This window comes from Salmo trutta, chromosome 30, assembly GCF_901001165.1.
Source record: "Salmo trutta chromosome 30, fSalTru1.1, whole genome shotgun sequence".
Classification (NCBI taxonomy): Eukaryota; Metazoa; Chordata; class Actinopteri; order Salmoniformes; family Salmonidae; genus Salmo; species Salmo trutta.
The window spans coordinates 42,087,563-42,157,809 of NC_042986.1; the positions used below are offsets into that span (position 1 = coordinate 42,087,563).

General features: G+C 43.2%; 1 protein-coding gene and 2 long non-coding RNA genes across 5 annotated transcripts in view; 1 reads left to right on the forward strand and 2 right to left on the reverse strand.

Moving 5' to 3' along the window:
• Positions 1 to 34,119: 34,119 nt before the first annotated feature.
• LOC115168725 (uncharacterized) lies at positions 34,120 to 36,265 on the reverse strand. The gene is made up of 2 exons (XR_003870736.1): positions 36,193 to 36,265; positions 34,120 to 35,413 (listed from the first exon to the last, which is right to left on the reverse strand). It is a non-coding gene; the product is annotated as an uncharacterized LOC115168725 (long non-coding RNA).
• A 551-nt stretch (positions 36,266 to 36,816) lies between these two features.
• tcea2 (transcription elongation factor A (SII), 2) lies at positions 36,817 to 55,765 on the forward strand. Of its 3 annotated transcripts, none has more exons than XM_029724245.1 (11): positions 36,817 to 36,940; positions 37,170 to 37,391; positions 38,132 to 38,194; positions 39,610 to 39,715; positions 41,047 to 41,143; positions 49,387 to 49,523; positions 49,759 to 49,815; positions 49,986 to 50,140; positions 50,336 to 50,482; positions 52,698 to 52,769; positions 55,059 to 55,765. In XM_029724245.1, exons 2-11 carry the CDS (start codon positions 37,323 to 37,325, stop codon positions 55,065 to 55,067), a joined length of 912 nt encoding a protein of 303 aa, XP_029580105.1. In that variant the 5' UTR covers positions 36,817 to 36,940; positions 37,170 to 37,322; the 3' UTR covers positions 55,068 to 55,765. The 3 variants fall into 3 exon arrangements, with proteins under 3 accessions (XP_029580105.1, XP_029580104.1, XP_029580106.1); XM_029724244.1 differs by having other exon boundaries at positions 36,818 to 36,940; positions 49,384 to 49,523; XM_029724246.1 differs by lacking the exons at positions 36,817 to 36,940; positions 37,170 to 37,391 and having other exon boundaries at positions 39,618 to 39,715; positions 49,384 to 49,523.
• A 14,021-nt stretch (positions 55,766 to 69,786) lies between these two features.
• Positions 69,787 to 70,247, reverse strand: part of LOC115168726 (uncharacterized) — a 1,741-nt gene continuing 1,280 nt past the window's right edge. The window contains exon 2 of the long non-coding RNA XR_003870737.1: positions 69,787 to 70,247. This exon is cut by the window's right edge and continues 765 nt beyond it. This is a non-coding gene — a long non-coding RNA (uncharacterized LOC115168726).

Consider the following 70,247-nt stretch of genomic DNA (forward strand, 5'->3'; position numbering starts at 1 on the left):
CATGCCAGGGGATGGTCTGGTTAATATAGCACTGTGTCATGCCAGGGGATGGTCTGGTTAATATAGCACTGTGTCATGCCATGGGATGGTCTGGTTAATATAGCACTGTGTCATGCCAGGGGATGGTCTGGTTAATATAGCACTGTGACATGCCAGGGGATGGTCTGGTTAATATAGCACTGTGCCATGCCAGGGGATGGTCTGGTTAATATAGCACTGTACCAGGGATGGTCTGGTTAATATAGCACTGTACCAGGGATGGTCTGGTTAATATAGCACTGTACCAGGGGATGGTCTGGTTAATATAGCACTGTACCAGGGATGGTCTGGTTAATATAGCACTGTACCAGGGATGGTCTGGTTAATATAGCACTGTACCAGGGATGGTCTGGTTAATATAGCACTGTGCCAGGGGATGGTCTGGTTAATATAGCACTGTACCAGGGGATGGTCTGGTTAATATAGCACTGTACCAGGGGATGGTCTGTGTAGAAAATGAAGTTACTTACGTTCCCCTCTTCATAGCAGTAAGCAAATAGTGTCTCTGAATTGTCCTTGAGGAGCTTTTTTTGTACTTATTCCTTGCAGTGTCATTTTGAATATCCATGGTGTAGTGTATCGTAATGACCTCTGGACAGGGATAAGCCATTGGGGCTTCAAAGGCCTCTGCATTTGGGTGTGTGGAGGAGGGTCGCTGTGAACTTCAAGAGTTTTCACACATCTCAGACTATTTGCATTGACCCCCTTTTTTTGCAATGACAACAATTGAAGTCGGAAGTTTACATACACTTAGGTTGGAGTCACTAAAACTCATTTTTCAACCACTCCATAAATTTCTTGTTAACAAACTATAGTTTTGGCAAGTCGGTTAGGACATCTACTTTGTGCATGACACAAGTAATTTTTCCAACAATTGTTTACAGACAGATTATTTCACTTATAACTCACTGTATCACAATTCCAGTGGGTCAGAAGTTTACATACAGTAAATTGACTGTGCCTTTAAACAGCTTGGAAAATTCCAGAAAATGATGTCATGGCTTTAGAAGCTTCTGATAGGCTAATTGACATCATTTGAGTCAATTGGAGGTGTACCTGTGGATGTATTTCAAAGCCTACCTTCAAACTCAGTGCCTCTTTGCTTGACATCATGGAAAAATCCAAAGAAAACAGCCAAGACCTCAGAAGAAAAAAAATTGTAGACAAGTCTGGTTCATCCTTTGAAGCAATTTCCAAACATCTGAAGGTACCATGTTCGTCTGTACAAACAATAGTACGCAAGTATAAACATCCTGGGACCACGCAGCCGTCATACTGCTCAGGAAGGAGACGCGTTCTGTCTCCTAGAGATGAAAGTACCTTGGTGCGAAAAGTGCAAATCAATCCCAGAACAACAGCAAAGGACTTTGTGAAGATGCTGGATGAAACCAGTACAAAAGTATCTATATCCACAGTAAAACGAGTCCTATATCGACATAACCTGAAAGGCCACTCAGCAAGGAAGAAGCCACTGCTCCAAAACCGCCATAAAAAAGCCAGACTCTACGGTTTGCAACTGCACATGGGGACAAAGATTGTACTTTTTGGAGAAATGTCCTCTGGTCTGATGAAACAAAAACAGAACTGTTTGACCATAATGACCATCATTATGTTTGGAGGAAGAAGGGGGAGGCTTGCAAGCCAAAGAACACCATCCCAACCGTGAAGCATGGGGGTGGCAGCATCATGTTGTGGGGGTGTTTTGCTGCAGGAGGAACTGGTGCGATTCACAAAATAGATATCATCATGAGGCAGGAAAATTATGTGGATATATTGAAGCAACATCTCAAGACATCAGTAAGGAAGTTAAAGCTTGGTCGCAAATGGGTCTTCCAAATGGACAATGACCCTAAGCATACTTTCAAAATGGTCTAAGGACAACAAAGTCAAGGTATTCGAGTGGCCATCAGAAAGCCCTGACCTCAATTCTATAGCACACTTGTGCACAGAACTGAAAAAGCATGTGTGAGCAAGGAGTTACACCAGCTCTGTCAGGAGGAATGGGCCAAAATTCACCCAACTTATTGTGGAAGCTTGTGGAAGGCTACCCAAAACATTTGACCCAAGTTAAACAATTTAAAGGCAATGCTACCAAATACTAATTGAGTGTATGTAAACTTCTGACCCACTGGGAATGTGACGAAATAAATAAAAGCTGAAATAAATAATTCTCTCTACTATTATTCTGACATTTCACATTCTTAAAGTGGTGATCCTAAGTGACCTAAGACAGGGAATTTGTACTAGGACTAAATGTCAGGAATTGTGAAAAACTGAGTTTAAATATATTTGGCTAAGGTGTATGTAAACCTCCGACTTCAACTGTATATACACACACTCACTGTGTCAGACATTCTGTCATGTCGTGTGTGTAGGTGTTAGGGAAGTCAGGCGCAGGAGAATCAGATTTGGTATAAATGGAGCAGTTTAATAACGTAAAACAAAACCTCCAAAACCAAAGTACATAATAAAATAAACGTGGGTACAAGAAACCGTCGCGAACCAATCGAATATCACGAGCATAACAACAAACAATCTCTGACAAGGACATGAGGGGAAACAGAGGGTTAAATACACAACATGTAATGAATGGGATTGGAACCAGGTGTGTAGGAAGACAAGACAAAACCAATGGAAAAATGATGGCGACCGATGAGCACCACCCGAACAAGGAGGGGCATCGACTTCCGTAGAAGTCGTGACACACTGACACTCTAACACACACACACACACACACACACACAAAAACTCACACACTCCTTGTATATAGTCTGGTTACTACCTCGTACACATTGACTCAGTACCAGTACTCCTTGTTTACAGTGTTGTTATTGTTAATTTATTTTGCTAATTTTTCTACCCTTTTAAATTTACATTTTAGTCATTTAGCAGACGCTCTTATCCAGAGCGACTTACAGTAGTGAATGCATACATTTCATAAAAAATAGTTTTTCCCGTACTGGTCCCCTGTGGGAATCGAACCCACAACCCTGGCGTTGCAAATACCATGCTCTACCAACTGAGCCACAGAGGAGACTGTACTGTTGATTAAGGGCTCGTAAGTAAGCATTTCACGGTAAAGTCTACACCTGTTGTATATCAGCGCATGTGTCAAATAAAACATTAGATTTGATTTGTGTATCTGTGTGTGTATGAGTGAGCTCCATGTTTACTCCAACCAGGAATCACACTCTTTAGATCTTTCTGGGGCATTTTATTAGAATCCCCGTTAGCTGTTGTAAAAAGCAGCAGCTACTCTTCCTGGGGTCCACAGCAAACATGAAACATAATACAGAACATTTAATAGACAAGAACAGCTCAAGGACAGAACCACATAAAAACAATTTTAAAGGCGCACGTAGCCTACATATCAATACATACACACAAACTATCTAGGTCAAATAGGGGAGAGGAGTTGTGCCCGCGAGGTGTTGCTTTACAGTGGGGGAAAAAAGTATTTGATCCCCTGCTGATTTTGTACGTTTGCCCACTTACAAAGAAATGATCAGTCTATAATTTTAATAGTAGGTTTATTTGAACAGTGAGAGACAGAATAACAGCAAAAAAATCCAGAAAAATGCATGTCAAAAATGTTATAAATTGATTTGCATTTTAATGAGACTGGTGTTATTGATGTGACTGAGAGACTGGTGTTATTGACGTGACTGAGATGTTATTGACGTGACTGAGAGACTGGTGTTATTGACGTGACTGAGAGACTGGTGTTATTCACGTGACTGAGATGTTATTCACGTGACTGAGAGACCTGTATTATTCGCGTGACTGAGAGACTGGTGTTATTGACGTGACTGAGAGACTGGTGTTATTGACGTGACTGAGAGACTGGTGTTATTGACGTGACTGAGAGACTGGTGTTATTGACGTGACTGAGAGACTGGTGTTATTGACGTGACTGAGAGACTGGTGTTATTGACGTGACTGAGAGACTGGTGTTATACACGTGACTGAGAGACTGGTGTTATTCACGTGACTGAGATGTTATTCACGTGACTGAGAGACTGGTGTTATTGATGTGACTGAGAGACTGGTGTTATACACGTGACTGAGAGACTGGTGTTATTCACGTGACTGAGATGTTAATCACGTGACTGAGAGACTGGTGTTATTGACGTGACTGAGATGTTATTGACGTGACTGAAGTGGTTATTTGTGACTGAGGTGTTGGATACATCAGGCTTGTCCTGGCTAATGGAGCTCAGGTCATTAATGTATAAGTAATAGCTGGGACTGTCTCCACACACACACACACACACACACACACACACGCACTTTCACAATACATTTAAAGACGTGAGCGGAGTAACGATGTGTTCCAGAGATATCTTCTCAGCTCCGTGCATTGTACCACGTATTCCCAGAGCTCAACAAAGGAGTTAGGGACATATTTAGTCTGTTGATTCGTTTGTTTTTCCTACTACTCCTATTTTCATTTTCTCCCCCCCCCCAAAAAAAATACTTCAACTTGGCTGTAAACATTCGCTACTTATCTCTACTCGTATTTATTTCCTGACCCACTGTTATCTGTAGCCATCAAAAGGAGAAAGAGAAATTCCCATGGTACAAAGCGAAATCGATTGTTTGATGCAACATGAGGAGTGGCATATAACCAGGGTAACATTCATCTGATGTGGTGAGTCCCCACATTAACCTCTCACTCAATGCTATCGGCACTGCACACACTGGGTTGTATTGTCGTGTGTGTGTGTGTGTGTGTGTGTGAGAGAGAGAGAGCGAGCGAGCGAGTGACTGTAAGAGAGAGAGAGAGATTGAGAGAGAGAGATTGAGAGATTGAGAGAGAGAGAGAGAGAGCGAGAGAGAGAGAGATTGAGAGAGAGAGAGAGAGAGATTGAGAGAGAGACAGAGACAGAGATTGAGAGATTGAGAGAGAGAGAGAGAGAGAGAGAGAGATTGAGAGAGAGACAGAGACAGAGATTGAGAGAGACAGAGACAGAGATTGAGACAGAGAAAGAGAAAGAGATACAAGATGTAGGAATTTGGAAAACTTATTGTGATAATCTATACAAAAACATTCCACAAAAAGACTTTACAACAGAACCAATTAGAAATTAAAGAAAAATGAAACATCCTTGAATCAGTCATTAAAAACCACCAAAATCCATTAGATTACCCAATAACTCAACAAGAACTACATGAAAAGCTCAAATCTATAAAATCAAAGAAGGCTTGTGGTCTAGATAACATCAGAAATGAAATACTGAAAAACAGCACACCTGAGTTGCAAAATGCTGTGCTTAAATTGTTCAACATGGTTTTAACTTCTGGCTGCTTCCCTGATGTCTGGAACCAGGGGCTCATCTCCCCTATCCACAAAAGTGGAGACAAATCAGACCCCAATAATTACAGGGGAATTTGCGTAAACAGCAACTTGGGAAAGGTTTTCTGTAGCATTTTGAATTCAAGAATTCAAACCTTTCTTTAAAAAAAAAAATGTAATAAGTAAATGTCAAATTGTCTTTCTCCCTAACCATCGCACTACTGACCATATATACACCTTACACACGCTAATGAATAAACACCATCGCACTACTGACCATATATACACCTTACACACGCTAATTAATAAACACCATCGCACTACTGACCATATATACACCTTACACACGCTAATTAATAAACACCATCGCACTACTGACCATATATACACCTTACACACGCTAATGAATAAACACCATCGCACTACTGACCATATATACACCTTACACACGCTAATTAATAAACACCATCGCACTACTGACCATATATACACCTTACACACGCTAATTAATAAACACCATCGCACTACTGACCATATATACACCTTACACACGCTAATTAATAAACACCATCGCACTACTGACCATATATACACCTTACACACGCTAATTAATAAACACGTCCACCAAACAAAAAGAGGGCAAAATCTTTGCTTGCTTTATTGACTTTAAAAAAGCATTTGATTCTATTTGTCACGAAGGGCTATTCTACAAAATTCTACAAAGTGGGCTTGGTGGTAAGGTGTATGACTTAATAAAATGTATGTACACAGAAAACAAGTGTGCAATAAAAATCAAAAACCAAAGAACAGAATTATTTTAACAATGTCGAGGTGTGAGACAAGGCTGTAATTTGAGTCCAAATCTTTTCAACATTTATATCAATGAATTAGCAGACATGTTGGACCATTCTCCAGCACCAGGACTCACACTATTTGACACAGAGATAAAATACCTGCTATATGCTGATGACTTGGTACTTCTATCACCAACCAAAGAAGGTCTTCAACAGAACATTAATATTCTAGAGCAATATTGCCATAATTGGGCCCTGGCAGTAAATTTCCAAAAAAACGAAAATCATGATTTCCCCCCCCAAAAAACAGATGTCAGAAACACAAATATAAATTCACCCTGAACAACACCATAATTGAACACACTAAAAATTACACCTACCTTGGTCTGACCATATCTGCATCGGGAAACTTTAATATGGCAGTGAATGCACTCAAAGAAAAAAGCTTGCAGAGCATTGTATGCAATAAAAATGAAATTATTCAAAATCAACATTCCAATTAGAATTTGGACCAAAATATTTGATAGTGTAATCCTACCAATAGCTCTTTACGGAAGTGAGGTTTGGGGGCCACTCAATAAACTGGACTTTAAAATGTGGGACAAACATCCAATTGAAGCCCTACATGCAGAATTATGTCGGAAAATTCTACAAGTCCAGAGAAATACACCAACTAATGCATGTAAGGCAGAATTGGGCCGCTTTCCAGTAGTAATGAAAATACAGAAAAGATCATAAACATTTTGGCTACATCTGATACCAGCACTGCTCCAAGAGAAAGAATTCCAATAAACAAAGTCATGAACCAATCAAAGGACTCATATTTACAACATTGGAAAAACGAAACAAAATCCCAAAGCCGACTAAATTCCTATCTGACCCTAAACAGAGAATATGAATTGGCTGATTATCTCTACTCTGTCAGAGATACGAAGCAGAGACAGATCCTTACCAAGTACAGGCTGAGTGACCACCTGGCAGAGACAGATCCTTACCAAGTACAGGCTGAGTGACCACCTGGCAGAGACAGATCCTTACCAAGTACAGGCTGAGTGACCACCTGGCAGAGACAGATCCTTACCAAGTACAGGCTGAGTGACCACCTGGCAGAGACAGATCCTTACCAAGTACAGGCTGAGTGACCACCTGGCAGAGACAGATCCTTACCAAGTACAGGCTGAGTGACCACCTGGCAGAGACAGATCCTTACCAAGTACAGGCTGAGTGACCCCCTGGCAGAGACAGATCCTTACCAAGTACAGGCTGAGTGACCACCTGGCAGAGACAGATCCTTACCAAGTACAGGCAGAGTGACCACCTGGCAGAGACAGATCCTTACCAAGTACAGGCTGAGTGACCACCTGGCAGAGACAGATCCTTACCAAGTACAGGCTGAGTGACCACCTGGCAGAGACAGATCCTGACCAAGTACAGGCTGAGTGACCACCTGGAGAGACAGATCCTTACCAGTACAGGCTGAGTGGACCACCTGGCAGAGACAGATCCTTACCAAGTACAGGCTGAGTGACCACCTGGCAGAGACAGATCCTTACCAAGTACAGGCTGAGTGACCACCTGGCAGAGACAGATCCTTACCAAGTACAGGCTGAGTGACCACCTGGCAGAGACAGATCCTTACCAAGTACAGGCTGAGTGACTACCTGGCAGAGACAGATCCTTACCAAGTACAGGCTGAGTGACCACCTGGCAGAGACAGATCCTTACCAAGTACAGGCTGAGTGATCACCTGGCAGAGACAGATCCTTACCAAGTACAAGGCTGAGTGACCACCTGCAGAGACAGATCCTTACCAAGTACAGGCTGAGTGACCACCTGGCAGAGACAGATCCTTACCAAGTACAGGCTGAGTGACCACCTGGCAGAGACAGATCCTTACCAAGTACAGGCTGAGTGACCACCTGGCAGAGACAGATCCTTACCAAGTACAGGCTGAGTGACCACCTGGCAGAGACAGATCCTTACCAAGTACAGGCTGAGTGACCACCTGGCAGAGACAGATCCTTACCAAGTACAGGCTGAGTGACCACCTGGCAGAGACAGATCCTTACCAAGTACAGGCTGAGTGACCACCTGGCAGAGACAGATCCTTACCAAGTACAGGCTGAGTGACCACCTGGCAGAGACAGATCCTTACCAAGTACAGGCTGAGTGACCACCTGGCAGAGACAGATCCTTACCAAGTACAGGCTGAGTGACCACCTGGCAGAGACAGATCCTTACCAAGTACAGGCTGAGTGATACCTGGCAGAGACAGATCCTTACCAAGTACAGGCTGAGTGACCACCTGGCAGAGACAGATCCTTACCAAGTACAGGCTGAGTGACCACCTGGCAGAGACAGATCCTTACCAAGTACAGGCTGAGTGATACCTGGCAGAGACAGATCCTTACCAAGTACAGGCTGAGTGACCACCTGGCAGAGACAGATCCTTACCAAGTACAGGCTGAGTGACCACCTGGCAGAGACAGATCCTTACCAAGTACAGGCTGAGTGACCACCGGCAGAGACAGATCCTTACCAAGTACAGGCTGAGTGACCACCTGGCAGAGACAGATCCTTACCAAGTACAGGCTGAGTGACCACCTGGCAGAGACAGATCCTTACCAAGTACAGGCTGAGTGACCACCTGGCAGAGACAGATCCTTACCAAGTACAGGCTGAGTGACCACCTGGCAGAGACAGATCCTTACCAAGTACAGGCTGAGTGACCACCTGGCAGAGACAGATCCTTACCAAGTACAGGCTGAGTGACCACCGATTGGCAATAGAAACCGGCAGACATAAAAAGACATGGCTACACAAAGAGGAGCGTGTATGTGGTCACTGCACGACAGGGGAGGTAGAGACAGAGATGCACTTTCTCCTTTACTGTGAGAAATATTCCTCACAAAGAGATTAATTATTCACAAAAACGACTACATTTATTCCAATTTATTAAACCCAGAGGAAAAACTAAAAATACTCATGGGCGAAGGAGCAATGGCTCCTCTTGCAGCCAAGTATGTATTTTCCTGCCATAGCCTGAGGGACACTGAATAATAACATCTGCATAGTAAACAGTAACTTACTTATTAATACTATTATTGTTATTACTATTATTATTGTTGTTTATCATTCCAAATAGTAGTGGTATGGGTGGTAATGGTAATGATAGCAGTTTAGTGATGGTTGTGGTAGTAGTAGTAGTAGTATGGGTGGTAATGGTAATGATAGCAGTTTAGTGATGATGATGGTAGTAGTAGTGGTAATGATGATAGTAGTTGTAGTACTGATGTAATGGTGAAGATTACCGTTATTTAGTTATAAGTTAGTTATAATTTCATTTTCCATATTTAGATTTTTATATTTATTACATTTCTACTATTGATTGTTACCATTTTATTGTTGTTATTTTTGTATTTAATGTTTGTATTATTATTTACTACCATTTTCTATTATTATTCTTTATAATTCTATTACAATGTATATTGTATACATTGTTGCTTTGGCAACATTGACACAATGATTTTCATGCCTATAAAGCAGCTTGAATTTGAAAGAGAGAGAGATAGAGAGGGAAAGAGAGAGAGAGACAGAGAGAGAGAAAGACAGAGAGGGAAAGAGAGAGAGACAGAGAGGGAAAGAGAAAGAGAGACAGAGAGAGAGAGAGAGAAAGACAGAGAGGGAAAGAGAGAGAGACAGAGAGAGAGAGAGAGAGAGAAAGACAGAGAGGGAAAGAGAGAGAGACAGAGAGAGAGAGAGAGAGAGACAGACAGAGAGAGAGAGACAGAGAGAGAGAGACAGAGACAAAGAGAGAGAGACAAAGAGAGAGAGACAAAGAGAGAGAGAGACAGAGAGAGACAAAGAGAGACAGAGACAGAGAGAGAGAGACAGAGAGAGAGAGACAGAGAGAGACAGAGAGAGAGAGAGAGAAAGACAGAGAGGGAAAGAGAGAGAGACAGACAGAGAGAGAGAGACAGAGAGAGAGAGACAGAGACAAAGAGAGAGAGACAAAGAGAGAGAGACAAAGAGAGAGAGAGACAGAGAGAGACAAAGAGAGACAGAGACAGAGAGAGAGAGACAGAGAGAGAGAGACAGAGAGAGACAGAGAGAGACAGAGAGAGAGAGAGAGAGAAAGACAGAGGGAAAGAGAGAGAGACAGAGAGAGAGAGAGAGAGAGAGAGAGAGAGAGAGAGAGAGAGAGAGAGAGACAGACAGGAGAGAGAGACAGAGAGAGAGAGACAGAGACAAAGAGAGAGAGACAAAGAGAGAGAGACAAAGAGAGAGACAAAGAGAGAGAGAGACAGAGAGAGAGAGACAGAGAGAGACAGAGAGAGAGAGAGAGAGAGAGAGAGAGACAGAGAGAGAAAGAGAGAGATAGAGAGAGAGAGAAAGACAGAGAGGGAAAGAGACAGAGAGAGAGAGAGAGAGAGAGAGAGAGAGAGAGACAGAGAGAGAGAGAGAGAGAGAGAAAGACAGAGAGGGAAAGAGAGAGAGAGAAAGAGAGAGAAAGAGAGAGAAAGAGAGAAAGACAGAGAAAGAGAGAGAGAGAAAGACAGAGAAAGAGAGAGAGAGAGAGAGAGAGAGAAAGACAGAGAGAGAGAGAGAGAGAGAGAGAGAGAGAGAGCTATCAGTACTGGACATACACTGGGACCTGGCTGGAGTTCATGGCTCAGCTGATAACAGGGGATGGGGGGGGACACACCCCAGCTAACAATTCAATGGAAAGAGAATGTTTTTGTAATGTTTCAGTATCCAGTTGTTCGAGCCGAATTAGACATATTTGTATAAAGGACAAAACATACAGAACTCCATGTATGTGTGTATATACACAGTAAACTATATACAAAAGTATGTGGACACTCCTTCAAATTAGTGGATTTGGCTGTTTCAGCCACACACGTTGCTGACAGGTGTATAAAACCGAGCGCACAGCCATGCAATCTCCATAGACAAACATTGGCAGTAGAATGGCCTTACTGAAGAGCTCAGTGACTTTCAACGTGGCACAGTCATAGGATGCCACCTTTCCAACAAGTCAGTTCATCAAATTTCTGCCCTGCTAGAGCTGCCTCGGTCAACTGTAAGTGCTGTTATTGTGAAGTGGAAATGTCTAGGAGCAACAACGGCTCAGCCGCGAAGTGGTAGGCCACACAAGCTCACAGAACGGGAAGGCCGAGTGCTGAAGCGCGTAGCTCGTCTGTCCTCGGTTGCAACACTCACTACCGAGTTCCAAACTTCCTCTGGAAGCAACGTCAGCACAATAAGTGTTCAAATCGGGAGATTCATGAAATGGGTTTCCATGGCCAAGCAGCCGCACCCAAGCCTAAGATCACCATGCGCAATGCGAAGCGTCGGCTGGAGTGGTGTAAAGCTCACCACCATTGGTCTCTGGTGCAGTGGAAATAAATCACACTTCACCATCTCGCAGTCCGACAGACAAATCTGGGTTTGGCGGATGCCAGGAGAACGCTACCTGCCCCAATGCATAGTGCCAACCGTAAAGTTTGGTGGAGGAGGAATAATGGTCTTTGGCTGTTTTTCATGGTTCGGGCCCCTTAGTTCCAGTGAAGGGAAATCTTGACGATACAGCATACAATGACATTCCAGACTATTCTGTACTTCCAACTTTGTGGCAACAGTTTAGGGAAGGCCCTTTCCTGTTTCAGCATGACAATACCCCAGTGCACAAAGCGAGGTCCATAGAGAAATGTTTTGTCGAGATCGGTGTGGAAGAACTTGACTGGCCAGCATAGAGCCCTGACCTCAATCCCATCAAACACCTTTGGGATGAACTGAAACGCCGACTGCGAGCCAGGCCTAATCGCCCAACATCAGTACCCGACCTCACTAATGCTCTTGTGGCTGAATGGAAGCAAGTCCCCGCAGCAATCCAACATCTAGTGGAAAGCCTTCCTAGAAGAGTGGAGGCTGTTATAGCAGCAATGTCCCAACATCTAGTGGAAAGCCTTCCCAGAAGAGTGGAGGCTGTTATAGCAGCAAAGGGAGAAGACCAACTCCATATTAATGTCCATGATTTTGGAATGAGATGTTGGACGAGCAGGTGTCCACATATTCATTAATTTTATATGAAGTATGAATGAATGTGATTAAATATTGGGCACTTTATGATTTATTCTTACCTGATTGAGATATATTCATTTGTTATTAGTGTAACATAGTTTTTGGCTCCCCCTCTTGCCCATTCATTGTACTGTGGCAAGTCTGTTTGTGATTGGATAAAGGCAGGAAGTTGGGCCTTCGGGGGGGAAGAGTCCTAGCTTGATGTGGGAGCGGTATAATCTTTTGACCATACAGACATACAAATCATATTATGTATTTTCCATGTCAAGTAATCTATGCTTTAAGTTGATTGGAGAGTACCTTTTTTTTTAAATGTATTTTTTTTCTCCTTTATTTAACTAGGCAAGCCAGTTAAAAAACAAATTCTTATTTACAATGACGGCCTAGGAACAGTGGGTTAACTGCCTTTTTCAGGGGCAGAACTACAGATTTGTACCTTGTCAGCTCCCTGTATCCACCTTGCAACCTTTACGGTTACTAGTCCAACGCTCTAACCACTAGGCTACGCTGCCGCCCCTTTTGATAGATATAAGAAGACCCAGTTTTTTGTTTGCACCATATACCCGGATCTCCGAGAATGTTTTTTGTCGTTTGGATTTTGGGAACTTTGACTGTATGCGTCTGAAAACAATCCAAGTTAGGAGAACATTCCCTTAAGAGAATATTCCATCAACGTCCCACCAAACATAAACAGAACATGTTTGCCATGTTCTCAGAATGTAAGATGTTAATGTTCTAGTCACGTTTCATGGGAACGTTGCAAGAAAGTTCATGTGTAAAAATAAAAAAAATCATTACACATGTCATGACTTCCGCCGAAGTCGGTTCCTCTCCTTGTTCGGGCGGCGTTCGGCGGTCGACGTCACCGGCCTTCTAGCCATCGCCGATCCACTTTTCATTTTCCATTTGTTTTGTCTTTGTTTTCTACACATCTGGTTTCTATTCCCAATTTACATGTTCATTATTTAACCCTCTGTTTCCCACATGTTAGTGTGCGTGTTTATTGATTGTTCATGTCGGTTCTTGTCGGCTGGTTATGTTTGCCGGGTTATGTATTTACGGCCGTTATTTCCCAGTGACCGGTATTTCTCCGCACCTTGAGTATTGTCTGTATACTGGTGCTGTCGTGGAATTAAATTTCTGCTCTCCTGAGCCTGATTCACTGCACCAGTTACCCACCGCCTGACAACACATCACGTCTACTTAGTGTTGCCGAGCCAATCAAGGCTGCTTGTCTGTTGGTTGGCAAGGTTACGGATGCACACACACACACACACACACACACACACACGGACCACAGTGCTTTTAGCATAGTGTTTTCAACTCACATATTCCACATACATGATTATATGGTGGATGTTTATTTATACAGTAATTATTATTCAACATGTCCTCACCTGGGATTTGAACTCACAACTGCTACGTTCACGGTACTCCGATCTTCCTGCTATACCACCGTGACCATCCCGGTACTCCATTCTTCCTGCTACACCACCGTGACCATCCCGGTACTCCGTTCTTCCTGCTACACCACCGTGACCATCCCGGTACTCCGACTCTTCCTGCTACACCACCGTGTCAGCTATAAGTTCATCTGACTATTATCATCCTTGATTTGATTGACTAATTACAGCTTTTTGACGATATTTACGTACAGTTGTCTTATGTTGGTGGGGAATATTGACCTGTTTTAATGATTCTCCTGAATCACTATGATCAATACAATATTTTCTTGAGTGTACTTTTAAAAAGAGATTTGATTTTCTTCAAATGTGAATTCAGCTTGTTTCTTACACCCATTTCTTACAACGATCTAGTAGATTCAGATTTCAACAAGTGCCTAGGAGGGAAGGGTTAGGAGTTATTCAGGACAGGACCTAACTATACTGTGGAGGAGGGGCTAGGGGTTTCCTCTGGACAGGGCCTAACTATACTGGGGAGGAGGGGTTAGGGGTTTCCTCTGGACAGGGCCTAATAAACACATTCCCTGGAGATGTTCCTTATTGAGACAGTGGTTTTGGTGTTCGTCATTGGTGCTGGCGGCCTGAGACTCTTTAGAGGAGTCAGCCTACGTTCACGTTCTTAGAAATATATGTGAATGTCATTATGACATATTGATTATTCTCATTTAACGTTTCTAGAACATAAATATCTTATATTCTTAGAACATAGCAACCATGTTCTGTTTATGTTTGGTAGGATAGTGATGGAATAGTCTCCTATCTCACAGAAAACTGGACACCAATGTTTTTGCAACGTTCCCATTGTCATGATGTTGCCCTGTTGGGTGATGTTTATGACCCCCATAAATACCTTTCCCCCTTTTCTCTCTCTACCCTACAGATTGGACTCTTGGAAAGCCCTTTGTTAGCATGAGAGCACCAGCTGTTCCAGACAACTGTGTAATAAGTCTCTGTAACCGATGTGAGCGAGACCTTTAAACTGGTCAATATTCACAAAGCCGCGGGGCCAGACGGATTACCAGGACCAACTGGCAAGTGTCTTCACTGACATTTTCAACCTCTCCCTGTCCGAGTCTGTTATACCTACATGTTTCAAACAGACCACCACAGTCCCTGTGCCAAAGGAAGGGAAGGTAACCTGCCTAAATGATTACCGCCCCGTAGCACTCATGTCGGTAGCCTGTACTCCCTGTTCACCCACGACTGTGTGGCCAAACACGACTCCAACACCATCATTAAGTTTGCTGGCGACACAGCAGTGGTTAGGCCTGATTACCGACAGCGATGAGACGGCCTATAGGGAGGAAGTCAGAGAACTGGCAGTGTGGTGCCAGGACAACAACCTCTCTCTCACTGTGAGCAAGACAAAGGAGCTGATCGTGGACTACAGGAAAAGGAGGGCCGAACAGGCCCCCATTAACATCGACGGGGCTGTAGTGGAGCGGGTCAAGAGTTTCAAGTCCCTTGGTGTCCACATCACCAACTAACTAACATGGTCCAAACAAAGCAAGAGAGTCATGAAGAGGGCACAACAAAACCTATACCCCCTCAGGAGACTGAAAAGATTTGGCATGGGTCCCTAAATCCTCAAAAAGTTATACAGTAGCACCATCGAGAGCATCCTGACCGGTTGCATCACCGCCTAGTATGTTATCTGCTTGACATCTGACCATAAGGTGCTACAGAGGGTAGTGTGTACGGCCCAGTACATCACTGGGGCCAAGCTTCCTGACATCCAGGACCTATGTACTAGGTGGTGTCAGAGGAAATCCCCAAAAAATGTCAACGACTCCAGTCACCCAAGTCATAGACTGTTCTCTCTCTCGGTCCAAAAGGCTCCTTAACAGCTTCTACCCCCAAGCCATTAGACTGCTGAACAATTAATCAAATGGCCACCCAGACTATTTACACTGACACCCCTCTCTCCATTTGATTTTACACTGCTGCTACTGTCTGTTTATTATCTATGCATAGTCACTTTACCCCTACCTACATGTACAAATTACCTGGACTAACCTGTACCCCAGCACATTGACTCTGTACTGTAACATATGACCTGGACTAACCTGTACCCCAGCACACTGACTCGGTACCGGTACCCCCTGAATGCAGCCTCGTCACTGTTATTTTATTGTGTCACTTTTTTTGTTGAATTTTTACTTTAATTTATTTAGTAAATATTTTCTTAACTCTATTTCTTGAACTGCACTGTTGGTCGAGGGCTTATAAGTAAGCATTTCACAGAAAGGTCTACACCTGTTGTATTTGGCGCATTTGACAAATAACATTTGATTTCATTACATTTTAATTCCTCTTTAACCATTGTGGTGTCAATGCTGTAAGTGTCCCCTGAAATAAGAGAGTATCTCTCTACCGAGGAATCCTATTCCCTAGAGAGCATAACTCTACCGAGGCATCCTATTCCCTAGAGAGTATAACTCTACCGAGGCATCCTATTCCCTAGAGAGTATAACTCTACCGAGGCATCCTATTCCCTAGAGAGTATAACTCTACCGAGGCATCCTATTCCCTAGAGAGCATAACTCTACCGAGGCATCCTATTCCCTAGAGAGTATCTCTCTACCGAGGCATCCTATTCCCTAGAGAGTATCTCTCTACCGAGGCATCCTATTCCCTAGAGAGTATCTCTCTACCGAGGCATCCTATTCCCTAGAGAGTATAACTCTACCGAGGCATCCTATTCCCTAGAGAGTATAACTCTACCGAGGCATCCTATTCCCTAGAGAGTATCTCTCTACCGAGGCATCCTATTCCCTAGAGAGCATAACTCTACCGAGGCATCCTATTCCCTAGAGAGTATCTCTCTACCGAGGCATCCTATTCCCTAGAGAGTATCTCTCTACTGAGGCATCCTATTCCCTAGAGAGTATAACTCTACCGAGGCATCCTATTCCCTAGAGAGTATAACTCTACCGAGGCATCCTATTCCCTAGAGAGTATCTCTCTACCGAGGCATCCTATTCCCTAGAGAGTATCTCTCTACCGAGGCATCCTATTCCCTAGAGAGTATAACTCTACCGAGGCATCCTATTCCCTAGAGAGCATAACTCTACCGAGGCATCCTATTCCCTAGAGAGCATAACTCTACCGAGGCATCCTATTCCCTAGAGAGCATAACTCTACCGAGGCATCCTATTCCCTAGAGAGTATAACTCTACCGAGGCATCCTATTCCCTAGAGAGTATAACTCTACCGAGGCATCCTATTCCCTAGAGAGTATAACTCTACCGAGGCATCCTATTCCCTAGAGAGTATCTCTCTACCGAGGCATCCTATTCCCTAGAGAGCATAACTCTACCGAGGCATCCTATTCCCTAGAGAGTATAACTCTACCGAGGCATCCTATTCCCTAGAGAGCATAACTCTACCGAGGCATCCTATTCCCTAGAGAGTATCTCTCTACCGAGGCATCCTATTCCCTAGAGAGTATAACTCTACCGAGGCATCCTATTCCCTAGAGAGCATAACTCTACCGAGGCATCCTATTCCCTAGAGAGTATAACTCTACCGAGGCATCCTATTCCCTAGAGAGTATAACTCTACCGAGGCATCCTATTCCCTAGAGAGCATAACTCTACCGAGGCATCCTATTCCCTAGAGAGTATAACTCTACCGAGGCATCCTATTCCCTAGAGAGCATAACTCTACCGAGGCATCCTATTCCTAGAGAGTATAACTCTACCGAGGCATCCTATTCCCTAGAGAGTATAACTCTACCGAGGCATCCTATTCCCTAGAGAGTATAACTCTACCGAGGCATCCTATTCCCTAGAGAGTATAACTCTACCGAGGCATCCTATTCCCTAGAGAGCATAACTCTACCGAGGCATCCTATTCCCTAGAGAGCATAACTCTACCGAGGCATCCTATTCCCTAGAGAGCATAACTCTACCGAGGCATCCTATTCCCTAGAGAGTATAACTCTACCGAGGCATCCTATTCCCTAGAGAGTATCTCTCTACCGAGGCATCCTATTCCCTATAGAGTATAACTCTACCGAGGCATCCTATTCCCTAGAGAGCATAACTCTACTGATCTGTTTTACCTGTCCTTGTGATTGTCTCCACCCCCTCCAGGTGTCGCTTATTATCTCCGGTGTATTTATCCCTGTGTTTCCTGTCTCTCTGTGTATTTATCCCTGTGTTTCCTGTCTTTCTGTGTATTTATCCCTGTGTTTCCTGTCTCTCTGTGTATTTATCCATGTGTTTCCTGTCTCTCTGTGTATTTATCCCTGTGTTTCCTGTCTCTCTGTGTATTTATCCCTGTGTTTCCTGTCTCTCTGTGTATTTATCCCTGTGTTTCCTGTCTCTCTGTGTATTTATCCCTGTGTTTCCTGTCTCTCTGTACCAGTTCATCTTGTATGTTTTTCAAGTCAACCAGCGTGTTCTCTCATACTCCTACTTCTATTCTCTTTTTGCTAGTCCTCACGGTTTTCGACCCTCGCCTGTTTTCTGGACTCCGTACCCACCTGCCTGACCTCGAGCCTGCCTGCCACTCTGTACCTCCAGGACTCTGAACTGGTTTTGACCTTTTGCCTGTCCACGACCATTCTCTTGCCTACCCCTTTTCGGATTGTGTAATAAATATCAGGACTCAAACCATCTGCCTCCCTTGTCTGCATCTGGGTCTCGCCTTGTGCCCTTATAAGAGAGTATAGCTCTCCCGAGGCACCCTATTCCCTATGAGCCCTGGTCAAAAGTAGCTCACTATATAAAAGCTGCAATGTCTTGAGTCAGTAAGTATTCAACCCCTTTGCTATGGCGAGGATAAAAGTTCAGGAGTAAAAATGTGCTTCACAAATATTTTTATATATGTCGCATTGACTCATTCTGTGTTAAAATAATCGTGGTTAACATTATTTTTTGAATGACTACACCCATCTCTGTACACTACACACACACAATTATCTGTAAGGTCCTTCAAAATCGAGTAGTGAATTTCAAGAACAGATTCAACCACAAAGACCAGGGAGGTTTTCCAATGCCTCGCAAAGCAGGGCACCTATTGGTAGATGGGTCAAAATAAACTAAAAAGCAGACATTGTGAGCATGGTCAAGTCATTAATTACACCTTGGATGGTGTATCAACACAACCAGTCACTGCAAAGATACAGGCGTCTTTCCTAACTCAGTTGCCAGAGAGGAAGGAAACTGCTCAGTGAAAAAATGATTGCCCCTTTACACTCTATAACTGGTTGTGCCACCTTTAGCTGCAATGACTCCAACCAAACACTTCCTGTTGTTGTTGATTAGTCTCACGTCACTGTGGAGGAATTTTGGCTCATTCTTCCATTGCAGAACTACTTTAACTCAGCGACATTTGAGGGTTTTCAAGCATGAACTGCTCATTTCAAGTCCTGCCACAACATCTCAATTGGGATTAGGTCTGGACTTTGACTAGGCCATTCCAAAATGTTACATTTGTTGCTTTTTAGACATTTTCATGTAGACTTCATTGTGTGTTTTGGATCGTTGTCTTGCTGCATGACACAGCTGTACTTCAGCTCACAGACGGATGGGCCTGAAAGTCTCCTGTAGAATTCTCTGATACAGAGCAGAATTCATGGTACCTTCTATTAAGGCAAGTCGTCCAGGTCCTGAGGCGGCAAAGCATCCCCCCAAACCATCACACTACCACCACCATGCTTGACCGTTGGTATAATGTTCTTACTGTGGAACGCAGTGTTTGGTTTTCGCCAGACATAATGGGACCCATGTCGTCCAAAGAGTTTTACTCTTGAATCATCTGTCCATAGAACATTCTTCCAAGAGTCTTGATGACCATCCAGGTGCTTTTTGGAAAACTTCAGTCAATTTTTTGAACAAGATGGCACACACAGTGAGTGACACAAATACTGCTATAGAAACAGCCACTCATATACACACACACACACACACACAAAGAAAATACACACCACACACAAACACACCAGCCAGACAATGTGCACATAACCCCACACACCAGCAAACCAATGTACACATGTCTTAAACTCCAGCTTAAGTGAATTAGGTCAGAAGGGGGATGTGATGGGAGAAAGGCAACAATAGGCTGGGCTGGTCCCGTCTCTGGGGTCGGTGGAGGGAATGGGGGGGGGGGGGGGGGGGGCGTCTGGGAATTGTTCTTCCACAGAGGGATCCTGGGGATGGTGAGAGGCTGAAGACAGGAGACTGGGAGGTGGGAGGCTGATGAAAGGAGACTGGGAAGGGTGGGAGGCTGAAGAAAGGAGAATGGGAGGCTGATGAAAGGAGACTGGGAGGGGTGGGAGGCTGATGAAAGGAGACTGAGGGGTAGGAGGCTGATGAAAGGAGACTGGGAGGGGTGGGAGGCTGATGAAAGGAGACGGAGGCTGATGAAAGGAGACTGGGAGGGGTGGGAGGCTGATGAAAGGAGACTGGGAGGGGTGGGAGGCTGATGAAAGGAGACTGAGGGGTAGGAGGCTGAAGAAAGGAGACTGGGAGGCTGAAGAAAGGAGACTAGGAGGGGTGGGAGGCTGAAGACAGGAGACTGGGAGGGGTTGGGAGGCTGAAGAAAGGAGAATGGGAGGCTGATGAAAGGAGACTGGGAGGGGTGGGAGGCTGATGAAAGGAGGCTGGGAGGTGGGAGGCTGATGAAAGGAGACTGGGAGGTGGGAGGCTGATGAAAGGAGACTGGGAAGGGTGGGAGGCTGATGAAAGGAGACTGGGAAGGGTGGGAGGCTGATGAAAGGAGACAGAGGGGTAGGAGGATGATTTTCTGCTGTGTCTGCGGTCTGACCGCCAGGCCTTTCAGCACTCTATCCTATACACACAGACACACACACACAAACACAAACACACACACACACACTGCGCACTAGACAACAATGACATGGCACCAGTCTAGAACAATGAGGCATTCTGAAAATAAATATGTATTTCATGTTTTTTTTCTGGTACACTGTTTAGGCTAGTATATAGCAGACTTAACACTACGCTAGCAAGATCATCAGGAAGCAGAAGTGCTGAAATGTCCGTGATAAACCCAGCTAACAATTCTCGGGAGAGAGAACATTTTTTTTATGTTACCTGTAGGGGAGAGTAGGGTAAGTTATTTCTAGGAAACCTACACAAAATTACTACATATTTAGGAAGAGGTCATTATTTCATGGAGTGTGTGAAGGAAGAAACCACATGGAAATAGTGTTAAGCAAGTTAGGTCAAATAAACACATTTTCACCAAGTCAAAAGAATGTATTTGTGTTTCATGTTTCTTGTATTTAAACCAAAGTAGATCATTTAAAGATTGTTCTATACATCAGTTGGGGGTGTCTATAAGCTTATATATGAGGTCTTAAACATAGCATGAAAGTGCATCCTTGTATGCTGTGTCAAAATTAATGCCTTGGGGTAAGTTGAGCCAATGGCAAGTTGAGAAAATGTTTTCGTCCCAGGTGTAATGCAAGGCCTAATCGTTGCGATATGAGATAACAACAGGGCCTGGACTATGTATGTGTTTGCTTAGTTTTTTTCTTTAAGCAATTAATTTTTTTCTGCCACTCTTCCGTAAAGCTCAGCTCTGTGGAGTACACGGCTTAAAGTGGTCCTATGGACAGATACTCGTTTTTGGTCTCTTTGTTTGCCTCTCTGATTAAGTTAGGGATCGGCGTCCCGTCAACGGAACAGTTGTAAATCACGCAGCGCCTTTTGTCACCATTGCAGATTTTAGAGAAACAACAAATGTCGGTACATATAAGTGTCTTATATCTGCTGAAAGCTTAAATTCTTGTTAATATAACTGCACTGTCCAATTTACAGTAGCTGAGAGACAGAATAACAACAAAACAATCCAGAAAAACGCATGTCAAAAATGTTATAAATTGATTTGCATTTTAATGAGGGAAATAAGTATTTGACCCCCTCTCAATCAGAAAGATTTCTGGCTCCCAGGTGTCTTTTATACAGGTAACGAGCTGAGATTAGGAGCACACTCTTAAAGGGAGTGCTCCTAATCTCAGTTTGTTACCTGTATAAAAGACACCTGTCCATAGAAGCAATCAATCAATCAGATTCCAAACTCTCCACCATGGCCAAGACCAAAGAGCTCTCCAAGGATGTCAGGGACAAGATTGTAGACCTACACAAGGCTGGAATGGGCTACAAGACCATCGCCAAGCAGCTTGGTGAGAAGGTGACAACAGTTGGTGCGATTATTCACAAATGGAAGAAACACAAAAGAACTCAATCTTCCTCGGCCTGGGGCTCAATGCAAGATCTCACCTCATGGAGTTGCATTGATCATGAGAACGGTGAGGAATCAGCCCAGAACTACACGGAAGGATCTTGTCAATGATCTCAAGGCAGCTGGGACCATAGTCACCAAGAAAACAATTGGTAACACTACGGCGTGAAGGACTGAAATCCTGCAGCGCCCGCAAGGTCCCCCTGCTCAAGAATACATATACATGCCGTCTGAAGTTTGCCAATGAACATCTGAATGATTCAGAGGACAACTGGGTGAAAGTGTTGTGGTCAGATGAGACCAAAATGGAGCTCTTTGGCATCAACTCAACTCGCCGTGTTTGGAGGAGGAGGAATGCTGCCTATGACCCCAAGAACACCATCCCCACCGTCAAACATGGAGTTGGAAACATTATGCTTTGGGGGTGTTTTTCTGCTAAGGGGACAGGACAACTTCACCGCATCAAAGGGACGATGGACGGGGCCATGTACCGTCAAATCTTTGGTGAGAACCTCCTTCCCTCAGCCAGGGCATTGAAAATGGGTCGTGGATAGGTATTCCAGCATGACAATGACCCAAAACACATGGCCAAGGCAACAAAGGAGTGGCTTAAGCAGAAGCACATTAAGGTCCTGGAGTGGCCTAGCCAGTCTCCAGACCTTAATCCCATAGAAAATCTGTGGAGGGAGCTGAATGTTCGAGTTGCCAAACGTCAGCCTCGAAACCTTAATGACTTGGAGAAGATCTGCAAAGAGGAGTGGGACAAAATCCCTCCTGAGATGTTCGCAAACCTGGTGGCCAACTACAAGAAACATCTGACCTCTGTGATTGCCAATAAGGGTTTTGCCACCAAGTACTAAGTCATGTTTTGCAGAGGGGTCAAATACTTATTTCCCTCATTAAAATGCAAATCAATTCATAACATTTTTGACATGCGTTTTTCTGGATTTTTTTTGTTATTCTGTCTCTCACTGTTCAAATAAACCTACCATTAAAATTATAGATTGATCATTTCTTTGACAGTGGGCAAATGTACAAAATCAGCAGGGGATCAAATACTTTTTTCCCTCACTGTAGATTTGGCTATGTCATTTAGGCGAAAAATGTTTAAAAAGGGGGCTATCCCTAAGAAGATTTATATAATGATTTTAATTAATGTCCTCCTTGCCTGGTCTGTGAGTTTTGGTGGGCGAAGATTTGTTGTGATGCCATTTTCTTTACATTTTTTAATAATGGATTTAATGGTGCTCTGTGGGATGTTCAAAGTTTCTGATATTTTTTTATAACCCAACCCTGATCTGTACTTCTCCACATCTTTGTCCCTGACCGGTTTGGAGAACTCCTTGGTCTTCATGGTGCCCCTTGCTTAGTGGTGTTGCAGACTCTGGGGCCTTTCAGAACAGGTGTATATATACTAAGATCATGTGACACTTAGATTGCACACAGGTGGACTTTATTTAACTAACTATGTTACTTCTGAAGGTAATTGGTTGCACCAGATCTTATTTAGAGGCTTCATAGCAAAGGGGGTGAATACATATGCACGCACCACTTTTCCGTTTTAAATATTTTTTTGAATTTTTGGAAATAAGTTATTTTTTAAATTTCACTTCACCAATTTGGACTATTTTGTGTATGTTCATTACATGAAATCCAAATAAAAATCCATTTAAATTACAGATTCTAATGCAACAAAATAGGAAAAATGCCAATGGGGATTGTCACGCCCTGACCATAGAGAGCCTTTCTATTTCTCTATTTGGTCAGGGTGTGATTTGGGTGGGCAATCTAGTTTTCTTATTTCTTTGTTTGGCCGGGTATGGTCCCCAATCAGAGGCAGCTGTCTATCGTTGTCTCCAATTGGGGATCATACTTAGGCAGCCCTTTTCCCACCTGTGATTGTGGGATCTTGTCTATGTGTAGTTGCCTGCGAGCACTACTTAGCGTCACGTTTCGTTTTTTTGGTGCTTTATTGTTTTCTTTGGGTTTCACTTCTCAAACAAAAGATGATACCACGCTGCACTTGCCACGGGTGTCGTAGGGATTAGACCAAGGCGCAGCAGGATGCGTGCTCATCATATTTTATTTATAGGTGAACACGAAAAAAACAATAAACAAAGAACGACAGTACGACAGTTTCGCAGGCTATACACAGCAGTGCAAAAACAATCTCCCACAAAGGGACACGTGGAAAACAGGCTCCCTAAGTATGACTCTCAATCAGAAACAACAATGTACAGCTGTTCCTGATTGAGAGCCACACCAGGCCAACAAAGAAATACACAACATAGAAACCCTAGAATACAAAACAAGAACATAAACCCAAAACCCCGGAACACATAAATCTAATACCCCTCTACATACACACCCCGAACCATATAAAACAAATACCCCTCTACCTAAATACATAGCCCAAACCACATGAAACAAACACCCCCTGCCACGTCCAGACCAAACTATAATAACAAATAACCCCTATTACTGATCAGGACGTGACAGCACTTTGGTCCGACAATTCTTAAATCAGAGGTTACAGGGATGAATACTTTTGCAAGGCACTGTGTACTTCCTTAGCATTCATAGATAAATATACTTCCTTAGGTTAGCAGTCATAGATAAATATACTTCCTTAGTCCACTGACTCTCTTCCTCTGATTGGAAGCTATAGCTAGTCATTCCTTCCTCGTTATGTTCCTGTCATTACAAGTCATTAACTTCCCATGAACTATTAGAAAAGATTGGAATGATATCCAGGAAGTAGCCGAGGTTGACTCAGTGCGTTCTTCTGTAGTGCAACTCAACTAAAAACTGGACGCAACATAAAAAAAAAACATGTTTTGTCTTGTCTGCTGTGTCTCCTAGGCTGTGGTCTGCTTGTTTTTTTGGTGAATCAGTGTGTGTGTGTGTGTGTGTGTGTGTGTGTGTGTGTGTGTGTGTGTGTGTGTGTGTGTGTGTGTGTGTGTGTGTGTGTGTGTGTGTGTGTGTGTGTGTGTGTGTGTGTGTGTGTGTGTGTGAACCAGTGTTTTATGTGCTCCAGTACATGTGTTAGGAATCAAGGACATCTCCTCTCCTCTCCGACAGAGAGGACTCTAGACAGAGGAGAGGCAGGGAGGATAATGCCTCTTTGTTTCTCAAATCAGCTTGGATGTCTCCCTTTTTAATAATTCATGTAAGATCTCAGCTGAGTCCATTTACTGTTCTGTTCTGTGCTCACATATCATCTACCAAACTGTTTCCACTGTATCGGGGATTAGAGAGCGGGAGAGAGAGAGAGAGAGAGAGAGAGAGAGAGAGAGAGAGAGACAGAGAGAGAGAGAGAGAGAGAGAGACAGAGAGAGAGAGAGAGAGAGACAGAGAGCGAGAGAGAGAGAGAGAGAGAGAGAGACAGAGAGAGAGAGAGAGACAGAGAGAGAGAGAGAGAGAGAGAGAGAGAGAACTGTTTCCACTGTATCAGAGATTAGAGAGCGGGAGAGAGAGAGAGAGAGAGAGAGAGAGAGAGAGAGAGAGAGAGAGAGAGAACTGTGCAGATCCTTGTCAGTAAAAGCAAAAGGGGGGTGAAAACAGGCTTAGAGCTTCTCAAAACCCGCTGACTTAGGTGAGAAACCACCAACACTACTTATCTTAAAACAGAAACAACTTTAAACAACTAAATCAATGAGACTATCATCAGATGCTTCACGATGATACTGGCCCATGATGGCAGTACTGGAGACTTGGTCGTGCTGTAAAAGCCTTTGGAGGAACACCACTTGTACAATCAAACCGTATGCCTGAGACGCATATAAATCTACAGCACCATACACTTTGTATTTTCTATGTGAATGAGTTCAGTTCAGAACATGTTTCATTTCCTTTGGGAAACAGTTAAACCCTGTATCCCTAAAAAAAAAAGCTTCAAGCTGCCTTACATTGTGTTTTTTTGTGTTTATTTGGGGGGGGGGGGGGGCTGCGGTGGGATATCGAATGTATTCTGTGAGAGTGAAACATGAACGCTATCTAAAGTAAAAAGACTGTTCTGATTTAAATTTATCCGCCCTGTCTTTTGAGACAGAGAGCTTTGTTCATTCTCAGTGTAAAATCTGTCCTCATATCAACTTTTAATCATCTTCTATAAACCACACGGTCTATTAAAATAGGCTACTCTGAAGGTTAAACACAACAAGAACAACAAAAAAATCACACATGGTTGACTATTTAAAACTTCATAATAACATAATAAGGACAATGTGATCAAGGGAATGGGTAACTTTGATGAGGGTGGACCCACAAAACAAATATATGAACTCATCACGAGGGGGGGGGGGACCGCAGTGACTCGTGGGTCTGCATTCCCACATCCATTCTCCTGAACCTTTCTAATCGCATGTGTGGAAAAGTGTGTTTATGTGTTTGAAATTGTCACACACACACAAAAAAAGTAATAATTTGTACTTAAGAATCTGAAAACACTGCCATCTAGTGGTGTAATACAGGAATTGCCATTGGAGACCGTCTGAAATGAAATGCCTGTAATTATTCGCAAGCCATCTGTGATGTGTTTAAATGCCCCACAGTAAAAGTTGGCATAATAAAAATGTCAACATGTCAATAACTGTTCACATAACAATTGATTGACCGGATTGTTTGATGGAGTCCAATAGATTTAGATAAATGTAATACAATTTGGTCTACTATAGGGCTCTCGTTTAAAAAAAAAGAAGTTTTTATTTAACTAGGCAAGTCAGCTAAGAACAAATTCTGATTTTCAATGACTGCCTAGGAACAGTGGGTTAACTGCCTTGTTCATGGGCAGAACGACATATTTTTACCTTGTCAGCTTGGGGATTCAATCCTGGACTGGGGACAGCAAGGAGTCATCAGGCCAGGTAGTCCTGAGGCATGGTCCTAGGGCTCAGGTCCTCCGAGAGAAAGAAAGAAAGAAAATGAAAGGGAGAACAAGAGAGAGAATTAGAGCGAGCATACTTAAATTCACACAGGACACCGGATAAAACAGGAGAAATACTCCAGATATAACAGACTGACCCTAGCCCCCCAACACATAAACAACTACAGAATAAATACTGGAGGCTGAGACAGGAGGGGTCAGGAGATACTGTGGCCCCATCTGATGAAACCCACGGACAGGGCCAAACAGGCAGGATATAACCCACCCACTTTGCCAAAGCACAGCCCCCACACCACTAGAGGGATATCTTCACCACCAACTTACTACCCTGAGACAAGGCCGAGTATAACCCACAAAGATCTCCGCCACGGCACAACCCAAGGGGGGGGCGCCAACCCAGACAGGAAGACCACGTCAGTGACTCAACCCACTCAAGTGACGCACCCCTCCTAGGGACGGCATGGAAGAGCACCAGTAAGCCAGTGACTCAGCCCCCGTAATAGGGGTAGAGGCAGAGAATCCCAGTGGAGAGAGGGGAACCGGCAAGGCATAGACAGCAAGGGCGGTTCGTTGCTCCAGTGCCTTTTTGTTCACCTTTACACTCCTGGGCCAGACTATACTCAATCATAGGACCTACTGAAGAGATGAGTCTTCAGTAAAGACTTAAAGGTTGAGACTGAGTCTGCGTCTCTCACATGGGTAGGCAGACCATTCCATAAAAATGGAGCTCTATAGGAGAAAGCCCTGCCTCCAGCTGTTTGCTAAGAAATTCTAGGGACAATTAGGAGGCCTGCGTCTTGTGACCGTAGCATACGTGTAGGTATGTACGGCAGGACCAAAATGGAAAGATAGGTAGGAGCAAGCCCATGTAATGCTTTGTAGGTTAGCAGTAAAACCTTGAAATCAGCCCTTGCCTTAACAGGAAGCCAGTGTAGGGAGGCTAGCACTGGAGTAATATGATCACATTTTTGGTTCTAGTCAAGATTCTAGCAGCCGTATTTAGCACTAACTGAAGTTTATTTAGTGCTTTATCTGGGTAGCTGGAAAGTGGAGCATTGCAGTAGTCTAACCTAGAAATGACAAAAGCATGGATTGATTTTTCTGCATTATTTTTGGAGAGAAAGTTTCTGATTTTTGCAATGTTACGTAGATGGAAAAAAGAGGTCCTTGAAACAGTTTTGATATGTTCGTCAAAAGAGAGATCAGGGTCCAGAGTAATGCCGAGGTTCTTCACAGTTTTATTTGAGACGACTGTACAACCATCAAGATTAATTGTCAGATTCAACAGAAGATCTCTTTGTTTCTTGGGACCTAGAACAAGCATCTCTGTTTTGTCCGAGTTTAAAAGTCGAACATTTGCAGCCATCCATTTCCTTATGTCTGAAACACAGGCTTCCATGGAGGGCAATTTTGGGGCTTCACCATGTTTCATCGAAATGTACAGCTGTGTGTCATCCGCCAAGCACAGGAAGCAGCTCTTTCAGTAGTTTAGTTGGAATAGGGTCCAGGATGCAGCTTGACGGTTTAGAGGCCATGATTATTTTCATCAATGTGTCAAGAGATACAGTACTAAAACACTTGAGTGTCTCCCTTGATCCTAGGTCCTGGCAGGACAACTGAGCTTTGGAGGAATACGTTCACTTTAGCCTACGGTGTATTAGCTACTATAGGCCTGCTATAACTTTAGCCTACGGTATATTAGCTACTATAGGCCTGCTATAACTTTAGCCTACGGTATATTAGCTACTATAGGCCTGCTATAACTTTAGCCTACGGTGTATTAGCGTTTATAGGCCTGCTATAACTTTAGCCTACAGTGTATTAGCGTTTATAGGCATGCTATAACTTTAGCCTATGGTATATTAGCTACTATAGGCCTGCTATAACTTTAGCCTACGGTGTATTAGCTACTATAGGCCTGCTATAACTTTAGCCTACGGTGTATTAGCTACTATAGGCCTGCTATAACTTTAGCCTACGGTGTATTAGCTACTATAGGCCTGCTGTAATATGTTTACTGTAGTCTACCGTGTATTATATGTTGAAAACGGACACACACAAAGCAAGAAGGCTGTGTGTTCACAGATGAATCTCTCTCTTGAATAACGTTGGTATGACAACAATGTCCTCATCAGTGGGCCTTCAGTGGAGCAGAACAGGAATAATACAGCCTTGGACACTGTCTAAAATACATTACTGGCACCATGGGGGGGAGAGGGGGGGGGCTTCCTCCCAATTTGTTTGTATGTGTGGGTAGCCTGAACAGTGGCAGAGAGGGACTTCCACTAGCGGGAGGTGGAGTTTCCTTACAAAGCATAAACACACACCTCATACTCTTCCATGTGATTAGAGGCCCACACACCCCACCATGCCCATTCCCGACAGCATAGTAAACAAAATGACGTTGAAAAGACGTTGGCATCACATGTATTTCTGGTGCTGAACGAAAGGTCAGAATACGTATTTTTTCCGGACGTCAAAGAGACGTCTGAAATGGATGTCAAAAATATGTTTTTTTTTTGGTCATTGATTCTATGGACAAATGTCAATAGCACACACACACACACACAAATATAACAAAAATATCAACACAACATGTAAAGTGTTGGTCCCATGTTTCATAAACTGAAATAAAATAATCCAGAAATGTGTTCCAATGGCACGCTGTCTAAAATAATCCAAGTTTAACGTTTTAAAAGGCTAATTGATCATTAGAAAACCCCTTTGCAATCATGTTAGCACAGCTGAAAACTATTGTTCTGATTAAAGAAGCAATAAAACTGGCCTTCTTTAGACTAGTTGAGTACCTGGAGCATCAGCATTTGTGGGTTCGACTACAGGCTCCAAATGGCCAGAAACAAAGTACTTTCTTCTGAAACTCGCCAGTCTATTCTTGTTCTGAGAAATGGAGGCTTATTCCATGCGAAAAATAGCCAAGAATCTGAAGATCTTGTTCAACGCTGTGTACTACTCCCTTCACAGAACAGCGCAAACTGGCTCTAACCAAAATAAAAAGAAGAGTGGGAGGCCCCGGTGCACAACTGAGCAAGAGAAGTACATTAGAGTGTCTAGTTTTAGAAAAAGACGTCTCACAAGTCCTCAACTGGCAGCTTCATTAAATAGTACCCACAAAACACCAGTCTCAATGTCAACTCCGAGTTGCCTCTTTACTGTTGGGGGTGTATTTGTCAATAACAGCTGGATCGCGATGTCTAATATTAAGGTAGTCTCGAAGTATTGCTCGCCTGAGGTAGAGTATCTCATAATAAGCTGTAGACCACACTATCTACCAAGAGAGTTTTAATCTGTATTTTTCGTAGCTGTATATTTACCACCACAAACCGACGCTGACACTAAGACCGCACTCAATCAGCTGTACAAGACCCTAAACAAACAATATAATTCTCAACCAGAAGCGGCACTCCTAGTGGCCGGGGACTTTAATCCGGTCAAATTTAAATCCATTTTATCTCATTTCTACCAGCTGCACTATCGAGAGCATCCTGACCGGTTGCATCACCGCCTAGTATGTTATCTGCTTGACATCTGACCATAAGGCACTACAGAGGGTAGTGTGTACGGCCCAGTACATCACTGGGGCCAAGCTTCCTGCCATCCAGGACCTATATACTAAGCGGTGTCAGAGGAAGGCAAAAAAAATTGTGAAAGACTCCAGCCACCCTAGTCATAGACTGTTCTCTCTCTCGGTCCAAAAGGCTCCTTAACAGCTTCTACCCCCAAAGCCATAAGACTCCTGAACAATTAATAAAATGGCCACCGGGACTATTTACATTGACACCTCCCCTTTTCTTTTTACACTGCTGTTACTCGCTGTTTATTATCTATGCATAGTCACTTTACCCCTACCTACATGTACACTGCTGTTACTATCTGTTTATTATCTATACATAGTCACTTTACCCCTACCTACATGTACACTGCTGCTACTGTCTGTTTATTATCTATACACAGTCACTTTACCCCTACCTACATGTACACTGCTGTTACTATCTGTTTATTATCTATGCACAGTCACTTTACCCCTACCTACATGTACACTGCTGTTACTATCTGTTTATTATCTATACACAGTCACTTTACCCCTACCTACATGTACACTGCTGTTACTATCTGTTTATTATCTATACATAGTCACTTTACCCCTACCTACATGTACACTGCTGTTACTATCTGTTTATTATCTATACATAGTCACTTTACCCCTACCTACATGTACACTGCTGCTACTGTCTGTTTATTATCTATACATAGTCACTTTACCCCTACCTACATGTACACTGCTGTTACTCGCTGTTTATTATCTATACATAGTCACTTTATCCCTACCTACATGTACACTGCTGTTACTGTCTGTTTATTATCTATACATAGTCACTTTACCCCTACCTACATGTACACTGCTGTTACTGTCTGTTTATTATCTATGCATAGTCACTTTACCCCTACCTACATGTACACTGCTGCTACTGTCTGTTTATTATCTATGTATAGTAACCTTACCTCTACCTACATGTACACTGCTGCTACTGTCTGTTTATTATCTATACATAGTCACTTTACCCCTACCTACATGTACACTGCTGTTACTGTCTGTTTATTATCTATACATAGTCACTTTACCCCTACCTACATGTACACTGCTGTTACTGTCTGTTTATTATCTATGTATAGTAACCTTACCTCTACCTACATGTACACTGCTGCTACTGTCTGTTTATTATCTATACATAGTCACTTTACCCCTACCTACATGTACACTGCTGTTACTGTCTGTTTATTATCTATACATAGTCACTTTACCCCTACCTACATGTACACTGCTGCTACTGTCTGTTTATTATCTATGCATAGTCACTTTACCCCTACCTACATGTACAAATTACCTCGAATAACCTGTATCCCTGAAGAGTGACTTAGTACCGGTATGTCATTGTTATCTCTGCACATTGACTTGGTACTGGTATTTCCTGTATATAGCCTCAATATTGTATTTTATTTTTTGACTTTTTTATTTTATTATTTGACTTTAGTTTAATTAGTAAATATTTTCTCAACACTATACTCCTAAAACTACATTGTTGGTTAAGGACTTGTAAGTTTCACGGAAAAGGTTGTCAAAAAAAAGTTAATAAAAAGGAAATTGTTTGCTAAATATCCGATTATTATTGATGTATAGCATTTACTTTTACGTTGTACTTTTACTCAAGTATGAGTACTTTTTCCACCACTGTTCTTAAGTATATTTAAAATCTGCTACAGTGAGGGAAAAAAGTATTTGATTCCCTGCTGATTTTGTACATTTTCCCACTGACAAAGAAATGATCAGTCTATCATTTTAATGGTAGGTTTATTTGAACAGTGAGAGACAGAATAACAACAAAAAAATCCAGAAAAATGCATGTCAAAAATGTTATAAAATTATTTGCATTTTAAAGACATCTGTCCACAGAAGCAATCAATCAATCAGATTCCAAACTCTCCACCATGGCCAAGACCAAAGAGCTGTCCAAGGATGTGGATCAAATACTTTTTTCCCTCACTGTACTTTTTAGACTTTTAATCAAGTAGTATTTTACTGGGTGACTTTCACTTTTACTTGAGTCATTTTCTATTAAAGTATCTTTACTTTTACTCAAGTATTACAATTGGATACTTTTTTCCCTCCGCTGACTTATTATTTTTCTATTTTTCTTCTATTTCTCTTTTATCTCTCTCTACATTGTGGGAAAGGCCCGCAAGTAAGCATTTCACTGTTAGTCTACACATGCTGTTTACAAACCATGTGACAAATACAATTGGATTTGATTTGTTTTTGGGCCCCACACAGTTCACTGAGTGCCAAAGTGGTTTTAGCTTGTGGAGGGATGTAGACAGCCACGATAATTGTGGTTGAGAACTCTCTTGGTAGATAAAAAGTTATTCAGCTTACCATGAGGTACCATATATATATTATATATATATATATAATATATATATATATATATATATACATACACTGACATTCCTGTCTTGCAGGAAATCACGCACAGAACGAGCAGTATGGCTGGTGGCATTGTGAGGCTGCAGGGTCATGTCAGGATGAGCCTGCAGGAAGGGTACCACATGAGGGAGGAGGATGTCTTCCCTGTAACGCACAGCGTTGAGGTTGCCTGCAATGACAACAAGCTCAGTCTGATGATGCTGTGACACACCGCCCCAGACCATGACGGACCCTCCACCTCCAAATCGATCCCGCTCCAGAGTGCAGGCCTCGGTGTTACGCTCATTCCTTGGACAAGAAACGCAAATCCGACCATCACCTCTGGTGAGACAAAACTGTGACTTGTCAGTGAAGAGCACTTTTTGCCAGTCCTGTCTGGTCCAGCGACGGTGGGTTTGTGCCCATAGGCAACGTTGTTGCCGGTGATGTCTGGTGAGGACCTGCCTTACAACAGGCCTACAAGCCCTCAGTCCAGCCTCTCTCAGCCTATTGCGGACAGTCTGAGCACTGATGGAGGGATTGTGCGTTCCTGGTGTAACTCGGGCAGTTGTTGTTGCCATCCTGTACCTGTCCCGCAGGTGTGATGTTCGGATGTACCGATCCTGTGCAGATGATGTTACACGGGGTCTGCCACTGCGAGGACGATCAGCTGTCCGTCCTGTCTCCCTGTAGTGCTGTCTTAGGCCTATCACAGTACGGACATTGCAATTTATTTCTCTGGCCACATCTGCAGTCCTCATGCCTCCTTGCAGGGTGCCTAAGGCACGTGCACACAGATGAGCAGAGACCCTGGGCATTTTTATTTTGGTGTTTTTCAGAGAGTCAGTAGAAAGGCCTCTTTAGTGTCCTCAGTTTTCATAACTGTGACCTTAATTGCCTACCGTCTGTAAGCTGTTAGTGTCTTAACGATCGTTCCACAGGTGCATGTTCATTAATTGTTCATGGTTCATTGAACAAGCATGGGAAACAGTGTTTAAATACTTTACAATGAAGATCTGTGAAGTTATTTGGATTTTTACGAATTATCTTTGTAGGACAGGGTCCTGAAAAAGGGACGTTTCTTTTTTTGCTGAGTTTATATTAGGTGAGCAAAACCTCAATATTTACTTCACACTGGAAGCGTTGTACCAATTGATGCACCAAGTCTGGAACCAACAGGACCCTGAACAGCTCCTACCACCAAGCCATAAGACTGATAAATAGTTAAATAGTTAACCAAATAGCTACCTGGACTCTTCTTTTTTTGACTAATCACATAAGCTGCTGTTACTGTTTATTATCTATCTTGCTGTCTAGTGACAAAATCTGTCTTCTCTAGCATGTGGCGTTTTTTAAAATTATTTTTGTTTTAGGAGTTTTTATATGGAGGTCATGAGTGTTGAAATTGGTTAACTGGTTATTGGTTAACTCCAGAGATGTAATGGCTTATTTTCTACGTGTGGCTTATTTGAAGTGTATAAGTGCTGTAATGAATATAAGTGCTGTATTTATGAGTGTACTGTTATAAGTGGTTCTAAAACAGCCCACATCATGTGGTGCTGTCACACAAATATAGAGTTACATGTTATATTGTCTATGCTGTCACACAAATATAGAGTTACATGTTATATTGTCTATGCTGTCACACAAATATAGAGTTACATGTTATATTGGCTATGTTGTCACACAAATATAGAGTTACATGTTATATTGTCTATGCTGTCACACAAATATAGAGTTACATGTTATATTGTCTATGCTGTCACACAAATATAGAGTTACATGTTATATTGTCTATGCTGTCACACAAATATAGAGTTACATGTTATATTGTCTATGCTGTCACACAAATATAGAGTTACATGTTATATTGTCTATGCTGTCACACAAATATAGAGTTACATGTTATATTGTCTATGCTGTCACACAAATATAGAGTTACATGTTATATTGTCTATGCTGTCACACAAATATAGAGTTACATGTTATATTGTCTATGCTGTCACACAAATATAGAGTTACATGTTATATTGTCTATGCTGTCACACAAATATAGAGTTACATGTTATATTGTCTATGCTGTCACACAAATATAGAGTTACATGTTATATTGTCTATGCTGTCACACAAATATAGAGTTACATGTTATATTGTCTATGCTGTCACACAAATATAGAGTTACATGTTATATTGTCTATGCTGTCACACAAATATAGAGTTACATGTTATATTGTCTATGCTGTCACACAAATATAGAGTTACATGTTATATTGTCTATGCTGTCACACAAATATAGAGTTACATGTTATATTGTCTATGCTGTCACACAAATATAGAGTTACATGTTATATTGTCTATGCTGTCACACAAATATAGAGTTACATGTTATATTGTCTACGCTGTCACACAAATATAGAGTTACATGTTATATTGGCTATGTTGTCACATAAATATAGAGTTACATATTATATTGTCTATGTTGTCACATAAATATAGAGTTACATGTTATATTGTCTATGCTGTCACACAAATATAGAGTTACATGTTATATTGTCTATGCTGTCACATAAATATAGAGTTACGTGTTATAGGTCTTCCCTGTGGTTCAGTTGGTAGAGCATGGTGTGTGCAATGCCAGGGTTGTGAGTTCGATTCCTATGGGGGGCCAGCACAGAAAAAAATAGAAATGTATGAAATACTGGATAAGAGCGTCTGCTAAATGACTAAAAATGTAATGTAAAATAAGTAGGACACGTGACATCTCGCCAACTTTGAGAAAAAAAACACTTTATATCGAGAGTTGTGCCTGATAGTCCCTAGTTACCACAGCCACAAAGTCAACCCCCCCCCCTTCCTAAAATGTATTTCAATTTAAACCTAACCTTAATCATACTGATAACTGTATGCCTAATAATAACCATGAAATTAAGACTAAAAAGCATTTTTTTATGTTCATGATTTTTTTTTAAGATATAGACCCAATTGTGACTTTGTGGCTGTGGTAACTAGAGGGAAACCGTTGCGCCTCACTCGCATATCTTCCTTCTCATTGGCTAGAATGGTCCCACCCTCCTCCCTGCTGGCTTCCATTTCTGAAGACATTTCTTTTCATTGTTTGAACGGCCACTAGAGTATCTGATCAATATAATCTGTAAAATGTACATCCGGTTTTCAGGGGGGAAATGGAAAGAGACAATGACGCCCCTTACACTTTCGGACGTTAACCACAGATGATGTATTATTTTGACAAGATATACTGCTTTAATAATGGAAATACATGTCCTCAATGACTGAAGGACTGCGAGATCAGAAGTGACCATTCTAAGTCGTTTTTCTCAAAGTAGTTGCCGGAATACCGCGTTCATCCACGTATATCAGTACATTTGTAACAGCCTAAACATTACAAAACGTATATTTGATCAAATAAGCCTCACGTAATTCGACACTCTCTCATAGACCTCCTCTTGTCTCACTCGGACAGATTTTGGACGGAGTATTCCTCTCGCCTCTTCCTCTCTGGTGATATCAGTGAGGAAGAGGCGAAGCCTGGCGACACTCCATTTGAACTCGTTTACAGGATTGGATGAACAGTGCAGAAGATTTTTTTTAAAACTGTCGAGGGAAGTTTTCTCTCGTCAGGCCCAAAAAAGAAAGAAATGGCAAGAGTTTCTAAATCCAGAGGCGCCAAATCGCGAGATTTTCAAACCAGTCAATGAGACAAAAATATTCTTCTTTAGTTGTAATTTTGTTTCTTCTTACATCTTAAAGGCACAAACTAGATTCGAGCCAATATCATAAGTAGTTAAACATTGTATTACTCAGACCTCGTGAAAGTAACACATTTACACGTTTTTATGTTCCTGAAAAAAAAAAAAAAAACTACTTTATATCGAAGGAGTGCCTTTGATTTGACGGCATGCACATGCGCAGTTAGACCCGACGAGGTGTTTAGCGATCCGACGTCACAAGACGTCATCTACAGGCGTCATCGGGGATTTTTATTGATTGGAGAATCAGTTTATCTTCATACTGTACTACTGTCTTTGGAGAAAAAAGTCCACTCTAGGCGTTTGTTTTTAAACGTACTATTTGAAGGTTATCCCGCCGCTGGTCAACCCAAAAAGAGTGGAAACAGCGACGTCCACTGGCTGATGAAAGGTGTTATTTATCGAGGTCAGGGAGGTGAGTTCAACAGAGAACAGGTAGATGAGTAAAAACTGATTACAGTTTCATGCTGTTTATTAAAAAAATTATCCAACTAATTGAACGTGATTAGAGAGATGTTTGGACCGCATTTGGTGAGGTAATGGTTGGGTGAAATATTCCAGAAATGAACAAGCGTCAAACAGCAGATTTTCTGTAGTCCACAAACTACAAATCCCAACCTCTCTCTTTCTCTCGCCTTTAACAGACAAGCAAAGCCACACTTGCGCCGTAGAGAGAGAAGTGGATGCGTTGGGGACAGTAGGGGAAGGGAAAAGAGACGAGCTTTTTCAACATAAATGGAGGTTCATCCGTAGCGGGAGAGAAGAGCAGCTGCAACAAAAAAAATAATCCAAGCAAAATGGCGAAAGAGCAGGAGGTTGAACGCATTGCTAAAACGCTGGACAAAATGGTGCACAAGAAAAACACGGTAAGTTGAGTTTTGCTAGATGGCAGAAGTCAGGTAGGTTTAGGCAGAGCAGGAGTGTTGTGGTGGTCGTGTGATGCCCCTTTGTAGACATCGAACATTCTGGCAAGCCAAAGAAAATGTTGGCTATTTGTTTTTCCTGAACAACAAACCAAAAAAAATAACTAGTTGATTGCGCTGTCGACTTGAAGTGAAAGTGAATTGTTGCATTTCACTACTACTATGTGGCAGCGTAGGTTGTAATGGCAACACATTGAAACATTGTTGCATTGACGTTGTGATTTGTTATGAACGGCTGTCCACGCCATTGACATTAAACGCTGGGTCCGCCCCTCCGGTCTCCTGGTTCAATCCAAGCATGGCAACTCACCTTCAACACTGGGATCCTTTCATAGGTTCAACTTCGGCGTAGATAATTACATTTTTCCAAATGTCCATTTTACTACCTCTTCTGTTGACCCTTGCCTGGAGGCGACAGCGAAATATTTAACCTGGAGAGAGAAACTCCTTAAATCCATTCAGTCCCAGCCACAGGGATGACCAGCCATTACATCTGACCGTTAGGCCTCTCTGACAACACAATCCGGATTTGTTGTCTTATCTAGATTCTATCCTAGTATTATTGTGTTGGAATAATAGCACATGTATGATGCTTGTTAACTAAAAATAGATTTGATATTGTATAAAGCATCCATTCAGTTCAACAGGTGTCAATATTTTTTTGCTGTTTCTTTTCTTCACAGGATGGTGCCATATATCTGCTGAGGGAACTGAAGAGCATGAAGATGTCTCTGGAGACTCTACAGGTAGACCTGTAGGCCTCTCTGTCTGTACCACTGAGGAAAACACTATTATATCGTATAACTATTGTCAATACAATGTGTCAGTTCAGGATCGGCATCAGGGGTGTCAGACCATAGCTCGAGATCAAACATATATAAAGTAGGCTACAAAAAAAAGTACATTCAGTTATACCAACCCCCTTTTAAAAAAAATAAAAATAAATATGCAACGGCTGTTAACGTAATGAATGAATGAATGGCTTTAGGACCATGCGGCGCGTCGCTTGGAAGGCAGAGACAGCGCCAGACAGTTTGCTTTTCCGGATCTGCCGTTTTTAGGCAGTTAAATCATTGCTTTGAATTTGATGTCAGCGTTTGATTTCACTGGTTACTTTCACATCGGTGTCGGTATAGGCGGGACGTCCAATGGGCAAGGGGGGAAAATAAGCTTCCTCTAAAAAAAAAAGGTTTTGAATTAAATGTGACAAAATAAGCTATATAATTGCTTGTGCCCATACAGAAATAAAATGATTGTAAATACTACACCAGAGAGAATGATTTGGCCACAGAAGATCATTAACTTTTACTGTGGATTGATTTGTAGTTGTTGGTGAAAAGCATTTCAATAGGTCTAGGCCTATCCCGTATTCCAAAATACAATCATAGTCAAAAAATTAAATAAAACACAAATGTCTATTGCTGAGAAGATGAAGAAAAGACTAATCGTTCTCAAGTTTTATTTTTAATTTTCAACTCTAAATTGGCACCGGCTGAGAGCATCGGCCATATCCCTGGTGAGTGAACAAATTCAGTGTCTTTGGATCAGTACCACTGGAAATATTATTTTTTTTAGTTGTTGTTGGGGCAATAATTTCCTCCTCCAGGTTAGATGAATGTCATATTGTAGGATTTGTATCCCCTTTCCCACAGGTTAGATGGTTGCGTTCAAGACGAGGTGTTTTATAGATCTCTGTTTGTCAGTGTCAGCAGAGTAAGCTACTAATTTGTTGGTCCAATACCAACGGGCTCAGAGACCTTTTCTGTCTGCAAATCATCAGACTGCTGAATACTTGAACTGAACTGACCACCTGCTTTGATTCTCTTCACCTTGGCACACATGCACTCACTCACACACACACACACACACACGTTCCACACACATCAGTAATGTTGGTACCAGACTGTTATTATACTGCTCAGTTTATACACTGCCCCCCATCCCCACCTTCCCAAAAACATGTGTAAATATTACGCTATAAATTGAGCCCTTTAAACCTGATAGTGATCATTAATGGCTGGGGTCTTTGTTATTTTTTTCCCGTATTTTAAAAAAAATGTTTTAATTGAAATTGTTTTTTAAAATATAATGTAAAAATGAGGTAAAACTTCCCAAACAATCCCTGACTGTAATGATGAAGCTAAGATGCTGTCTGTGTTAGTCCACCAGGATCGGCATGTCAGTGAACGCTGTGAGGAAGCAGAGTTCAGAGGAAGAGGTCCAGACTCTGGCCAAGTCACTCATCAAGTCCTGGAAGAAACTATTGGGTATGTCTGATACAGGTCTGCTTCATACCTCTGTCTTGTCTGACCTGCAGGTCTGCTTCATACCTCTGTCTTGTCTGACCTGCAGGTCTGCCTCATACCTCTGTCTTGTCTGACCTGCAGGTCTGCTTCATACCTCTGTCTTGTCTGACCTGCAGGTCTGCTTCATACCTCTGTCTTGTCTGACCTGCAGGTCTGCTTCATACCTCTGTCTTGTCTGACCTGCAGGTCTGCTTCATACCTCTGTCTTGTCTGATACAGGTCTGCCTCATACCGCTGTCTTGTCTGACCTGCAGGTCTGCCTCATACCGCTGTCTTGTCTGACCTGCAGGTCTGCCTCATACCGCTGTCTTGTCTGACCTGCAGGTCTGCCTCATACCGCTGTCTTGTCTGACCTGCAGGTCTGCCTCATACCGCTGTCTTGTCTGACCTGCAGGTCTGCCTCATACCGCTGTCTTCTCTGACCTGCAGGTCTGCCTCATACCTCTGTCTTGTCTGACCTGCAGGTCTGCTTCATACCGCTGTCTTGTCTGACCTGCAGGTCTGCCTCATACCGCTGTCTTGTCTGACCTGCAGGTCTGCTTCATACCTCTGTCTTGTCTGATACAGGTCTGCTTCATACCGCTGTCTTGTCTGACCTGCAGGTCTGCCTCATACCGCTGTCTTGTCTGACCTGCAGGTCTGCTTCATACCTCTGTCTTGTCTGACCTGCAGGTCTGCCTCATACCTCTGTCTTGTCTGACCTGCAGGTCTGCCTCATACCTCTGTCTTGTCTGACCTGATGGTCTGCTTCATACCTCTGTCTTGTCTGACCTACAGGTCTGCCTCATACCTCTGTCTTGTCTGACCTGCAGGTCTGCCTCATACCTCTGTCTTGTCTGACCTGCAGGTCTGCCTCATACCTCTGTCTTGTCTGACCTGCAGGTCTGCTTCATACCGCTGTCTTGTCTGACCTGCAGGTCTGCCTCATACCGCTGTCTTGTCTGACCTGCAGGTCTGCCTCATACCTCTGTCTTGTCTGACCTGCAGGTCTGCTTCATACCGCTGTCTTGTCTGACCTGCAGGTCTGCCTCATACCGCTGTCTTGTCTGACCTGCAGGTCTGCCTCATACCGCTGTCTTGTCTGACCTGCAGGTCTGCCTCATACCGCTGTCTTGTCTGACCTGCAGGTGCGATCCACATGTCTGCTCTAGAGAGACCGGAACATTATTCTAATAATAATACAGACTTAATACAGTAATGAGTTCACTATATAGTTTTAAGACTAAACAGAAAGCGTGTTTTCTAAAGAGATAAATACCTGAATGGGAATAATGATATGTTGTCTCTACCAGATGGTGCTGAGGGGAAGGCTGCGGAGGAGAAGAGGAGGGAGGGCTCTCCTCTGAGGTCATCGACGTCCAAGGACAGTCCTGGATCCAGCGACCAGAGGTGAGACGCCGTGTCAGTCCTATACCAGAGGTAGTTCAGTGAATAACCTTGTCTGACCTCTGAAGACTTGTGTGAGCTCCCTGAACTAATGCCTAGGCTTTAGCTCAGCAGGCTAATGTGTAGTCCATGTAGCAGAGGCAGTTCAATGAATTACATTTACATTCACGTCATTTAGCAGCTGCTCTTATCCAGAGCGACTTACAGTAGTGAATGCATACATTTTATTTTTTTCCCCGTACTGGCCCCCCGTGGGAATCGAACCCACAACCCTGGCGTTGCAAACACCATGCTCTACCAACTGAGCCACACGGTACCCACACGGGTGATGCGTAATCTAGCTTGAGCCCAAAAGACATGGGTTGGGTAGGTAGATGACAGGGGTTTGATAGTCTCTCTCATATATATATATATGACTTGACAGGTGAACACAAGGGCTACGTCTCCCCACACGTCATCAGAGCGCAACATATGTTGAACGTTTGAATTTGGATCCCGCAACGCGTTTAGCCTGAGTTACTGTGACCGCTTCTATCTGTCATGGGATCCTGCCAGACCAAGAAGTCTGAAGTCGAGTTTTCTAAGCTAGCTGGTAGCGATCCGTATCAAACTGGCAGGATTTTCCACAAACAGCTTGTACACAGCCCGTGACGCGGTTAGCCCTTGTGGCTGGGACTGCGAAGGTGTCCCACTCTCTTTGTATTTCCTGCTGCTTTTTCCCTTCAACCTGACTTGGCTGGAACTGCGTTGTATAGCTACCGACGTTAGCCGATGCTGCTACCGACGCTGCTGCCGACGTTAGCCGCCGACGTTAGCCGACGTCGTTAGCCGACGCTGCTGCCAACGTTAGCCGACGCTGCCACCGACAGTACGTGCAAAGACATTGCTTTCGTGCTCACTGCTAAAGGACATCTTTCTGCTTTTTGGATTGTGTCATTTTGTGTCTGAGCTCAATCTGTTCACTTAGTTAAACATTCTATGTAAGGAGAAAGACAAAAGTCCAGCTAGTCTAGCTGGCTGCCAGTCTTCAATGGAGGTCGCCATTGAACGCCTTCAATGCTGCAGGCTGTGTTTATTTTGCTTTATTCCGGGACAATGTTGACCGCCTGGATTTTCAATGTAGCAACTGTTTGCTTGCAGAGGACTACAGGGGTGAAGTGGGGAACCCCTCGCCCGCCTACTTTTTTTTTCTTTCTCTTCTACCCCAGTAGCTGGACGCCGCTCTGGCCTGGTGAGTGTTGCTGCCGTGTTGGCTCTCCACAGCTGACTGGCCGGTACTCTGCAGGGATCCCTCCCTGAAGGGGTCTCCCCCTTCCCTGGAGAACGGAGCTAGTAGGATGCTCCTGGATGACTTGGGGATGTTGCTTGTTGTTTCTTGACCCTACCAACCAGCCATGGAAATATGTCACTAGCCGTATAATTCTAAAACCACGTCCTCTGGCAACGAGGGCCTCCTTGGAGATGTTTAGACCGGACATAGACCAGAAACGGCTTTGCCGCCCTGGATCCAAATCATCTTGGCTCCTGGACTCTGTCCACACATTTCAGGGCTGCATTGAGACGATGCCTTATCAATGATCCAAAACCAGCTCAGTTGTTGTCTACCATTGTGTCGCTTAGTTGTCATAATGCTGCAGCAAATGTACATTACCAGTTATCCAGGGCGTTGGGAGACACAATCTAAGTAACTTAATTTATGTCCCCCTAACTGCCCTGAATGCCTATATTGATTTTAGAGCTTTTCTTTTTTTAGGTATCCTGTGCCTATAAACCAGAGTTATACTGTTAGCACTGAGGCAGTGTGCCCTTGTAAGAAGTCCACTGTGTGCAGCTCACCCTACACAATCAGCTGAAATATAAAAACATGAGCATGTCTACTTCTGATAAGCTTCCCAGTAAAGCAATAAGAACAAAGCGTCCCAGAAAAGTGCTACAAAATAGCCCACATTAACCTGCGTAGCCTAAGAAACAAGGTTAACCTTTCTTGAGTATGTGAACTGCGGGACACACTATTCAACAGCCAGTGAAATAGCAGGGCGCCAAATTCAAAACAACAAAAATCTCATAATTAGAATTTCTCAAACATACAACTATTATATCCCATTTTAACGATACGCTTCTCCTTAATCCAACCACCGATTTGTCCGATTTCAAAAAGGCTTTACGGCGAAAGCATAGCATTAGATTATGTTAGCACATCACCTTGACAAGGAAAAACCACACAGCCATTTTCCAAGCAAGGAGAGGCATCACAAAAAACAGAAATACAGCTAAAATGAATCACTAACCTTTGATCTTCATCAGATGGCACTCATAGGACTTCATGTTACACAATACATGTGTTTTGCTTGAGAGTTCATATTTATATCCAAAAACCCCATTTTACATTGGCGTGTAATGTTCAGAAATGTTTTGCCTCCCAAAACCTCCGGTGAATGAGCACATCAATTTACAGAAATACTCATCATAAACGTTGATAAAATTTTAAACTGTAATTTAAAGAATTATAGATGCACCTCTAATGCAACCGCTGTGTCAGATTTAAAAAAAACTTTACAGCAAAAGCACACTTTGCAATAATCTGAGTACAGCGTTGACAAAACCAAACCCGCCATTTTGTGGAGTCAATAAAACTCAGAAATAATATTATAAATATTCACTTACCTTTGATCTTCATCAGAATGCACTCCCAGGAATCCCAGTTCCACAAATGTTTGTTTTGTTCGATAAAGTCCATCATTTATGTCCAAATACCTCCTTTTTGTTCGCGTTCAGTCCACTACTCCAAATGCAGGAAGCGCGCAAAAATGTCACGACGAAAAGTCTAAAAAAGTTATATTTACGTTTGTAGAAATATGTCAAACGATGTATAGCATCAATCTTTAGGATGTTTTTAACATAAATCTTCAGTAATATTCCAACCGGACAATTCCAATGTCTTCAGAAAAGGAACACGGCTCACACTCACGTGAGCGCGCACCTCAGCTCATTTCATTTCCTCACTCATCTGACTCCAGGCCCTCTTGTTCGCTTCAAATTCACAGTAGAAGCCTAAAACAACATCCTAAAGACTGTTGACATCTAGTGGAAGCCTTAGGAAGTGCAAAATGAACCCTAAGTCACTGTGTACTGTAAAGGCAATCACTTGAAAAAAACTACAACCCTCAGATTTCCCACTTCCTGGTTGGATTTTTCTCAGGTTTATGCCTACCATATGAGTTCTGTTATACTCACAGACGTCATTCAAACAGTTTTAGAAACTTCAGAGTGTTTTCTATCCAAATCCACTAATAATATGCATATCCTCCCTTCTGAGCCTGAGTGGCAGGCAGTTTAATTTGGGCACGCCTTTCATCCGGACGTCAAAATACTGCCCCCTACCCTAGAGAAGTTAATGAAGTCAACTTGCTAGTAACAGATGACAGTCAGAATATGAATATCTCTGAAAGTCACTTTTGATACAGTGGTTAACAATACATAGTTATAACATCTACAGAAAACAGACAGACATGCCAATAGGGGCGTTGTTGCAGTCTATATTCAGAACCACATTCCTGTAAAGCTTAAAGAGGATCTCATGTTTTAAATACTGTTTTTAAGTAATATAGCTGCAGGTTCATCTGCCTCACCTAAAGCCCATTCTGGTGGGAAGCTGCTATAGACCACAAAATGTTAAGTCAGTATCTGGATAATGTGTGTGAAATGCTTGATAATATATGTGAAATCAACAGAGGTGTATATATATTCTGGGTGATTTAAATATTAATTGGCTTTCATCAAGCTGCCCACTTAAGAAAAAGCTCCAAACTGTAACTAGTGCCTGTAACCTGGTTCAGGTTATCAGTCAACCTACCAAGGTATTTACAAACAGCACAGGAATGAAATCATCAACATGTATTGATCACGTCTTTACTAATGCTGCAGAAATTTGTTTCAATGCAGTATCCAAATCCATAGGTTGTAATGATCACAATATAGTAGCCATATCTAGGAAAACCAAAGTTCCAAAGGCTGGGCCTAATATAGTGCTAATATAGAGGCCATACAATACGTTTTTGTAGTGATTCATATGTTGTCGACGTGAAGAATATTTGTTGGTCCGTGGTGATGCAAGCAGATGCTGCACTTGACACATTTATGAAGTAGCTTATTCCAGTTATTAATAAGCATTTTTAAGAAAATGACTAAAAACTGTTAAATCCCCTTGGATTGATGAGGATTTGAAAAATTGTATGGGTGAGGCAAAAGGTATGGCAAGTAAGTCTGACCATACAATCCCATTGGCAGACGTACTACAAATTGAGAAATCATGTGACTAAACTGAAGAGGGAAAAAATAAACTATACGATGAAACAAAGATGAATGACATAAAGAATGAGAGTAAAAAGCTTTGGAGCATCTTAAATGACATTTTGGGAAAAAAGGCAAACTCGGCTCCATCATTCATTGAATCAGATGGCTCATTCATCACAAAACCAACTGATATTGCCAACTACTTTAATGACTTTTTAATTGGCAAGATTAGCAAATTTAGGGATGACATGCCAGCAACAAACGCTGACACCACACATCCAAGTATATCTGACCAAATTATGAAAGACAAGCGTTGTCATTTTGAATTCCGTAAAGTGAGTGTGGAAGAGGTGAATTGCTTTGTTGTTTGTCTATCAACAATGACAAGCCACCGGGGTCTGACAACTTGGATGGAAAATTACTGAGGATAATTGCGGACGGAATTGCCACTACTGTTGGCCATATTTTCAATTTAAGCCTACTAGAGAGCGGGTGCCCTCAGGCTTGGAGGCTACATTTATTCCACTACCTAAGAATAGTAAAGCCCCCTTAACTGGCTCAAATAGCCAACCAATCAGCCTGTTACCAACCCTTAGTAAACTTTTGGAAAAAATTGTGTTTGACCAGATACAATGCTATTTTACAGTAAACAAGTTGACAACAGACTTTCAGCATGCTTATAGAAAAGGACATTCAACAAGCACAGCACTTACACACATGACTGACGACGGGCTGTCTTGTTAGACTTCAGTGCAGCTTTTGACATTATCGTTCATATTCTGCTGATGGAAAAACCTGTAATGGCTTTACACTAGAGGTCGACCGATTTTTAATTAGGGCCGTTTTCATAACAATCGGTAATCAGCATTTTTGGACGCTGGTTATGGCCGATTACATTGCAGACCGTGAGGAGACTGCGTGGCAGGCTGACTACCTGTTACGCGAGTGCAGCAAGGAGCCAAGGTAAGGTACTAGCTAGCATTAAACGTATCTTATAAAAAACAATCAACCTTCACAATCACTAGTTAACTAACTACACATGGTTGATGATATTACTAGGTTAACAAGCTTGTCCTGCGTTGCATATAATCAATGTGGTGCATGTTAATTTATCATCGAATCACAGCCTACGTTGCCAAACGAGGGATGATTTAACAAAAGCGCATTTGTGGGGAAAAAAAGCACAATCGTTGCACGAATGTACCTAACCATAAACATCAATGCCTTTCTTAAAATCAATACACAGAGGTATATATTTTTAAACCTGCATATTTAGTTAAAAGAAATCCAGGTTAGCAGGCAATACTAACTAGGGAAATTGTGTCACTTCTCTTGCGTTCATTGCACGCAGAGTCAGGGTATATGCAACAGTTTGGGCCGCCTGGCTCTTTGCGAACTAATTTGCCAGAATTGTACATAATTATGACATAACATTGAAGGTTGTGCAATGTAACAGCAATATTTAGACTTAGGGATGCCACCCGTTAGCTAAAATACGGAATGGTTCCATATTTCACTGAAAGAATAAACATTTTGTTTTCGGATTTGACCATATTAATGACCAAAGGCTCGTATTTCTGTGTGTTATTATAATTAAGTCTATGATTTGATATTTGATAGAGCAGTCTGACTGAGCGGTGGTAGGCAGCAGCAGGCTCGTAAGCATTCATTCAAACTTTTCCTTTGCCAGCAGCTCTTAGCAATGCTTGATTCACAGCACTGTTTATGACTTCAAGCCTATCAACTCCTGACATTAAGCTGGCAATACTAAAGTACCTATTAGAACATCAATAGTCAAAGGTATATGAAATACAAATGGTATAGACATAAATAGTCAACGCATCATAATTCCTATAATAACTACAACCTAAAACTTCTTACCTGGGAATATTGAAGAACTGGGAATATTGAACCACCAGCTTTCATGTGTTCTCATGTTCTGAGCAAGGAACTTAAACGTTAGCTTTTTTACATGGCACATATTGCACTTTAACTTTCTTCTCCAACACTGTGTTTGCATTATTTAAACCAAGTTGAACATGTTTCATTATTTATTTGAGACTAAATAGATTTTATTTATGTATTAAGTTAAAATAAGTGTTCATTCAGTATTGTTGTAATTGTCATTATTCCCCAGGGCAGCTGTCTAGGCCCGTTTTAAAATCTTAACTAACAACACTTACTAATGAGTAAAGCCAGTGTGTCCATGTATGCGGATGACTCAACGCTATACACGTCAGCTACCACAGTGACTGAAATCACTGCAACACTTAACAAAGAGCTGCAGTTAGTTTCAGAATGAGTGGCAAGGAATAATTTAGTCCTAAATATTTTTCAAAAACTAAAAGCATTGTATTTGGGACAAATCATTCACTAAACCCTAAACCTCAACAAAATCTTGTAATCAATAATGTGGAAGTTGACTGAACTGCTTCGAGAATCGAAAGGTGAAACGACACAGTTGGAAAATATATGGCAAATAGAAATCCAATATGGATGGTGTTAATAGATGGATGGTGTTAATAGATGGATGGTGTTAATAGATGGATGGTGTTAATAGATGGATGGTGTTAATAGATGGATGGTGTTAATAGATGGATGGTGTTACTAGATGGATGGTGTTACTAGATAGATGGGAGGAGCTGAATGGTGGGACAAATAACAAGATAACAAATGTAAAAATATACTGGGTCTGTAAAATGTATATAGGTTCATAACTTTTGTGAAATAGCACAGTTACAAAAATATATGGCAAATTTTAAAAATCTGACTGGATGGTCTTCAGAAATAGATGGTAGAGGAAGGACCGGACAAAAAAAAAAACACACAAAAATAGTGTCCATAAAATGTATCTAGTAGAAGCCTAAGTTATTGTTTATTAGTTCACTCCAATTAGGGGACGGGTGGTAGGGTTTGCGGATAACGGAAAATATATTTCAAAAAGATATTTGTATGTTTGTATTTATGTGGGTATGTGTATATAAATATATATTTACCACCCCCCCCCCAAAAAAAAGTATATAGGGATTGGAAATGATGCAGACCATTACGTTAAAGCTTCAATCTATCTGCAATATAACATTTCATCCACCCCTTAATTATTATACAATTTCTTTAAATGTAAAAACCACTTGGAGTTCCCCCTGAGTTGTTGTAAACTGTCATGGTCCAAAAAACATGTTAAAACAGTAGTTAAGATGGGGGAGGATAATAGTCTGCCCATAATAAAGCACTGCTCTGCCTTTAACAACACTATCAACAACACTACAGACCCTGTTTTTGCTGTTTTTCAACAGGCTTAGAACAGGGCAGCACGGCCCTTAAATGTACAATGGGAGCTAACGTTAATGATATGCATGTAAATCTTTCCTGGCTCAAAGTGGAGGAGAGCTTGACTTCCTCATTACTTGTGTTTTTGTAAGAGGTGTTGACAAGCTGAAGGTACCTGAGCTGTCTGTTTTTTTAAACTACTGGCACACAGCTCGGACACCCATACATATGCCACCAGAGGTCTCTTCACAGTCCCCAAGTCCAGAACAGACTATGGGAGGCGCACAGTACTACATAGAGCCATGACTACATGGAACTCTATTCCACATCAGGTAACTGATGACAGCAGTAGAATCAGATATAAAAATACACCTTATGGAATGGTGGGGACTGTGAAGAGACGCACACAGATACAGACATGATATTGTTGTATGGTGGTGTTATACATGTTGTATTGTAGATATGTAGTCGTGTAATGTTATATGATGTACTGTTTTATATGTAATGTAAGTGCCTTAATGTGTAAGGACCCCCAGGAAGAGTAGTAGCTTCCTTGGCAGGAAGTAAAAGGGGTCCCTAATAAATAGAAAAATAAACACACTTATGTTACTGTTTAGATTAAATGGATCAAGGTCACTCCTAAACATGATGTAACATATTTTCTTCTTGTCTACCCCCAGCAGGAAACTGCCTGAGCCCCCTACGACCCCTACGACCCCCACCACTCCAAAGTTCACCTCCTTCCCTCCTGCCCCCGTCACCACTGACAGCGTACGCACCAAGTGCCGAGAGCTGCTGGTGGCTGCCCTGCAGACCGACGGTGAGACAGACTCTACCAAGATGGCCGCCGTTTATCGGCACATTCTACAGCTGTATAGGTTGATGACTTCAGCAACTCTAGTATTATACATCTCTGGGTGAGACGGAGCCCAATCACAAGGAGGGATCTAAGATACGGGGTGGCTGGAGGGACATTGTTTTTAAGTACATTTATTTGGATGTGTAATTTTGTTTAAAAAAAAAAAAGAATAACCACTCTGTTTTCATATGTCAAGATGACCACAAGACCATTGGAACAGACACTGAGAACTTGGCTGCTCAGATTGAGGACTATATCCTTTCACCTGTTCGCTTGTCGCTGTCTGTTTTATAGTGAGGAGGACCAGACAGACGTGTCATAATTAAGGTTTCTGGGTTGTCTTTATAGGACTCTGCGTGTTTAAGACTGTCTTACTGTGTGTGTGCAGTGTGTACTGTGTTCTCCTTTACTTTCCTGCTCCACGTATCTACCAGGAGTTTAAGTCTACAGACCAGAAGTACAAGTCCAGACTGAGGAGTCGTATCTCCAACCTGAAGGACCAGAAGAACCCAGACCTCCGACGCAATGTCCTCGCTGGAAACATCTCAGCTGACCGCATCGCTAACATGGCCGCTGAGGTACGTAAAGAGGGGGGGGGGGGGGGGGGGGGGGGGGGTGTGTGTCTGTTTCATGTTTTGGCCGTGAACTCCATACAGTTGAAATATGTCCTAAGGTTCACTCTAAAACAACAACAAAAAATAGCATGTTTGTGTGAGCTTCATATCTGACACTCAGACGATTCTGTAAGGTCAATTCTCTGTGTGACCAACCAGGAGATGGCGAGCGCGGAACTGAAAGAGATGAGGAAGGCTTTGACCAAGGACGCCATCAGAGAGCACCAGCTGTCTAAAGTGGGCGGGACCGAGACGGACATGTTTCAATGTGGCAAATGCAGGGGCAAGAACTGCACCTATACACAGGTACGAACACAGTGAGCTGCACCTCGACACGGGGGACTAGCGCAGTGAGCTGCACCTCGACACGGGGGACTAGCGCAGTGAGCTGCACCTCGACACGGGGGACTAGCGCAGTGAGCTGCACCTCGACACGGGGGACTAGCGCCGTGAGCTGCACCTCGACACGGGGGACTAGCGCCGTGAGCTGCACCTCGACACGGGGGACTAGCGCCGTGAGCTGCACCTCGACACGGGGGACTAGCGCCGTGAGCTGCACCTCGACACGGGGGACTAGCGCCGTGAGCTGCACCTCGACACGGGGGACTAGCGCCGTGAGCTGCACCTCGACACGGGGGACTAGCGCAGTGAGCTGCACCTCGACACGGGGGACTAGCGCAGTGAGCTGCACCTCGACACGGGGGACTAGCGCAGTGAGCTGCACCTGTGTAACCAGCGTCACTGAGTGCTGGCTAACAGTATAGCTTTCTCGTGTCCTTAGCGGTACGTGATCTCGTTTCCTGTCTCGCTAATACACGTGAGATTGCCTGCTTTATAGCGTACGAGCCAGTTGCGCCACATAAAAGCTAACGCTAGTGGAAACATTTCGAGCTGTGGGGTAAACCTACAACGGTACGATGCTTACTTCATCACACCAGTAGTCAGTTCAGTGTAGTCCCCCCGAGGTCAAATCCCATGTCGTCAGTTCAGTGTAGTCCCCCTGAGGTAAAATCACAGGTCATGTGCATGACACAAGTAATTTTTCCAACAATTATTTACAGACAGATTGTTTCACTTATAATTCACTGTATCACAATTCCAGTGGGTCAGAAGTTTACATACATTAAGTTGACTGTGCCTTTAAACAGCTTGGAAAATTCCAGAAAATGATGTCATGGCTTTAGAAGCTTCTGATAGGCTAATTGACGTCATTTGAGTCAGTTGGAGGTGTACCTGTGGATGTATTTCAAAGCCTACCTTCAAACTCAGTGCCTCTTTGCTTGACATCATGGGAAAATCAAAAGAAATCAGCCAAGACCTCCACAAGTCTGGTTCATCCTTGGGAGCAATTTCCAAACGCCTGACGGTACCACGTTCATCTGTATAAACAATAGTACGCAAGTATAAACGCCATGGGACCATGCAGCCGCCACACCGCTCAGGAAGGAGACGCGCTCTGTCTCCTAGAGATGAACTCACTTTGGTGCGAAAAGTGCAACTCAATCCCTGAACAACAGCAAAGGACCTTGTGAAGATGCTGGAGGAAACAGGTACAAAGGTATCTCTATCCATAGTAAAACGAGTCCTATATCGACATAACCTGAAAGCCTCTCAGCAAGGAAGAAGCTACTGCTCCCAAACCACCATACAGCCAGACTACACTACAAAGATCTTACTTTTTGGAGAATTGTCCTCTGGTCTGATGAAACAAAAATATAACTTTTTGGCCATAATGACCATCGTTATGTTTGGAGGAAAAAAGGAGAGGCTTGCAAGCCGAAGAACACCATCCCAACCGTGAAGCACGGGGGTGGCAGCATCATGTTGTGGGGGTGCTTTGCTGCAGGAGGGAATGGTACACTTCACATAATAGATGACATCATGAGGGAGGAAAAGTATGTGGATATATTGAAGCAACATCTCAAGACATCAGTCAGGAATTTAAAGCTTGGTCACAAATGGGTCTTCCAAATGGACAATGACCCCAAGCATACTTCCAAAGTTGTGGCAAAATGGCTTAAGGACAACAAATTCAAGGTATTGGAGTGGCCATCACAAAGTCCTGACCTCAATCCTATAGAAAATTTGTGGGCAGAACTGAAAAAGCGTGTGCGAGCAAGGAGGCCTACAAACCTGACTCAGTTACACCAGCTCTGTCAGGAGGAATGGGCTAAAATTCACCCAACTTATTTTTGGAAGATTGTGGAAGGCTACCCAAAACATTTGACCCAAGTTAAACAATTTTAAAGGCAATGCTACCAAACACTAATTGAGTGCATGTAAACTTCTGACCCACTGGGAATGTGATGAAAGAAATAAAAGCTGAAATAAATAATTCTCTCTACTATTATTCTGACATTTCACATTCTTAAAATAAAGTGGTGATCCTAACTGACCTAAAACAGGGATTTTTTTACTTGGATTTAAATGTTAGGAATTGTGAAACTTTGTTAAAAAAAAAATATATATATGTAAACTTCTGACTTCAACTGTACATGCTGTCTCTCCCTGTGTGTTGTAGGTGCAGACGCGCAGTGCTGATGAGCCTATGACCACCTTTGTACTGTGCAACGGCTGTGGTAACCGCTGGAAGGTAGGCTGTTCGTCCAGATCACTGTCTGGGTCTGGTACATTCCTGGGATAATTAGAGTTTTACCTATGCTTCATTTAGAATATCAAAGAAAATAGTTATCATCTATATTAGACTACCTTGAGAATGTTTTAATAAACTACAATAAAGTATTTTCTGCCCAGGTCTGATGCCTGCTCCCTAGCTTGGTGGTCGGTGGGCCCCGCTCCCTAGCTTGGTGGTCGGTGGGCCCCGCTCCCTAGCTTGGTGGTCGGTGGGCCCCGCTCCCTAGCTTGGTGGTCGGTGGGCCCCGCTCCCTAGCTGGGGGGTCGGTGGGCCCCGCTCCCTAGCTTGGTGGTCGGTGGGCCCCGCTCCCTAGCTTGGTGGTCGGTGGGCCCCGCTCCCTAGCTTGGTGGTCGGTGGGCCCCGCTCCCTAGCTTGGTGGTCGGTGGGCCCCGCTCCCTAGCTTGGTGGTCGGTGGGCCCCGCTCCCTAGCTCGGTGGTCGGTGGGCCCTAGCTCGGTGGTCGGTGGGCCCTAGCTCGGTGGTCGGTGGGCCCTAGCTCGGTGGTCGGTGGGCCCTAGCTCGGTGGTCGGTGGGCCCTGCTCCCTAGCTCGGTGGTCGGTGGGCCCTGCTCCCTAGCTCGGTGGTCGGTGGGCCCTGCTCCCTAGCTCGGTGGTCGGTGGGCCCTGCTCCCTAGCTCGGTGGTCGGTGGGCCCAGCTCCCTAGCTCGGTGGTCGGTGGGCCCAGCTCCCTAGCTCGGTGGTCGGTGGGCCCTGCTCCCTAGCTCGGTGGTCGGTGGGCCCTGCTCCCTAGCTCGGTGGTCGGTGGGCCCTGCTCCCTAGCTCGGTGGTCGGTGGGCCCTGCTCCCTAGCTCGGTGGTCGGTGGGCCCTGCTCCCTAGCTCGGTGGTCGGTGGGCCCTGCTCCCTAGCTCGGTGGTCGGTGGGCCCAGCTCCCTAGCTCGGTGGTCGGTGGGCCCAGCTCCCTTGGTCGGTGGGCCCAGCTCCCTAGCTTGGTGGTCGGTGGGCCCTAGCTTGGTGGTCGGTGGGCCCTAGCTTGGTGGTCGGTGGGCCCAGCTCCCTAGCTTGGTGGTCGGTGGGCCCAGCTCCCTAGCTTGGTGGTCGGTGGGCCCTAGCTTGGTGGTCGGTGGGCCCAGCTCCCTAGCTTGGTGGTCGGTGGGCCCAGCTCCCTTGGTCGGTGGGCCCAGCTCCCTTGGTCGGTGGGCCCTAGCTTGGTGGTCGGTGGGCCCTAGCTTGGTGGTCGGTGGGCCCTAGCTTGGTGGTCGGTGGGCCCAGCTCCCTAGCTTGGTGGTCGGTGGGCCCCGCTCCCTAGCTTGGTGGTCGGTGGGCCCAGCTCCCTAGCTTGGTGGTCGGTGGGCCCTAGCTTGGTGGTCGGTGGGCCCTAGCTTGGTGGTCGGTGGGCCCAGCTCCCTAGCTTGGTGGTCGGTGGGCCCTAGCTTGGTGGTCGGTGGGCCCTAGCTTGGTGGTCGGTGGGCCCAGCTCCCTAGCTTGGTGGTCGGTGGGCCCTAGCTTGGTGGTCGGTGGGCCCTGCTCCCTAGCTTGGTGGTCGGTGGGCCCTAGCTTGGTGGTCGGTGGGCCCTAGCTTGGTGGTCGGTGGGCCCTAGCTTGGTGGTCGGTGGGCCCAGCTCCCTAGCTTGGTGGTCGGTGGGCCCCGCTCCCTAGCTTGGTGGTCGGTGGGCCCCGCTCCCTAGCTTGGTGGTCGGTGGGCCCTAGCTTGGTGGTCGGTGGGCCCAGCTCCCTAGCTTCTATGTACTTCTGTAGATCTTAAATGATTTGAACGGTGTAAGGAGTATGCTGGTTCACCTTCTGATTTGGTTAGGTGGAGTGTTCACCATATTGCTTCCACCTGTCCAGTCCTGTCAGATCTGCAGGCATGTGTATAAGGGTAGAGACCAGTGGTTTGCCTGATCAGAGGTTACCTAACTCTGACTTGGTTGTGAGATGTAAATACGGTCTGGAAGTAAGAGAACATGGTGACTATTATGGCTTGGTTGCTCAGTTCTCCTGCAGTACCACAGTGTCACCACAAGATGGCAGCAGACATTGTCAAGCACTGCTGACTTTACTGGTGCTACTGTGGTGGTAACCATGTGGACGTCTCACATCAAGATAATACAGCACACCTACCAGACACTTGTTGTTGTCATGTACCCTCACATTTTAGTTGTTTTAACAGACACTCTTATTCAGAGTGACTTGCAATCAGTGTATTCAACTAAAGTAAATCAACCACATGCCATGATCATTGCAAGTAAAAACCTTTTTAATAACACCTTGTCTCCCTCTTCCCCAGTTCTGTTGAGGAGAAGATATTCTGGACTGCTAGAGGAAGAAGGAAACCTGGACCTAATTTTCTTAACTGTAGACATTTTTGTAATTTTTTTTTTTTGCTTTGTTTTGATACCTTTTTTTTTCTATTTTTTTTTTTAACATTTAACTCATAAATCTGTAGAAAATATTTTGGCATTTTGATTAATATCCTTTTTTTTACTTTTATGACTATTAAATCACACTAGCCTGGGTGCCTTTTTCTGTTTCTGCTCGCTTGCCTCAACCTCTTATTGGAATGTCATGTTTGGTTTGATGAGTTGGCAAGAGCACAAACTGTTCTGGGACCAGGCCGAAGTTGAACACTTGCTCTTAAAACAACATTTTGGTTTGCTGTTCATTAGTTGAAGCTATATCTTACTAAACATTTTTTTATTTTTATTATTATTTGTTTTGGGCTTTAGGGAACATAGGTGTGCCTTTCTTTGCCCCTCTGTGCCACAAATGATCATTTTACTGTTAGTTTTATACACTTGCTGTATATACACTCTTAGCCATTCCCTGTAGTGCACTATAAAGGGAATAAGGTACCATTTGAATACATACTTGCTGTATATAGAACAAGCCGTTGTTTGATTCACTTATTCTGAATCTACAGTCTTACATATACAGTACCAGTCAAAACTCTGAAATAACACATATGGAATCATGTAGTAACCAAAAAAAAAAAAAGTGTTTAAAACAAATGAAAAATAGTTTTTAAATTCTTCAAAGTAGCCACCTTTTTGCCTTGATGACAGCTTTTGCACTCTTGGCATTCTCTCAAACATCTTCATGAGGTAGTCACCTGGAATGCATTTCAATTAACAGGTGTGTGTGCCTTGTTAATTTGTGTAAAAACCCTTGAATGAGTAGGAGTGTTCAATCTTTTGACTGGTACTGTGTATATACACGGGTTCTGTTTTGGTTCTTCCGTAAACAAATGAGATAAACAGGAGGATCTGCTAGAAGATGTAGAAAGAGGAAAAGGGATGAGGACAGTTTCTCCTCTTTTTTTCCTTCTCTGCTTGAACATTACTAAAAAGGTTAGCGGGGGGGACTGGAGAAGTAGCCTGATTTATCTAAATCGAATTTGCTACTTTTTCTCCTTTTTGTTAAAAACAATTATAAAAATGTAGTTCAGACTACTGGAGTTAAAGAGGCTCCTGACAAACTATCGACTGGTTTGAAAAGTTTTGTCATGCAAGTGATTTTATTTTGTATTGTTAACATTTGTCCTCCCAATGGGAACTTGTGTCAATTTAATTAAACGGATGTAAGGAGTGTGGAAAGAGACTGGAGGGGGTGTTTCTTGGTGAGTTCTTGTTAGCACTGGGCTATCATCACGCTCAGTTCAGTAGCCAAACATTGTTTTAACGTTACAAATACAGATGCTATGAATGGAGCAGACCATGATTCCTTGTTGTACATGTAAAGAGGCATGTTTGTTCTACAACTTGTCCTGCTGAACGCACCCCCAACGCACAACGGGGTGAAAGATCCAAGGAAGTTCTATCGTCATGACAATGTTTCTCTGTGGGGAAAAAGCCCAAAGAGGAAGCCATTTTCATCTGATTTCTTAATGCCTGAGAACACACCCTCCATATAAACTATTTGGGAGTACTAGAGATACAAAAGTGGATGTGCATTTCCCATAACGTCCCACTGGATCAACTGAAAGTTTGCTGTGGAAAATAAAAAAACAAAAGAGGAACAACCCGCTAGCCAATTCACCTGCCTTGTTATCCATTACATCTCAGCTCCTTTTGTTCTCCTAAAAGTCTTCAGTTGACCTTTATCATTGATGAAAACTAACTGTAATGAACCTGTAAACATCTAGAAATGACTAAATGCTGTAGAGATCATTATGAGGTAGTCCTACCGTAATGTAATGGTACAGAGCCATCTCTCCTCGGCCGAGACGGGGTCCTGTTCACAATGTAGGAAACGGACCAAAACTGTTTGAAAGACGGTGAAAACGGGGAGGTGGCCTAATATCTAGACTTGTCCAATAAGACGTGCTTATTTCCCATTGTGAAATGTTTTGCTACGATTTGCAGTAATGAGACCGATTCTAAGTCAAGCATCCTGGTCAGGAATATGAGTGCATGGTGCTGGTGTCTGGAGCTCTGTGGTGTTTATAAAACTGTTGTCTGGAGCTCTGTGGTGTTTATAAAACTCTGGTGTCTGTGGAGCTCTGTGGTGTCTGGAGCTCTGGTGTCTGTGGAGCTCTGGTGTCTGTGGTGCTCTGGTGTCTGTGGAGCTCTGTTTTGTTTATGGAGCTCTATGGTGTTTGTGGAGCTCTGTGTTTATTTTGTCACTAGCAGGTTATTTCCATACCTGTGAATCCAGAGTGGGACCAGATCAGCTTGTCAAATCTCTGTCTGACAGACACACAGAGGCACAAACTGACTTAAGTCTAAAGAGCTGCAAGACTAGATGCTTAATTACTGTAGTCTGATTAGGGTTCAGTGGATATATTCAGACAGACCCTGTCTCTGTGGTGAAGTATTCAGCCCATTTATCTCTCTGGCAGGTAACATGTTAACCCCCTCTCTCTGCCAGGTAACATGTTAACCCCCCCTCTCTCTGCCAGGTAACATGTTAACCCCCTCTCTCTGCCAGGTAACATGTTAACCCCTTCTCTCTGCCAGGTAACATGTTAACCCCTTCTCTCTGCCAGGTAACATGTTAACCCCCTCTCTCTGCCAGGTAACATGTTAACCCCCCTCTCTCTGCCAGGTAACATGTTAACCCCCCCTCTCTCTGCCAGGTAACATGTTAACCCCCCCTCTCTCTGCCAGGTAACATGTTAACCCCCCCTCTCTCTGCCAGGTAACATGTTAACCCCCCCTCTCTCTGCCAGGTAACATGTTAACCCCCTCTCTCTGCCAGGTAGCATGTTAACCCCCCTCTCTCTCTGCCAGGTAACATGTTAACCCCCTCAGTCTCGGTGGTCAGGTATTCTGCAACTGTGTACTCTCTGTTTAGGGCCAAATATAATTCTAGTTTGCTCTGTTTTTTGTAAGTTCTTTCCAATGTTTCAAGTTGGTTGGGTCTAGTTGTGTTGCTGTCCTGGGGCTCTGTGGGGTGTGTTTGTGAACAGATCCCAGGACCAGCTTGCTTAGGGGACTCTTCTTCCAGGTTCATCTCTCTGTAGGTGATGGCTTTGTTATGGAAGGTTTGGGAATCGCTTCCTTTTAGGTGGTTGTAGAATTTAAAGGCTCTTTTCTGGATTTTGATAATTAGTGGGTTTCGGTCTAATTCTGCTCTGCATGCGTTATTTGGTGTTTTACGTTGTACACGGATGACATTTATGCAGAATTCTGCATGCAGAGTCTCAATTTGGTTTGTCCCATTTTGTGAATTCTTGGTTGGTGAACGGACCCCAGATCTCACAACCATAAAGGGCAATGGGTTCTATAATTGATTCAAGTATTTTTAGCCAGATCCTAATGGGTATGTCAAATTTTATGTTCCTTTTGATGGCATAGGCCCTTCTTGCCTTGTCTCTCAGATCGTTCACAGCTTTGTGAAAGTTACCTGTGGCTCTGATGTTTAGGCCGAGGTATGTATAGTTTTTTGTGTGCTGTAGGGCAACGGTGTCTAGATGGAATTTGTATTCGTGGTCCTGGCAACTGGATCTATTTCGGAACACCATTACTTTTGTCTTATTGAGATTTACTGTCAGGGCCCAGGTCTGTCAGGGCCCAGGTCTGTCAGGGCCCAGGTCTGTCAGGGCCCAGGTCTGTCAGGGCCCAGGTCTGTCAGGGCCCAGGTCTGACAAAATCTGTGCAGAAGATCTAGGTGCTGCTTTAGGCCCTCCTTGGTTGGGGACAGAAGCACCAGATCATCAGTAGACATTTGACTTCAGATTCTAGTAGGGTGAGGCCGGGTGATGCAGACCGTTTTAGTGCCCTCGCCAATTCCTTGATATATATGTTGAATAGGGTGGGGCTTAAGCTGCATCCCTGTCTCACCACCCGGCACTATGGAAAGAAATGTGTGTGTTTTTTGCCAATATTAACCACACACTTGTTGTTTGTTTCATAATGTCACATATTTTTCCCCCAACACCACTTTCCATCAATTTGTGTAGCAGGTCCTCATGCCAAATTGAGTTGAAAGCTTTTTTGAAATCAACAATGCATAAGAAGACTTTGCCTTTGTTTTGGTTTGTTTATTTGTCAATTAGGGTGTGCAGGGTGAATACGTGGTCTGTCGTATGGTAATTTGGTAAAAAGCCAATTTGACATTTGCTCAGTACATTGTTTTCGCTGAGGAAATGTACGAGTCTGCTGTTAATGATAATGCAGAGGATTTTCTCAAGGTTGCTGTTGACGCATATCCCACGGTAGTTATTTAGGTCAAGCTTGTCTCCACTTTTGTGGATTGGAATCTGTGGTATGTATATTTTATCATTTAATTTAGGATACCATCAACCCCACAAGCCTTTTTGGGTTGGAGGGTTTGTATTTTGTTCTGCAGTTCATTCAATGTAATTGGGGAATCCAGTGGGTTCTGGTAGTCTTTAATAGTTGATTCAAACGTCCTCACTGTCAACTGCGTTTATTTTCAGCAAACTTAACATGTGTAAATATTTGTATGAACATAACAAGATTCAACAACTAAGACACAAAGTGAAGAAGTTCCACAGACATGTGACTAACAGAAATGGAATAATGTGTCCCTGAACAAAGGGGGAGTCAAAATCAAAAGTAACAGTCAGTATCTGGTGTGGCCACCAGCTGCATTAAGTACTGCAGGGCATCTCCTCCTCATGGACTGCACCAGATTTGCCAGTTCTTGCTGTGAGATGTTACCCCACTCTTCCACCAAGGCACCTGCAAGTTCCCGGACATTTCTGGGGGGAATGGCCCTAGCCCTCTCCCTCCGATCCAACAGATCCCAGACGTGCTCAATGGGATTCAGATCCGGGCTCTTCGCTGGCCATGGCAGAACACTGACATTCCTGTCTTGCAGGAAATCGCACACAGGACGAGCAGTATGGCTGGTGGCATTGTCATGCTGGAGGGTCATGTCAGGATGAGCCTGCAGGAAGGGTACTACATGAGGGAGGAGGATGTCTTCCCTGTAACGCACAGCGTTGAGATTGCCTGCAATGACAACAAGCTCAGTCCGATGATGCTGTGACACACCGCCCAGAACACAATGGACCCTCCACCTCCAAATCGATCCCGCTCCAGAGTACAGGCCTCGGTGTAACGCTCATTCCTTCGACGATAAACGCGAATCCGACCAACACCCCTGGTGAGACAAAACTGTGACTCGTCAGAGAAGAGCACTTTTTGCCAGTCCTGTCTGGTCCAGCGATGGTGGGTTTGTGCCCATAGGCGACGTTGTTGCCGGTGGTGTCTGGTGAGGACCTGCCTTACAACAGGCCTACAAGCCCTCAGTCCAGCCTCTCTCAGCCTATTGCGGACAGACTGAGCACTGATGGAGGGATTGTTCGTTCCTGGTGCAACTTGGGCAGTTGTTGTTGCCATCCTGTACCTGTCCCACAGGTGTGATGTTTGGATGTACCGATCCTGTGCAGGTGTTTTTACACGTGGTCTGCCGCTGCGAGGACGATCAGCTGTCCGTCCTGCCTCCCTGTAGCGCTGCCTTAGGCAATTTATTGCACTGGCCACATTGCTGTCCTCATGCCTCCTTGCAGCATGCCCAAGGCACATTCACGCAGATGAGCAGGGACCCTGGGCATATTTCTTTTGGTGTTTTTCAGAGTCAGTAGAAAGTTATCTTTAGTGTCCTAAGTTTTCATAACTGTGACCTTAATTGCCTACCGTCTGTAAGCTGTTAGTGTCTTAACGACCGTTCCACAGATGCATCTTCATTAATTGTTTAAGGTTCATTGAACAAGCATGGGAAACAGTGTTTAAACCCTTTACAATGAAGATCTGTGAAGTTATTTGGATTTTTACGAATTATCTTTGAAAGACAGGGTCCTGAGAAAGGGACGTTTCTTTTTTTGCTGAGCTTACATGTTTTTGCTGTTCTTTGTTATAGGGCCAAAAATATTGGAGAAGTGATTTATCCATACATATCGTTTTGAATAGATAATTCTTTGTGTTTGTTCAGAGTTTTAACATTTTTCCAGAAGTGGTTATATTCTATAGATTCTTCAATTACATTGAGCTGATTTATGATGTGCTGTTCCTTCTTTTTCCGTAGTGTATTTCTGTATTGTTTTAGTGATTCACAATAGTGAAGGCGTAGTCTCAGGTTTTCTGGGTCTCTATGTTTTTGGTTAGACAGGTTTCTCAATTTCCATCTTAGGTTTTTATGTTTAGCATTCTTCATCAAACCATTTGTCATTGTTGTTGATTTTCTTAGATTGTCTGCTTGAATTTTTTAGATTTGATAGGGAAGCTGAGAGGTCAAATATACTGTTTAGGTTTTCTACTGCCAGGTTTACACCTTCAGTATTACAGTGAAACATTTTTTCCAGGAAATTGTCTAGAAGGGATTGAATTTGTTGTTGCCTAATTGTTTTTTGGTAGATTCTCCCCCTCTCTTGTGACAGGCAACCTCTATATGTTGAGGTCAATATTGAATGAGGCCCATGTTAAAGTGTACTAGAGGTCAGCGCTCCAGAGAGGGTGTAAGGACGACAGTCAGGGTCAGGGCAGGCAGAACGGGGAAACTAGAAAATAGGAGACAAGGAACAGGCGGGAGCAGGGAAACAGAATGCTGGTAGGTTCTACGAACAAAACGAACTGGCAACAGACAGAGAACACAGGTATAAATACACAGGGGATAATGGGGAAGATGGATGACGCCTGGAGGGGGGTGGAGACAAGCACAAAGACAGGTGAAACAGATCAGGGAGTGACACTCTTGGCATTCTCTCAACCAGCTTCATGAGGAAGGCTTTTCCAACAGTCTTGAAGGAGTTCCCACATATGCTGAGCACTTGCTGGCTGCTTTTCCTTCACTCATCCCAAACCATTTCAATTGGGTTGAGGTCAGGTGATTGTGGAGGCCAGGTCATTTGATGCAGCACTCCATCACTCAGCCTGGAGGTGTGTTGGGTCATTGTCCTGTTGAAAAACAAATGATAGTCCAACTAAGTGCAAACCAGATGGGATGGCGTATCGCTGCAGAATGCTTTGGTAGCCATGCTGGTTAAGTGTGCCTTGAATTCTAAATAAATCACTGACAGTGTCACCAGCAAAGCACCCCCACACATCCTCCTTCATGCTTCACGGTGGGAACCACACATGCGGAGATCATCCGTTCACATACTCTGCCTCTCACAAAGACTTGGTGGTTGGAACCAAAAATCTCAAATTTGGACTCATCAGACTAAAGGACGCATCACCAGGGGCAAACTACCTGCCCTCCAGGACACCTACAGCACCCGATGTCACAGGAAGGCCAAAAAGATCATCAAGGACAACAACCAGCCGAGTCACTGCCTGTTCACCCTGTTATCATCCAGAAGGCGAGGTCAGTACAGGTGCATCAAAGCTGGGACCGAGAGACTGAAAAACAGCTTCTATCTCAAGGCCATCAGACTGTTAAATAGCCATCACTAACACATTAGAGGCTGCTGCCTACATACACTTGAAATCACTGGCCACTTTAATGTTTACATATCTTACATTACTCATCTCATATGTATATACTGTATTCTATACTATTTTATTGCATCTCAGTCTATGCCGCTCTGACATCGCTCGTCCATATATTATATATTCCTAATTCCTGTACTTAGATTTATATGTATTAGGTGTATGTTGTGAAATTGTTAGATATTAATTGTTAGATACTACTGCTGTTAGAGCTAGAAGCACAAGCATTTCGCTACACCTGCAATAACATGTGACCATTAATTGTTGATCTGAACAGTTGATGTTGAGATGTGTCTTTTACTTGAACTCTGTGAAGCATTTATTTTTGCTGCAATCTGAGGTGCAATTAACTCTAATGAACTTATTCTCTGCAGCAGATGTAACTCTGGGTCTTCCTTTCCTGTGGCGGTCCTAATGAGAGCCAGTTTCATCACAGCGCTTGATGTTTTTTTGCAACTGCACTTGAAAAAACGTTCAAAGTTCTTGACATTTTCCGGATTGACTGACCTTCATGTCTTAAAGTGATGATAGACTGTCGTTTCTCTTTGCTTATTTGAGCTGTTCTTGCCATAATATGGACTTGGTCTTTTACCAAATAGGGCTATCTTCTGTATAGCACCCCTACCTTGTCACAACATAACTGATTGGCTCAAACGCATTAAGAAGGAAAGAAATTCCACAAATTATCTTTTAACCAGGCACACCTGTTAATTGAAATGCATTCCAGGTGACTACCTCATGAAGCTGGTTTAGAGAATGCCAAGAGTGTGCAAAGCTGTCATCAATGCAAATATAACATATATTTTGATTTGTTTAATGCTTTTTTTGGTTACTACATGATTCCATATGTTATTTCATAGTTTTGATGTCTTCACTATTATTCTACAATGTAGAAAATAGTAAAAATAAAGAAAAACCTTTGAATGAGTAGGTGTGTCTAAACTTTTGACTGGTTCTGTATACTCCGGTCTCCAACATTGCTCGTCCTAATATTTCTTTATTTCTTAATTCCATTCTTTTACTTTTTAGATTTTGTGTATATTCTTGTGTATTGGTAGATATTACTGCAGTGTTGGCTCCAGGAACACAAGCATTTCACTACACCAGGAAAAACATCTGCTAAATATGTGTATGCGACCAATAACTTTTGATTTGATTTTGATTTGCCTTGGCAGCTAATGAGGATCCTAATTAAATACTAATACACACACACACACACACACACACACACACACACACACACACACACACACACACACACACACACACACACACACACACACACACACACACACACACACACGGTCAGGATGTATAGTGCCGGGTTTCTTGAGAACAGGGACGTCAGCTGCAGGCACCATCTTTCCCCAGAAAGGTGACAGGGTCACAATCACCAACCTGCTCCTTCAAAGACACATTTTCTTGCAGCTCAATCGAGTCCATTTTGCAGTGATGCAACATCAACCCATCTGAAGATCTGTCTTGTGACCAAGAAGGGTTCTGGATGAGTAACAGCAGTTCTCCAACAGTGAAGTCATCAAAGCGAGCCCTGACGTTATCCATCAGCTTCTGGATGAAATCAACATGGTTGAGGACATCTTTGTCTCCCTGCGTTTGCACCAGAAGATTGGGGGAAGTGGACAAATTCTCTCTGGAGATCATTCTTGAAATGCTGTTATCATATCACACACTGTGTTGTCCCGTCCCTGCATCTTAACGTTCAGTTAAGGTGTAATGTCTGTCAAAAATGCAACTGTTTCCATCTTCTCCTCATCTTCCAGAAACTCTGAAAACTGAGTTGCCTTGTTACTCTTTTGTCCTGAATGAAAGCGTTCTTAAACCCTGCCTTTGCTGAGCCATCTGACATAGTAAGTCATCAAATGCCTTGTAGGAGGCGGTGTGGTAGGAATAATGTTGCTCTCAAAAAGTTGATCAGTTTCGTCATCGTTGTCATGACCTCAGAATACTCTTTTCCCAGACCGGCACACAGGACAGATAGATATGTCGAGTCGGGGTTGTCCTCTTTTCAAAACGTCCAACCAGTCCCCTCCTTCTTCCTGTCATGGCTGGAACTCTTATCTGTTGTGATGGAGACCCCTGACTTCAGATCTCTCCCCTCCCATTTTTGTCAGCATCTCTTTGATGGCCTCATGGATATCCTGTCCCCTGTGTGTGTGCTTCTGGATGTGTTAAGCCCAACAGCTCCACACAGAATCTAAAATCTAAATGTTTTTTGGGGGGGGTTACTACATGATTCCATATGCGTTGTTTTGATGTCTTCACTATTATTCTACAATGTAGAAAATAGTAAAAAATAAAGAAAAATCCTGGAAAGAATAGGTGTGTCCAAACCTTTGTCTTGTACTGTGTATATATATATATATATATATATCTTTTTAAAATGTATTTTCCTTTATTATTTTCCCCTAATTGGAGTAAACTAAAACAATAACACTTAAGAGTTCTACTTCCAGCTTCTACATACTATATTCATTTTACAGACACAATCTATTTTACAATAGTTCTATTTTGTTTGTTTTTAGTCCTGGCATTCCTCTAGCCTCAACCTCTCCCATCTATTACTGATGTCCCTCCTCTAGCCTCAACCTCTCCCATCTATTACTGATGTCCCTCCTCTACCCTCAACCATCTATTACTGATGTCCCTCCTCTACCCTCAACCATCTATTACTGATGTCCCTCCTCTACCCTCAACCATCTATTACTGATGTCCCTCCTCTACCCTCAACCATCTATTACTGATGTCCCTCCTCTACCCTCAACCATCTATTACTGATGTCCCTCCTCTACCCTCAACCATCTATTACTGATGTCCCTCCTCTACCCTCAACCATCTATTACTGATGTCCCTCCTCTACCCTCAACCATCTATTACTGATGTCCCTCCTCTACCCTCAACCATCTATTACTGATGTCCCTCCTCTACCCTCAACCATCTATTACTGATGTCCTTCCTCTACCCTCAACCATCTATTACTGATGTCCCTCCTCTACCCTCAACCATCTATTACTGATGTCCCTCCTCTACCCTCAACCATCTATTACTGATGTCCCTCCTCTACCCTCAACCATCTATTACTGATGTCCTTCCTCTATCCTCAACCATCTATTACTGATGTCCCTCCTCTACCCTCAACCATCTATTACTGATGTCCCTCCTCTACCCTCAACCATCTATTACTGATGTCCCTCCTCTACCCTCAACCATCTATTACTGATGTCCCTCCTCTACCCTCAACCATCTATTACTGATGTCCTCCTCTACCCTCAACCTCTCCCATCTATTACTGATGTCCTTCCTCTACCCTCAACCATCTATTACTGATGTCCCTCCTCTACCCTCAACCATCTATTACTGATGTCCCTCCTCTACCCTCAACCATCTATTAGTGATGTCCTTCCTCTACCCTCAACCATCTATTACTGATGTCCCTCCTCTACCCTCTCCCATCTATTACTGATGTCCTTCCTCTACCCTCAACCATCTATTACTGATGTCCCTCCTCTACCCTCAACCTCTCCATCTATTACTGATGTCCCTCCTCTACCCTCAACCATCTATTACTGATGTCCCTCCTCTACCCTCAACCATCTATTACTGATGTCCCTCCTCTACCCTCAACCACTCCCATCTATTTCTGAAGACCATCCAGTTTGATTTCTATTTGTAACTCCTTTTTCACAAAAGTTCTGAACCTATATACATTTTACAGACCCCGTATGTTTTACATTGGTTATCTTGTTATTAGTCCCACCCTTCAGCTCCATTCAACCCCTCCCATCTATCTCTCAACACCATCCATTTCTATTTGCCATATAACTGTGCTGTGATGTTTCACAAAAGTACTGAACCTTTTCTATTCTCATAGTTTCTACAGATTGCATAATTAAAGATAAAATGTTTTGCTAAAATAATTATTATATTGATTGATTGACTATGACTTTTCAAATCACCCAGTAGTGCTATCTGCAGTGTTAGCTCCAGGTAAATATTGCAATTCTTCAGCCTTTCCTGGACCTGTGACAAAAAACAAGCTACATATGGACAATACCAAAACAAATGCTCTAATGAATCTGCCTCCTCACAGCAAAATCTGCAGAGCTGGGAAGGTTGTATCCCCCATATAAATAACATCTCCCTCCCACTTGCCTCTTCCATTTTTGCAGTAATGCTGCAATTAGTTGGTTGTCATTTTTGTTAGCTGCATGTGTGACATAACTCCACCAGTCCTATTTGTGATATAATTTACAAAGATTATACTTTTTTTTTTAAATTATTATTTTATGGAAAAATTGTATTTTTATCAATTAGTATATTTCAGTTTAACCACAGGTCTAGGAAGAGTCTTGGTGGTTCCAAACTTCTTCAATTTAAGAATGATGGAGGCCACTGCGTTGTTGGGGACCTTCAATGCTGCAGAAATGTGTTGGTACCCTTCCCCAGATCTGTGCCTCGACACAATCCTGTCTCTGAGCTCTACGGACAATTCATTTGACCTCATGGCTTGGTTTTTGCTCTGACATGCACTGTTAACTGTGGGACCTTTATATAGACAGGTGTGTGCATTTCCAAATCATGTCCAATCAATTGAATTTACCACAGGTGGACTCCAATCAAGTTGTAGAAACATCTCAAGGATCATCAATGGAAACAGGATGCACCTGAGCTCAATTTATAGTCTCATAGCAAAAGGTCTGAATACTTATGTAAATAAGGTATTTCTGTTTATTTTTTATACATTTGCAAACATTTCTAAAAACCTGTGTTAGCTTAGTCATTGTGGGGGAATTGTGTGTAGATTTATGAGGAATAAATTAATGTAATCCATTTTAGTATAAGGCCGTAATATAACAAAATGTGGAAAAAGGGAAGGGGTCTGAAAACTGTATGTATTATGTATAAATATGTACTGTTCCATTTGTACTTACAAACATTTTGTAGTTTTTTAAGGAACAATGCAATTTGTGGACAGACGGACACCCTGTCGGAAAATAAACGTCATTATGAATAAACATCTAAGGTTGGTTTCCCGGACATGGAACAAGTCTAGTCCTTGACTAAAATGTACTTTTGATAGAGAGTCTATATTCAGCATTCGTTTTAGTCCAGGACTAGGCTAAATCTGTGTGTGGGAATCTGGTCCCTACAGTATTTACTGCTTAAGATCGGCTGAGAGAGTAAGGGGACCAGACAGTGTGAAGAGGACTTGGCTTGGGACAGGAAGAGGACCAGGCAGTGAAGAGACTTGGCTTGGGACAGGAAGGGGACCAGACAGTGTGAAGGGACTTGGTTTGGGACAGGAAGGGGACCAGGAAGTGAAGAGACTTGGCTTGGGACAGGAAGGGGACCAGACAGTGTGAAGAGACTTGGCTTGGGACAGGAAGGGGTCCAGACAGTGTGAAAGGACTTGGTTTGGGACAGGAAGGGGACCAGGAAGTGAAGAGACTTGGATTGGGACAGGAAGGGGACCAGACAGTGTGAAGAGACTTGGCTTTGGACAGGAAGGGGACCAGACAGTGTGAAGGTACTTTTTCCCATTATTTTTAGAGCGATCGCTCCGCTTTCCAAGAGAATCTCCATTGTTATTATTTTACAGCTTCCACAAAGTTAGACTAAAACTTCCAATGCAGATTCACAGAGAAACCAGTGAGATGTAGATTACAGCATAGATGGTCACCGGGAGTCCAAAGACAGTCGGAGATCCAGTTGCTAGTGAAAGTTTAGAAAAAAGTATAAATAGGGAGAAAAAAAATAAAATAATTAATTTCAATTTCAAAATGTGGACTAGGTTGTGGAGACGTTTTGACAAAAACATCTAATTTAATCACATAGATTTAAATATTAAAGCAGCAAAATGTGAATACGTAGACTTTCACTACTAGTTTCTGTATAATATCATTCATGAGGCAGCCGTAATACAGCAGCCCCTCTAGTCCTTGGTTAGGCCCCTTCCCACCAGTGATGGCAGGAGTTCAGTTCACAGCTCAGCACAGAGGGTTTGAACATTAGCTACGTAGCCAAACAGTTTGTAGTGAAACGTTTGCTCCCGTTTGGTTGGTGTGGGGGGGAGATGTGGCTTGAAAGCAATAAGTGACGTATTTACAGCTGTTCCCCAAACCCTCTCCATTTTTCAACTGGTTGTTCAGTACAGCACCGTTTCCATTCAGTTGAATGTTCCAGAGATGGGAGTTGAATTCACAACTCCACTGGAGCATAGTTGGGTCACTTCCCAGTTCACAGAATGTTACTCAGAAGCACCAGGGACAGTGTAAATGAAACATCACCTTTTATTTAACTAGGCAAGTCAGTTAAGCACAAATTCTTATTTACAATGACGGCCTAGGAACAGTGGGTTAACTGCCTTGTTCAGTGGCACAATGACAGATTTTTTACTTTGTCAGCTCGGGGATTTGATCTTGCAACCTTTCGGTTACAAGTCTTACACTCTAACCACTAGGCCACCCTGCCACTCCTTATTTGACCATAGAGCTGATATGGTCTGGAGTAAATGTTGGCACGATGTTGGCATGGCGTCTACATCGTACATAACTGAAAGGTTGCTGGATCGAATCCCTGAGCTGACAAGGTAAAAAAAATCTGTTGTTCTGCCCCTGAACAAGGCAGTTAACACGCTGTTCCCCGGTAGGCCGTCATTGTAGATAAGAATTTGTTCTTAATTGACTTGCCTAGTTAAATAAAATGTGAGAGAAAGAGTACCATTTACCACCTACAGGTGGTGCCAGAGTGGCAAGGCCTTCCAAACTGCAAACACCCAAACTCAAATGGCTCCCTATCTAGTGCACTATTTTTGACCAGAGCTGTGGGAATCTGTGGGAATCTGGTTAAAAATAGTGCACTACTTTATGGAATATCGTGTCACATAAAGCACTTTTCTGATGGTTTGTGTTGATGGTCTCTGTTTTTTTTTGTTTATACAGTAAAATCATTATCACAGTTGAACAAAAAAATTAAATAAATAACATTAATAATAATACTAACTTTAAAGCATTTTGATTGACGTCAAGTTAAGACCAAGGCATCATCTTCTGTCTAACTACAGACATCTGTTGTCCTCAAACTCCATTTCCCATAAAGCAGTTAACAATTCAATAGCATTTTTTATTTGTTTGTTTTTTTTTACATATTTTTGTTGTCCTTTTTTTCCCCCCACCTGGGATGGAAAGTCGCTTAGCCCCTCCCCCCTTATTGATCGACCAACCACAGCTCAACCCAATGCCAATCATAGCAGTGAGGTGAGGGAGACAGTGGCCAGGTCAAAGGTGAGAGTTCAAAGGTCAGAATCAGATTAGAGCAGCAGTGTCCAGGCAGTCCAGTCTGGCAAAAGGGGGGGGGGGGGGTCAGGGTTGGGAACGTTGTGTGAACGTTGTCTTTAACGTTGTGTGAACGTTGTCTTTAACATTGTGTGAACGTTGTCTTTAACATTGTGTGAACGTTGTCTTTAACGTTGTGTGAACGTTGGAAAGTAGTCCGACTCACTCCAGTGTCTTATTGCCAAGTTTCTCTTATCTGAGTGCTCTTCCCAAAAATTAGGACGTTTG

What these genes read in the sequence shown, in the direction of transcription:
- tcea2 (XM_029724244.1), top strand. Translation starts at nt 37,323, where the DNA reads ATGGCGAAAGAGCAGGAGGTTGAACGCATTGCTAAAACGCTGGACAAA. An exon ending in GTCCTGGAAGAAACTATTGG is followed by an intron (nt 39,716 to 41,046) that starts GTATGTCTGATA and finishes TGTCTCTACCAG; the next exon opens with ATGGTGCTGAGGGGAAGGCT. An exon ending in CCTGGATCCAGCGACCAGAG is followed by an intron (nt 41,144 to 49,383) that starts GTGAGACGCCGT and finishes GTCTACCCCCAG; the next exon opens with CAGGAAACTGCCTGAGCCCC.